Genomic DNA, 72,089 nt, shown 5'->3' on the forward strand with positions numbered 1-72,089 from the left:
GTCTGACCCTCTTTTGGGGGTCCCCAACCTAAGAGCTGCCAAGCCTCGTTCTCAGGACACAGAATGAGACAAAAAAGAAGCAGAAGCTGTCCCCATGAGAGAAAGGGGGGGACAGTGGGTGCCTGGAAACACACTAGTCACAGTTCCAAGATAATATTCTTACAAATGTTTTTTGGCTGCCCTTATACATTTGGAAAAGTGCAATTTTACCTTCCTCTCTCCATCACGCGTCACAGACAGAGGCAGAGATGGAGCTGACACTGGTAAGAATTCTTACCGTTTGCCGGCTTCGGACAGGTTCCCAGGACTCCGTCTGTGGGCTCCGGAGTGAGTGGGGTGTCCCAGCAGGGCTCATCCTCATCACCAGAAACTGCAGCCAAGGAAAAAGAACTTCCCTGCTACCCTTTGTGCTGAGTGTTTGTCTGAGATGCCGAGTTCTCCAAGGCACCTCAAAAATGGGTAAACTCGTTTAGGTTAAACATTCTCTGCTGTGGCCACTGTAATCCGCGGTTATGCTTGGTAAGGCTGGGCTGCTTGTCCAGCCTTAAAACAAAATTTAGCTCACCTGAGGCCTCACCCTGCACACATGCCCTCCCCACTCCAGCTGAAGTCGGACTCGCTTTGACCTCTGACCCAGGCGGGTTTCTAAGTTAGGCCCAGTCTGACTCCCGCCAGTTTTGGGATCCAGTCCAGAAAAAGAAATGCTCAAATCAAGTGTGAGAGCTCACAATGCAGAAGCGGCAGAGCTGGACCGAGAGGGGCGTACCCATGACCTTCAGAGTAGCGAGAGCAGCAGCTCAAGGGCGCACTGGGTCCCTGCATGGGCACTGGCTGCTCCTGGGGGACGTTGGGGTCTCCTTAGGTTTCCTCTTCTGAGCCCACAGCTGTTTGGAGACAAACTGGGCCATAGTCAACATTTCAAGAGTTTGTTTGAGCAAACAGTGGTTTGAATTAGGCAGCACCCAATCCAATGGCTATAAAAAAAGCCCTGAGGCCCTAACCGGTTTGGCTCAGTGGATAGAGCGTCGGCCTGCGGACTGAAGAGTCCCAGGTTCGATTTCGGCCAAGGGCATGTACCTGGGTTGCGGGCACATCCCCAGTAGGGGGCGTGCAGGAGGCAGCTGATCGATGTCTCTCTCTCATCGATGTTTCTAACTCTCTATCCCTCTCTCTTCCTCTCTGTAAAAAATCAATAAAATATATTTTTTTAAAAAAATCCCCGAGGAGATGTACAAAATGAAAGACGTCCTCAGGCAGAAGGGAGGGGAAACAAAGGAGCTACACCAGGAAAAAAAAAGCGGATTGGTTATTGCAAGGGGACTTTTCTTTCAAAAATAGCAGGGGTCTGATCAGGTGGATTCCTGAGTGACTGGTTTAAGATTTCCTGCCTCTAAAAGCCAAACTGCCATTAAGTGAAGCCTTTGTTTGGTAATGTGCTTAGCATAAGCACCTCCCTTTTGGACCAGTTGCCTTGGTTTTAGCAGCAGTTAGCCACAAACTCCTAAACTATTGCATGTGTTCCTTTCCCGGGGTGGCGACCCCATTTTCATGGTTTATGGTCATAAACCACGCATTGCGTCCTCGCTAGACTGCCACTTCCCAGGGGAAGAGTCCCTTCTTCCTGTATGAACTCTGCCACCCAGCGCCCAGCACCGAGCCTGGTGCAGCCTGCAGAGAGAGACCTTGAACAGGCACTCACACGACCTGCCACTCAGCCATTCCATTCTTATATCTCATGAAAGAGAGCACCCGTTATGTGTGATAGATCCTCCCTTCCCCCAACTGATGGATGGAGTATGACGTAACCTGCACCTGCGGCCTGGACATACCTGAGTTAACCAGGCACCTTATATGGACTATACATTGAGCCACCAATCAGCACCTGCCAAATACCCTCCTAAGCTTTTGATTCCTAAGTACCTAAGTGCCTAATCATGTGCCTTCTATGAAACCACCAATCAGCGCGTGCCGAGTACCCTAAGCCCCATCCCTTCCCATTCCTCCCCTCAAAAGGCATGTTCACCTCTGCACGTGTTGCTGTTCTCCCCTTGCGAGACAGCCCGGCAGGGTCCTTCTCCTCTAATAAAGCCTGTAGTCCTGGTTTTTCAGCCTCTCTCTCTCATCTTTCAATGTGTATTTAAGCAGACACACACACACAAATACATATAGACTAACAATCTAAGTAATTTTTCTGAAGCCCTTCTGTTTTGCTGGTTCTAAACTCTGAGGACCTAAACAATGTGTTTCTATCATTTCAAGCAAAAATAAAAAATGAAAAAAATCTTCCTGTAGTTGGGAAGTGTAAGGTTTGAGGTGCAGGAAGCGGAGTCGGGGACCCAGGCAAGTTAAAAGAGGAAGTTTATTCTGCACTAACGAGCGAGATTCATTACGAAGGAGGGTAGAAAAAACAGGATTAGAGGAGGAGGAGGAGGAGGAGGGGAAGGACCCAGCCGGGCTGTCTCGCAGACTGAAGAGAAAAGCAACACGTGCAGAGGTGAATACGCCTTTTGAGGGGAGGAACAGGAAGGGGTGGGGCACAGGGTGGAATGGGAAGGGGTGGGGCCCAGGGCACTAGGCACATGCTGATTGGTGGTTCAATGTCTCAGGAATGTCCTGGCGCAGACGCAGGTTACATCATACTCTGCCCACCAGTTGGGGGAAGGGAGGATCTATCAGGAAGGAGTGCAGATAAAGAAACTTTGGAGAGAAAGGACCTGCTTACATTTTTTTTTTTTTTAGGTATTTCGTTTTCCTTTCCCTTTTCTGGCTCCAAATTGGCAATAAAATATAACCTGTAGACACACCAGCCAAGACAGCCCTTCACAAAGAAGGGACCTTCGTTCTTTAAATGAAGGGCCCATGGGAACCTAGAATACCCAAAAAGGATGTTTTGGGGGAAAATACTGAAACGGGAATTTTTAGGGGTGAAAAGGACAGATTTTTAGGAAATTTTTGAAATTAAGAGGACCATGGAAGAAGCACAGGGCTGCAGAGCAGCAAAAGGTATATTTCCATAGAATAGGAGAGCTCAAAAGCTGCAACAGGTACATTTCCATAGAATGAGGGAGCTGGAGAGGAGAAACCAAGATGGCGGCATAGGTAAACACCTAAACTGCTGTCTTGCACAACAATTTCAAAACTACAACTAAAAGACAAAACGGACATCATCCAGAACCACAGGAAGGCTGGCTGAATGGAAATTCTACAACTAGAAGGAAAGAGAAAAGCACACTGAGACTCAAAGGAGCTGCAGGAGGCAGAGATACAGAGACGCGCGCGCAGAGAGGGCAGGCAACTGAGTGCGTGGCTGGCTTTCTCAAGCAGGAGGGAGACAAAAGCTCCCGACTGTGCTGAACTCCAGTTTCAGGCGAGACCCTGGGGACCCAGACTCATATGGGGTGAAACTGGACTGTCAGGAAAGAGAAAAGCACACTGAGACTCAGAGGAACTGAGGAAGGCAGAGGTACCGAGGCATGCACGCGGAGAGGGAGGGCAACTGAGTACATGGCTGGCTTTCTCAAGCAGGAGGGAGACAAAAGCTCCCGAATGCACTGAACTCCAGTTCCAGGTGAGACTCTGGGGACCCAGACTCATTCAGGGAGAAACTGGACTGTCTGGCAGTGGGAGGAAATCGAGGGCGGCTTTCTCTCAGAGGTACTTGCAGTGATTACCACGGGATAGTGAGACACAGGGGCCTATTAGGGCAGGGCTGAGGGGAAACCAATGCTGTCTGCTCCACCCTGAGACTCCGCCCCATCCAAGCTGAGCACAGAGGCTTTTACAAGTCTTGTCTCATAAGGGTGTCTCCAGCACAGAAGTTCTCCCAGCGTATACACAGCTGATCCTCACAGTCAATTGGCCTGGAGGTCAATTCCTCCCAGTGATACCAACAACATTCAAGGCTTAACTACAACAAGACTGTGCACACAGCCCACAACGGAGTGCACCAAGCGTGTCCACCTCAGGTAACTGGGGAGGCTGAGCCACTGGGCCCTATAGGACACCTAGCACACAAAGCCACTCTATCAACTCAGGGAAGCAACCAAAATGCGGAGACAAAGAAACAGGTCACAAATGAAAGAAATGGAGGAAAGCAAACAACTGGATATAGAGTTCAAAACCACAGCTATAAGGTTTTTCAAGAATTTTCTAGAAAAGGCCAATAAATTTAGCGAGACCCTCGAGGATATGAAAAAGGACCAAATAGAAATTAAGCATACACTGACTGAAATAAAAAATATTATACAAAGATCTAGCAGCGGACTAGAGGATCGCAAGAATCAAGTCAAAGATTTGTAATACAAAGAAGCAAAAACATTCAACCGGAAAAGAGAAAAGAAAAAAAGAATCCAAAAATATGAAGACAGTGTAAGGAGCCTCTGGGACAACTTCAAGCATACCAACATCAGAATTATGGGGGTGCCAGAAGAAGAGAGAGAGCAAGATACTGAAAACCTATTTGAAGAAATAATGACCGAAAATTCCCCCCACCTGGTGAAAGAAATAGACTTACAAGTCCAGGAAGTGCACAGAACCCCAAACAAAAGGAATCCAAAGAGAACCACACCAAGACACATCATAATTAAAATGCCAAGAGCAAAAGACAAAGAGAGAATATTAAAAGCAGCAAGAGAAAAACAGTTAGTTACCTACAAGGGAGCACCCATACGACTGGCAGCTGATTTCTCAACAGAAACTATGCAGGCCAGATGGGAGTGGCAAGAAATATTCAAAGTGATGAATAGCAAGAACCTACAACCAAGATTACTCTACCCAGCAAAGCTATCATTCAGAATTGGAGGGCAGATAAAGAGCTTCACAGATAAGAAAAAGCTAAAGGAGTTCATCACCACCAAACCAGTATTATATGAAATGCTGAAAGGTATTCTTTAAGAAGAGGAACAAGAAAAAGGTAAAGATAAAAATTATGAACAACAAATACATATCTATCAACAAGTGAATCTAAAAATCAAGTGAATAAAAAAATCTGTTGAACAGAATAAACTGGTGAATAGAATCAGGGCCATAGAAAGGGAGTGGACTGACAATTCTCAGGGGGAAAGGGGTGTGGGGGTGCGGGAAGAGACTGGACAAAAATCGTACACCTATGGATGAGGACAGTGGGAGGGGGTAAGGGCAGAGGGTGGGGTGGGAACCGGGTAGAGGGGTGCTATGGGGGGAAAAAAGAGGAACAATTGTAATAATCTGAATAAAGATTTATTAAATTAAAAAAAAAAAGAATGAGGGAGCTGGAAACAGCAGGTCTATATTTACAAAATAAAGGGAAGGAAGCCCTTTATCCAGAAGAAGAAGATTAAAGTCCAAAGGGAATAGGAAAACAATAAGGAGGGGAGGAAAAACCTCACACGTCCCATGTGAGGTTCGACCTTTGAGCCCAGGAGTTACTATAGTAACCAGTCTAAGGGAATAGTGACCAACCAAAGGGGATATCAAGGCACAAGGATCTGTAGCCTTTATAAGCCATAGGGAAAAGGAACTCAGTGAGACTCTTCCCCTTCCCCACGTGGGAGTCTGTACTTGTTCTTCAATAAATTTCCACCTTTGCTATACAACCTTCTCTCTGTGGATTCATTCTTCAACTCCAGTGGACAAAGAATCCAGGACATCCTGCCCAGGGGAACACTGCATATTCCAGTCCAAAAATTCTGCTTCAATAACTTGACTTGAATTAAATTACTAAATATTAAATTATTACTTAATGTAATCAAATGAAACCTGCACGTTGGATGGGTTTGCCTCCTCTCCTGGGTGTCATTTGGTCAATCTCCTCTCAATCACGGATTCACTCACTCAGTGACCCTCCGAGTGCCTTCTGTAGCCGACTCTAGAAGGCAGTAACCAAAGCCACATCACTGTTTCTATTCACAAGATACTAGTGTCTATTTAGAGCCACAGACATGGGGAAAACAAGTGAAACACGGTGCTAGAGGAATGGCAAAGCATTTGTAACTTTCTAATTCCAAAGGGGGCATCCAGCCCCTGTGGAGAGGCGTACCCCGAAGAATCTGGGGAGCCTCGAAGCACCAGCTCTATACATTTTGTGCTTCTGGCTCAGGGGTTCTCAACTTCCCGCATAACCTCACATGCCAATGTTGTATAGGACTGTCTTCTCCAAATTAGCAAGCATACTTACCAAAGAATCAAAACTCTACTAGTTATAGCAAACTTTGTGACTTTTCTAACTGCCTTACCTAGAAACTCAGTATTCTTAATATTCTCACAGTTCTTAGCAAGGTATGAAACTGTTTAAAACTGTGGTTTGCATACCATTTCCTGTAGATTCTCTGCTCAAAGGCTAAAATCTCAGTGCTTGTGTTTCAGTGGCTCTATACATAAAATTTCAACTTGACCTTTTTAACATAAGGCACTTTAGTTTATCATTAAATCCCAGCTACACTCAGGATAATGACATTTTAATGATACGGTGATGAAGTATCACTTAGTTGCATAATTCTATCCATATGACAATGACTGGGGTAGGTAGGGTTAGGCACATGGTTTAAAGGGAATCATGGGATGGTGTGGGTTTAATGGAAAGAAATGTTCTCTCTCTCCCTCTTTTGGCTCAGCATGAGCCTGGAAAGATGCAAGCCTACCTTTTGCCGTTAGCAGCAATCTAGCCACCAAATAGAGCCCAACTTCAAAAATAACTTGAAGAAGAGAGCTGAATTATAACGTCAGTTTGAGCACCTGTATCAACCCAAACCTGAAGCCATTCTTCACGTGGCCTTGCAGGTAAGTGAGCCTAAAATTATTATTATTGTTTTTGTTTGTTTGTTTAAGTCCATGAGTTCGGTCAGATGTGACTTGTAAACCAAAGAGACCAAATGGATTCATTCTCACAAAAAGAACCAGCTAGGAAGGAAGCTGCACACAGGATAAATAGAAGCCACTCTGTATTTATTTGGTATTCAATCACTTTCCTTCCCAGAGAGAAAACGTATAGTCTGAGATATCCATTTTAATAAACCCCTGGCTTCTGGCTTTACCTCCTGAATGTAGGTTGATGCCCGTTCATCAAGGTTGATACCGTCACACACAGTGCTTAAACGTTTTCTCTGAGATCATCAAGGCTGTGTCACAGGGTATCTGGCCTAACCAAAATTCAGGAGAAAACATAGAAATCTTTGGGTGGTGGGAAGAGGCAGACAACTTGGGTAGGATTCCTGAGAAAAAAGTACAGAGTCAACCAAGCCACTCGTTAATATTTCCCTGGCTGTGGACCATGATCCTGTCAACATCTGCAAACGTTCCAGATGGGAAATTCATCGTATTGCCTATAAGGACACTTTATCACAGGGCTGTGTGCAAAGCATCTTGGCTTTTGCTAACTACCAGAGCCATCGGGATGCCTCCATTTCCAGTAAAATGAAGAGCTAGTGAGGTGTGGCCAACCTCTCCCCAGTGGCATATGGGATAGAGAAACACCCAGACATGGGTGATGAGGAAAAAATGGTTGTCACATCATAGTCATATGCTTAGTCAAGCCTACAGTGTTTTTCAAATCAAAGCAGCTTGTGATCCCCCAGCTGTGGATGGGCAGAGACTTTTATTGGAATATCCCCTCACACCCCAGCCAAATCAAGTCACCAGACCTAAGGCAAAGGGACATCAACACAGCCTTCCAGTCTTGGCGCACTGTGAGACGACCCTTCAGGGAATGCAGCTTCCAGCAGCCCCTCCGGAGTCAGAAATCCAGTTCCGGGCAGGAGCCAGCTTGCCTGGAAAGGGCATTCTTACTAGTGTGTGTTTTTTTTGTTGTTGTTGTTGTGGCTTCTCCACCCACCCATCCCTTTCCAAAGGCACAATGGAGTGATTGTGTTCCCTACTGAGGACTTCCCTTTGGAAAAACAAACAAGCAGAAGTTTCCCTAATCTGACGCACACATTCAGCCGTGGAAGGAGGCAGCCAACGGGTCCCAGGGCAGGGAGAGTGGGAAAGGAAGCCGGGCGTCAGGCACACACGGAGGCTGGGGCCGAGCTGGAGAGTGTGCCGGCCTCTGAGGACGGGAAAGCGAAAGGAAGGCCGAGCGTCCGTGGGTTGTGGCTCTTCCGCAGACGTCGGTCCATGGGTACAAGGTTCCCAAGTCCCTTCCTTAGGTTTTCTGGAGGTAGATCTGACAGGCTTTCGCCAAGTCTTTCAAGAAGTTAGGGACTCCATTCTGCAAAGCAAAGGAGACTGTCACGTCTAGGTTCTCACAGCAACCACCCCCGATTCCTTGGCATGTGGCTCAGGTAGACAAAGGCGACTCGGGGAAGAATGTAAGACAACAGGGCCTGGACCGGATTTCAAGTTGCCACAGACGATGGCGAAAGGTGAGATCCAGGGCGCAGGTGAGACTATACGACAGAGGCCACTGTTGCAAGACACTGCCTTATACTTTGGCTTTTGCTAATGAAAAGCTAAGACATTTCTGAGACAACATTTCTTGAAAAGAAAAAGAAAGCACGGGAGTTGGGATGGGGCTGGGTTGTTCAGCTCCTCTGAAGAAGTGGAAGGACTCGCTTTGCAGAATTAGAGACTGGTGAGGATTTGGGGACATGAGGCTGGATATACTATTGTTTAGTGAGTGTTAACCATTGTGCAAGACTTTCCACAAACCTTGTCTTATCTACTCCCACTCTATGAAGTAGGTAATATCCAGTCCCTTTTAAAAGGGAAAAACCTCGATGGCTTCCATCAATTACACAGAGCAGAGCCTGGATTCAAATTCACCTGGGTTTGACCCAAAGCCTTTGAGCTTTGTCACATTCCCAGGGGGTCTGTTGAGCCCTCCAGCCAGTTAGTAAGACTTGTACACAGCAGTCTGAACAGTCCCCGTGAAGCCAGGCTCCTAGGCAGTCTCCAGTGATCGGGACGACCACTGTGGTTCACTCTCCTTACAGAGCAACAGAGCAAAATCACAGGAACAAAACTGGAGGCTTTCCCCAGGCGTGGAGACGTCAGGCTGTCTCCCCAGCCAGGCCAGCTCCTCCGTAAGCAGACACAGGGTCCAAAGGCACCATTGTCCGCACGGGGAGCAGGCTATTGTCCCGAGGTTCCAGAGAGTGATCCTGGCGGGGTCTCAGGGCACTAGCAGGGAGGGGCTGGCATTCCAGCTAAGGATTCTTTGTCTTTTGCCCCAGCTCCATCCTGGGTGTTGGCAACCCCAGTCCTAACCGTGGTCACTCAACCACGCTGCTTCATAAAAGAGCCTCATTAGGCCTGAGACAGCGTGTCTCTTCGGCCTGACAGCCCCACGGGCTAAGTCAACATTTGTCAAACACACTTCCCCCCTCTGCCTCCTGGGATCTCACCTTGGCGGCCCAGTTAATGAGCCAGGACGGAATTTGGCCACCTGGGTTATCGAAGTAATACATGAAAACTAGAGGGGGAGAGAAAGCAGGAGTCAGCAGGAGAAAACAGGTTAGAAAGGTACGGCCGCAAACCCTGGGAACCTCCCCACTTCAGATTCAGACCCAGAAGGAGAGCAGGGAGGTAACATGTAACTCGGGTGGATTCTCTCCTCGGCCTTGTCTTCCAGGCCATTTATATGTAAACATTTTTGAAAACATAGTCAAGGTACATTTTGCTGCTATTTATTAAGTACCTGGCAAGTGCCAGACACTTGGATAGAGTCTCATTATTTCTCCATTCACTAACCTAACGATCGTAAGGAGTTGGTGAAATTAAACCCCAGTGTATACAGGGTAAAATGGAGACTAAGAAGTGTGGGTTGACTTGTCAAGGTGACAGATCTAACAGGCATCAGAACTATGGCTTGGATTTTGCCTCCAGTTCAAGGTCTTCTCATGCCAGTAGGGCAGGTGGCCATGTGCCCCACGCTCTGTCCCATCTCTTCTCATGGTTTGAACTCGAGGTAGGCAGGCCCTGAGACTCTGGGTTTTTGCTGAGGAGGAGCTATGTCCCCCGAAACATTCCTATGGACTCTTTGCCCCACCCACAGGACCCACCTGGAGTCAATTCTGAGCCCTCTGGTGGACTCTGGTGTTCTATTTCATCTGGACAACAGTCAGTAAAGAATGGATTGGGTCAGATTTAAACATCCACCTTGCACTCTAGCCAAGTTTCTGGGATGAACTGAATCTCTCCCGATGTTTGTCTTGCACCCCTGCCCATTCTCTGACCTCAGGGAACGAGGATCATGCATTTACATGCCTCACCATCAGCGTGCCCTTCGCATGGGCGGCCCTGGCCGGTGCGCCGACATGCACCCTGGCTTTACCTCTGCTCCCCTTCTTGCCATCGCTCTCAATCGCCAGGCTCTGCTTGTACCCCTTCACCCGGATCACGCCCGGCCTCTCAGCAAACTCTGGCACGGAGGTGCTCTGGGCCAGGACCACGTAGATCTTCCGTCCTTCCACGTCCAGCTCTCGCCGCTGCCGGATGTAGACATACTGCAGTGCCAGTCAAGGCGTGACATCACACCAGCATCTCAGATGGGCAGAAGGAAAGCACCCCAAGCCAGAAGCCAAAGGAGGGGGTTCTGTTCTTCCCATGGTCTCCCTGGAACTGTTACTTCACCCACCTGCCCATCTCCTTACCTGCACTGCAAGATTGTGCCTCGTACCACCTGGTGCATCATGTGAGCGCTTGCATTACCCAGCTGTGAACCATTCCTTGCTGCTTTTAATTGGGCAGGGAAACCACTCCTTTCTCTAAGAAGGCACTGGGAGATAGCAGAGGATTGATTGCTTGTCAGCTGTGTAATCCTGGCTTATTTACTCAATTTTTCTGAGACACAGTTTCTCTATGTGGGAAAAGGGAGGACCATCTCCCAGCAGGCAGGGTTGGTGGGGGCATTACAGGAAGACTGGAGCAGAACAAGCACTCGACAAACATTCCAAGTCATTCCGTTTTGTCCTGACTTCCCCCAAAGCTCTAAGTACTGACCTCTGTGCACAGAGGACAGTCAAGCAATGTACTTACAACTGGTGATCGTAGGAAGGCACTGAATTCCTGAATATTTAACTCTGAGTTAGCACTGGTTCACCAAGAATGACAGTTATTTCATCACAATAAACATGGAACAGCCACTATGCCGATAGCACTCTTCTAGGGAAGATCATTAAATCCTAAGAAATGAGAAGTCACTACTTATTAAGCCCTTACCATGTGCTTTCCCTATAGCATCTATTTTGATCCTGACAAATCACCGTGAGTTCAGCACAAGTACCCCGGTCTAACAGATGACATTACACCAGAGAAATAAACATGCCCCAAGTCCCACCACCCAGCTGAAGTGATGAAACCTGAATCAGAACCCAGATCTGGCTTCAAAACCTATTTAGACTTTCATAGATGGATGGGCTCATCTCTTTGCCTATATACTTTCAAATGACAGAATTTTAGATTTAACACTAGAAGTAATTAAATGCCTAAGACAATTTAAAAAAATCACTCTAAGTATAACCCAGTTGCACTTAATGTAATAGCAAAAACCACAGCCCCATGCACCTCAGAGTCTCAAAAGCATCCACAGTTGTCCCACTCATCACTCAGGCATCCTGAGTGATGGTCTATTGCTCTCCGTCTCTAAATCATGAGGAGTAAAGTTCTCAAATGTTTTAGGGAAGAAATGATGTTGTTTTGGCTCCGGATCTCCTCTCTCCCACTTCAGAGCAAATATTGCCCCACTTTCTCCCACAACTTACTCAGCTCATGTGATCGATGTCACCTGACACTCCACTGAGGAAAAATTAACTTGATACACATATTGATTAAAATTTGGCGGTTGGGAGGTCCAGCATGCCACAGAGCCTATGACTGGAGAACAACCAGTTCACTGAGGCCCAGGGACCCAAAAGGCCTTTTCCAAGGTCACACAGCAAACCAGAGCATGGCTGCATACACAGCCTGGGCTCTTTCTCTCCCAAATGAATGTTCTTTACCACTGCACTATTCTCTGTTTTCAAAATTTTAACAACCCTTATTAGAGAGACATATATGCATATAGAAAGACTAAAAACAACAACAACTCATGGGATCGTGTGGCATGGGAAAGCCAATGAAATAAAAGTTTAAGGAGTCCTGAGTATTCACCCCTGTGAATACGTAGCCAGCAGTGTCGCTGTGAGGTCAGAGAGGCAGGACCATGGCCTGGTCGAGATCACCATCTCTGAAGACAGCTGGACCTGGTCCCAAACCTGCCTTTTCCACCCACCAGCTGTGTGAACCTGAGTCAAGTTCTGAACTTATCTTTGCCTCAGTTTCCCTCACTGTGAAATGGGGATGATGATGCCCGTTGACTGATGACTCTTGTCGGCAAGATTAGAGAAAACCACATAAAATCTAAGGGGTTAAGTAACCCACAATTTGCTGAAATACATGCCATGTGTAATGTAAGCTATCTAGCAGGATGTGGGAACTGTGGCAAAAAATAAACCCTTATGGAGTTTAAAATCTAGTTGGGGGCCAGGTAGACACAAAAACACACACAGACAAAACACAAAGAACACACCCACACACTCCCTCTCTTTTTAGGGAATAATTATTTAGGAACCAACCGACTTATAGAATGTTAGGGCTAGAAAAGATCCAGTGATCACATAATTCAGTGGTTTCCAAAAGTTATGTTTTAATCCATGAGCCCAGTTGCTCAAAGGATCTTATGTGAAAATTCAGTGTGTGAAGTGCTCAGCTGCTGTGATTAAAGAGAAAGCTTGCCTGTCAGTCATCCTACCCCCACACTGCTCACCCAACAAATTTCCATCCCACCCTCCCAGGCAAGTTCTAAGTGAGCTTCTTAGAACCTCGGAGTGGCAGCTCAAACTCCCCACATTCCATTCAACTGCATCATAAGATACATAAGGAAACGGAGGGGAAGAAGCATACATGCAGTGTCCAGAGCTAAGAGTGATGGAGGGACCACTGTGGGGTCCATAAAACATGAGGAGTATGAGGAAAGCTGGAAGTGTGGGGGCTCTAGTCTCCACTCTGCCACTAATCACCTGTACGGATGCCTCTGTCATTTTACCTCTCTCTAGATTGGGGAGTGTGTTAAACTTGATTAAAAGGTCTTCCCAAGTCCCCAATTCTGTGGCCCAACAACTTCAAGCCCTAGAAAACATCTCAGGGAAGTAGAGGCTGCCCTCCAGTGACCACAGTTACAGACGCTCCACGTGGTCAGGCCCAGAGATCCCACTCTGAGGTCTCCAAAAGCTGCACAGGGTGCAATAACAGCTTTTAGCAGATGCTTCTGCAAGGATCAAAGACAATGTTGTCTACACTTGCTGGACATACCACCATTGGGCAATGGCCCTGGTGCCCAGCAACCCTTAGAAAGCTGAGAAACGGTGCCCTTTGGGAAAGGATACATCCCTGTTGGACATGGGAAAAGGGTACTTCACTTCCCAGTAGACCACAGTCTCGCCGTTGCATTCTTTTTCATAGAGTTCTAAGGAGAACAGAAGAAGTTAATGCATCTGGAAGCCTCTTTGGTTTCAATTAACATGAAGCCTATGTAGGATGACCTCGTAGAACATGATAAACCATTAATGCATACAGCACAGAATTCTAAAAATATCAGGCCCGTTCATTACCACTGAAAGCTTGTTGCCTAAGGGCACGGTCCAGCAGATATAAAAGCAGAGTCAACATCAAAGAACCCAACAACAAAACTTGTCTATCTCAGAGCAAAAACAAGATTCTCAGCTAGGAAGCAATGAATCACTCACTATCCAGCAGGCAAGAATAAACCTTCAGGTTTCAAGATCAGGGTAACCACCAGATGTCACTAGAGTACCAACAATTTTGCTTTTAAGACCTTTTTTCCCTCTAGATTTTAAGACATGACCACTGGCTCAGGACTGAGTTGCTTAGTCTATCACGTTTAGCTGGGAATAAAGGTTCTGGAGAAGGCAGTGTCCTTCCTGGACAAAGAGAAAGTGGCATAACTGTGGCGAAGTGTCTTGCTTCTCTCCCATATTTCTGTGCACTATACCACAGCTGCAGTGACCAAATCTCCTGACTAACCCATCGTGCTATGGTGTGCAAACAGCGGCCGCTCTTGGAGGGAGGTAGCAAAGGAATTCGAAGATATGTATCCCCTCTCACTCCAGCTGTACTGCAAACATCTCCCTAACGTTTAGAGAGGAAGCCAAGCCAAGGGTGCCTTGAGAAGCAGATGAGGGAAAAACATATTATTTAACTCAGTTTTTGAAAGAAAACCTAATAAAGCACTTGCCCAGCCACTGGTGCCCCAGGGATTGAAGACAGACCTTGAAAGGAAGGGAAGAGGTGGACACCTGTTGCTTTCCCATGCTTGGAGTTGACTCCCCATTCGTGGACTAGCATCTCAATGCTCCTTCAGGGCATCACCTCCCCCTCCTTCCCAACTATGTGGTTTAAGCAGAACTGGCTCAGCATTAATCCCAGGGCTGGGAAAGTGGCAAGACATGGCCATGGGGGTTAGTTCAGGGAGGTGCCTCTGGCCAGGATCTTAGCTTGCCACTCGATCGGGTTTAAGCTGAAAAGTGGCTTAGTAAAGGCTCTCATGGAGCTCACAGAATATCCAGGAGGACCAGAGTTAGGTTTAGACCTCAGGATTGTTCCAAAGAAGCCAGTCGGGTGGACCAGACACCATGGCGTGAGAACCAAATGTCAGAAGCTCTGCAACTGTCTGCCCAAAGTCAGGATGCCTTTGCTGGGACCATCACCGGAAAATGGATTCTGCATGCTGCCTGCTTCCTCACATTGCTCTCTCTCAAACTGAAGACACATGTGCACCTTATGGGCCACTTCAGTCACATGACTGGAATGGCTGCTAGGGAGACTGGGACAGAGAAAACAGTTTGTCCCTTGGATGGGTGAGCATCACAATTCCCCCTAGATATGAAGCACATCTGAAGACAGTAAGTGACCCAAAACCATGAGAAAGGTCCACAGGAAATAAGCACGTGGTCCATGCTGAGCCGATGAGAGCCAATCCTGGGCTCTGGCTGCCAGCAGCAGGAAGTGGGATTCTCGTTCCTGTTCCTCTGGGGTTAGTCATATGGTTACTTATGAGCCTGGATCTTCTGGTGGCATCTTTGCATGACATAGGAATCTGCCTGAGGATTTGGGCAGAAAAACGGAGTCAAAAGATGGAGAAGTGATTCAAGTATTGGATGCAGCTCTCCTGGAAGCCAGACACCCGTGGAGTTTTCAATGCCATGAACCAGTAAACTTTTTCCTTTTCTTACACGGGCATTCGTTAGCATTTTTGTTACTTGCAACCAGGACATCTGACTACAAGGGTCTTTCAGAGTCTGTGTGCCCCTTGGCAACTCCGTAGTTCTATGCCACTGTGACCGAGATGGCAGAGGTCTCTCCCAGCTCTACGGCAGGGGGATCCCCTGTTTAATGCCTTTCATAACTTCATCACCCATAGGGAACAATCTAAGGACTGCAGACTGGCAGCCAGCCTAGGCCTTGGGGATCTGAACCCTCTTCCCACCCTTACTCCAGATTCTGCTACCCAATTGCTCACAATTGGTACATATCATGCTGTTTCACGCCTTCCTGACTTGACTCATGCTGTTCTCTGGGCCTGGAATGTCCTTGCACCACTCATCCATCCCCTTACCCTAACTTCCTCATATATAGTATTCTTGTGTTCAACTTCCAAAACAAAGCTTGGACACCACCTCCTCCAAGAAGCCTTCCATGATGCGTAGGTATACAGATGACAACCAACTTACAGAGACAACAGAGTGGCCCTCTGAGCAAACTGAAAAGTGGATCAGAAAGTATGCAAAGAGCAAGTCCTAGGAATAGCAAAGGCACATTTCAGCCCAGCACTTAAGACGTTTATGCCAAACTTTAAAATGAAACATAATAAAGTAGAAATTAAACCTGTTGCTTTCTGCTTGGTAGAATAAATAACAATAGATTCTACTTTCTAGTTGACTTTTTAAAAAACAGTAGGTGTTACTCACCTTTAACATATTGGTCCCACTGTTTTCTGTAGCCTAAGTCCATATACACATCCGCGAGCAGAGCCGGCGGGCAATCCTCCAGAATACCGAAGACTTTATACTCATATAGTCCCGTCTGCTGCAGAAACAGAACAGGAAGAAATAACCTATTGGTTCCCAAATTGCGAGACAGCTGGATTGCACAGCATATGAACAACAGCTGAGGCTGGGGTTCATGCCATACCATTTATTGAGCCCCTTTCTGTCGTCTTGGTGACATGATGATGAAGCAGATGAGGCCCCTGCTCCCCTGGGTCTTAAATTCGGCAGGAGCATTGGTGGTGGTGTTAGCTACCAACAGTATCCAGCTAATGTAAACAGGCACCAAGAAGGGGCATGTGACAAATGAAGCTGGATTCGGAGAAGAGGGGTCCTAAATAATTAGGTGGTCAGGGAAGGTCTCTATGAGGGATGACCTTTATCAGAACCTCTTGTCCAAAATATTAGAAGGAGCTGTGTGTGGGAGGATGAGGAAAGACCATTCCTAGTAGGGGAAGGCCCTCAGGTTGACAGATTGAAATGCTCAAAGAGCAAAAAGTCCAGGGCTCTCGAGAATTGTGGTGCCCAGGGAGTGGTAGGAGTCAAGGCCACAGAGGTGGTGGGACTGGGCCCCTAAGGGATTTGTAAACCAGTGTAAGTGTTAACTATTTTGTTCTAACTGCTATGAAAAACCAAGGAATGACTTTAAACAGGGTATGGCTTTAGAAGGATGACTCACTGCTTGGTAGAAAAGAGATCCTAAGAAAGTTAGAAAGTGGTTTAGAAGACAGTGCCATAGTCCAGATAAGAGAAGACAGTAATCTGAATGGGGTGGTAACAACAGTGATGGGGAGAAGTCAGTGACTTAGGGATATATTTTAGAAGTCATGTCAACAACAATTGCGGTGGGGACAGACAGGCTAAGGGAAAGAGAAAGCAAATAAATTGAGGATAACTCTCAGAACCTTTGCTTGAACAACCAGGCAAATGGGGAGCTCCTTTTTGTAAGAAAAGAAAAAAACTTGGGAAAGAGGTCATTTGTGGGCTGTGAGGTAATCAAGGGTTCCACCTTGAGTTTGAGATGCTTATTAAACATCCAAGTAGGGGGTGTCATATAGGCAGCTAGCATTCAGGGGACAGGTTACTATTTTAGATTCCACGGGGCCTAATGAACCCAACACACTGGTTTATCAATTCTAAGACAGAATTTGTCAACACTGCTTCTTTTTTATATAAAAGACTTGTGCATAAAAAGAAAGAAACATCAGTTGCAGATCATATTCGTCCCTTTTATTCAGGAAAAAGAAGTTTCTAGATTCCAAAGTCCAAGAACCCTTGTCTTCGAGGGTACTGGGCTAGAGTTGGCCACTACACATTTTCACTCTCCGTACAATGGCAACTTGAAGTTCCTAACCGTCACCTTGCCTAAAGGCTCTAATTTGAAGATTAAACCAGTGGCCCTTAAATGTCAATGCAAAGGCAAACAAACAGAAAGCAAGCCTTTGGAGCCACTCAACTTCCATGTGCTAACATAATGTTATTGGGTGATTATGCCTAAGTGAAGCCATCCTCTTCAACACCATGCTGGAAACTCGTGTGAAGTCAAGGGGGTAAGCATGGAGAATCTTTCCAGACATCGTGAGGCTTGTTCAAGGGTCTCCTAGCTCAGGTGGCATAACCCGGGGGTGAATAACCCAGTTTAGGAATCGCAGGCATATATGAAAGTACCTGGCAAGAAATAGAAGGCCAAATTGCAACGAAATTCAGAAGGATTTTCCAGCTCCAGAAGTATGTGGCTTTATACCAAGAGTTTCCTGTCATCAAGTGACAAACTAACAGACCTGAATTCCCTACATGCTGTGCCATGGATGCCCCAGTGGAAGGACAGACCTCAGGAGAAACCTCTCCTTCCTGACCCCGCCCCTCACACTCACATATGGAAAGGTAGTGAGGGTTTACCCATAGCATGCATTTAGACCACATGTGTTTTCATCACTGTCGGAAGGAAGACAATTAGCTCCTTGTTCAGGAATATTGGGGGCCCCATTTTCCACACAGGCTGAGCAAAAGGGACAATTATGTCTTGAGATCATTATCTCCCCAACCTGACATGAGTTAGCTTTGGCTATCTGGATAAATTAAGACAAACTGTTTCCTTAAACTGGCTCCTGGCCCCTCCTGAGTGGCACCACAGCCCTAGTGACCTCAGTCCTATACAGAAAAGAAAACAGAAGCCCTCCAGGAAGAAGAGAATAGAATGATGTGATTGACGTGAACACCAAAGAATGAGCTATTGTGACGGCTTCCTTTAAACACTCCCTTCGAGGCAGCACTGAGAAAGGCCAGACCTCACAGGAACAAGATACTTGGTAACACCTTTCCTAGTCTAGCAATAGAAAGTTCTTTTCGAGTGCTGGGTGGCCCCACCCATTGTCCTGGGTCAAAACACTTTTTTCACCCATTATTTCTTTTTTAAAAAAGGATCTCAGCACATATACTCACGTTTTTATTTTGTCTTTTAAAAAATACAGTGAGCCCTAGCCGGCTTGGCTCAGTGGATAGAGCCTCAGCCCCGTCAAGGGCACATGCCTGGGTTGCGGTCTCGATCCCCAGTAGGGGGCGTGCAGGAGGCAGCCTGATCAATGATTCTCTTATCATTGATGTTTCTAAATCTCTCTCCCTCTCCCTTCTTCTCTGAAATCAATAAAAATACATTTTTTAAAAATATAGTGAATTTTTTAGCATTGTAGAAATAATTCATATTCATTATAGGAAAACTGGAAAATGCCAAAAATAATGAATAAAAATGGTATGTGACCCCCCCATAATTCATAAATACCTATTGGTAATATGGGACACATTTCTTTTAAGTAAATAAATACTTCTCTATGTTACAAAAATAGTAATAATGGTATAAACAGCTGTGTTCTTATTTTTAACAATATTATATTGAAGCTATGGAGAGATCACACCTAACTTATTCTTTTAAGTTATTTCTGTTTCCAAATATTTTCACAAATATAAATACTGCTGGAATAATCTATTATTTCATACAGACCAAATTGGTCCATAATTCTAACTTTTTCATTAGGAAAGCTTCCTTAGAGATAAATTATGTTAACATTTTAAGGTTCTTTATACTTTATATAAATGTTTAAGAAAATTTATACCAATTTATACTCTCCCCAGTAGCAAAGGATCACCTCACCAGGACTGGGTACCACTGTTTGTACAATTTGACAGATAAAAGTACAAATCTTAGCTTAATTTGGGCAAAGTTTTACTATTGATTGAGCTCCTTAAAAGTAGAGATATAAACTCTCTATAACATTTGTTGTAGTTACGTTTCTAAGCTTCCTAACATTTCAATAAATTAATACAAATGAGTTTACTCAAAAGGTTTTAAACCATAATGAAGAATGGCTCCATTTTTTCAATCACACTGGAAAACAACACACTATCTACTTGTCTAATGCTCCATTTATAAAACATTTAACTTCCTACACTTCACATAGTAAAAGAATTATTCAGTGGTAGAGCTTCAGTCAATATTTAGTGTGCGATACAGTTACCAGAAGAAGACAACCCCTTCTTTCTTGCTAAAAGAACACAGTCAACAGAATTGTAATACTGATGGCTGATGTCAGATGGATACGAGCCTTCTCAAGGTGATCACTTTATAAGTTATATAAATGTCTAATCACCATGCTGTACACCTGCAACTAATATAATATTGTATGCCAACTATAATTTAAAAAATTTTAAATTATAAAAAAACAATTTAAAAAAAAGACTCACATTATAGTTAAGAAAAAAAAGAACCCCCACCCTGGCTGGTGTGGCTCAGTTGTTCAATTTCCTGTCAAGGAAATTGACAGGAAATTGAACAACTTACACCGAAGGCTTGCAGGTTTGATTCCCAACCCCAGTCAGGGCGTGTGAGAGAGGCAACCAATCGATGTGTCTCTCTCACATCGATGTTTCTTTCTCTCTCTCTCTCTCTCTCTCTCTCTCTCTCTCTCTCTCTCTCTCTCTCTCTCTTTCCCTTCCACTCTCTCTAAAACATATTATTTAAAAAGTGAAAAGTAGACTGGTAGAATAGCGCTGATAAGATATGAACATTTACAGGGAAATATGATTATGTGTAATTTCATCACAACAGTACAAAAGTATATAAGTATTGCTTAAATGCGTGGCCAAGGAAGAGAAGTGAGAGATAATGGACCCTGTCAATGAACATTAAATAGAAGTATATTTAAGTTTACATAGAGAGAGCTACAACTCCACACACTCTTTTATAGAAAGTGCTGCCTCCTTCCACTAAGTAACTCAGGGAAAAAAAAAAATCTTGCTGGGACCCACCACGTCCTTAGCCTTGAGAAGAAATCAAACTCGGACTGGCTTTTTGGCTTGAAAAGTGCTTCCTTTGGTGACCTGTCAACAGCACTGCAACAGCTATGCACTTCGTATTTGAAGTTTTCCCATCACTTGGACCTGCTACCCATTATTTCAATGATGCCAGCGATTGTTTCTCGCAGCACGGTGCTGTTTCCAGACTTATATTCATTATCTCATGTGCTCTCTAACATAGCACTGATTGCCATATACACTGAGTGGCCAGATTATTATAATCTCTGAATGCATAATAATCTGGCCACTCAGTGTATATCCTATATAATAAAAGGCTAATATGCAAATTGTCCCCTCGACCAGGAGTTCGGCCAGCAGGCAGGCCAGCCAACTGCCCATGTCCCCTCCCCCCGGCCAGGCTGGCTGGACCCCACCCATGCACGAATTCATGCACCAGGCCTCCTCTAATATATATATATATGTATATATATATTTAGAGAGAGAGAGAGAGAGAGAGGGGCCAGATTATTATGCGTTCAGAGATCATAATAATCTGGCCACTCAGTGTAGATAGAAACATTGGTGTTGCCTCTGTCTTTATACAAAGAACTGAAGTGAGGCTAAATCATGTGCCTGAGTCCTACAGCTAGTACTTGGGACAGAAAGAAGGTGACACCGGCTCCTCCTACTGCCCACAATGCCTCCTTCTTTAGCTCTACTCTGTCTAGACCACTGTTGCAGACCACATGCTAATGCTTAAGGTAAACAAGACCCATCACATAGCATATTACAGCCAGAAGGGGCCTCAGACCCTTTATGTAAAAGATGTCAGTGACTTGCCAAGCGTCAGTCAACAACACTGTTGGTGGCAAAGCCTGGATGGGAACCTGTTCCTTCCGGTCCCCAAGCCAGTGCTTCTGCCCCAGACCACCCATGATGGACCTCCCACGGAGATGCTCCCCTGAGTCCCTAAGCCCAGTGTTTGTCCAATGGGCCTCCAACTACCCCAAGAGGTACTTTTTAGATGCTGCTTCTGGGGGGTTCAGATAAGGACCAGGAAAAGCTGGGAATGGAGAAAGGATGAATATTATCACTTTCAACGGAGCAGGGCTGTGCTGTCTTTCTTTAGGTTATTCCAAAGAGTCATGAAAATACAGAAAATTGTAGCCAGAAACTACAGCCTGGTGCTTACGGCAGGGGCTCGGAGGCACAGCAGGCATAGCGTCTAAGCTCTCCCACCGACTGGCCTTGCTCTTCTCAGCGGCCCAGTGGGTCTAATGAGAGTTCCTACCTAAGGACATGACTATGACAATTAAATTAGATGATCCGCCTAAAGTTCATCACATAAAAAATACTTTCGATATCACTTTCATTAACAAGGTCAGTATGACACTCTTCCAGACTGAAGAACTCAGGATTCAGAACTGCAACATAATGCATGTTTTTAGGAAAACGAATATCTACGGAGTACCTACTCCAAGCAGGCACTGTGCTTAATGATTAATAGCCACAATAATCCCTCGAAGTCAGCATGTTATTATCTCCACTTTATAAACAAAAACCTGGAAGTGGGGGCAGGGGGGGTTCGGCCACTTACTACTAAAATCACTGATTTTTGAGATGCCCTGGTATTCTGGCTAACTGGTCTCCATATCAAGCTGCTACATTTCTTTCTTTCTTTTTCTAAAATATATTCTTATTGATTTCAGAGAGGAAGGGAAGGGAGAAGGAGAGATAGAAATATCAATGATGAGAGAGAATCATTGATCGGCTGCCTCCTGCATGCCCAACACTGGGGATTGAGCCCACAACCCAGGCATGTGCCCTGACTGGGAATTGAATCATGACCTCCTGGTTCATAGGTCGACACAGCCACTGAGCCACGCTGGCCAGGCAAGCTGCTACATTTCTTAGCAACGGTTATTCAAATGCCTGCAAGAAAACTGTTCAGTTTCTTTTCTCTCGCATTCACAGGGTTAACATATGTTGAGGAACAGAACTGTCAATAATGGTACACGTATTTATCCTAAGCATAATAAATTCTGTAAGAGCTAACATGTGTATACATGAGAAATATCAAAATGTCACAATGTTTGCATTTGACATTGCGGTTCCCATGGAGAAGCAATCCCTGGTGGACCCCCAACCCCTCTACCCACCCCTTAACTGACTTCACTCGTTCTCTTCAATTTATGGTGTTTATCTGCATTTACATCACTAACTTCCAGACAGCCTTGATGAATCCCATTTCCCTAATCCTGTAAGCACACCCTGGACTGTGCACTGGATTTTCTTTGCTTTTCACAGAAGAGCTCATTTCTATTCCTCGGGGGGACAGGAAACCTCCCCAGCCTACGACTGTGGCAGCTGTCCAACGCCAGCCACTCTGGCAAGCAACAGACTCAGATGGTATGAAAAGTGAGCATTTCTCACCAGAGAGAACCAGTTCTAATGGCAAGAGCTAAAGCTACAGCTGCCACTGGGAAGTGTGTACCAAGACTGTGTGGAGACAATGAGCTAAGTCTGATTTACTAGTTTAGATCTCTCTAAGGAAGCAGGGTAGGTTTCATCTCTTAGGATTGCAGATAGCTAGGTAGAATGATCATGAGAGGTAGCTTACTAAATACCACACTGGGCTGAATGCTTCACATGGGTTAGCCCACTTAATCCACAAGGCTAACAGGAGATACACCAATTTTTCAGACAAAGAAACAGAGGCTTAAAGAAGTTGTGAGAAATAACCTGGGAAAGGCAAACCTTTTGAGAAAAGGTAGAGACAGGAGGTAGATTGGTGGCTGGGAGTGGGAACAAGGTGACTGCAAACGAGCAAGAGGTTTCCTGTGGGAGCAACACAACTGTTCTAAAATTAGATGGTGGTGAAGGTTGCATAACTGCATACATTTACTAAAAATCGCTGAATTGTACTTAAAATAAGTGGATTTTATTATTTGTAAACTAGAGGCCCAGTGCACGAAATTCATGCATGGGGGCGGGGGTTGTCCTTCAGCCCAGCCTGCACCCTCTCCAATCTAGGACCCCTTGAGGAATGTCCGACTGCCCATTTAGGCCCGATCCTGATAGGATCGGGCCTAAATGGGCAGTCGGACATCCCTCTCACAATCCAGGACTGCTGGCTCCCAACTGCTCGCCTGCCTGCCTTCCTGATTGCCCCTAACCGCTTCTGCCTGCCAGCCCGATCACCCCCTAACCACTCCCCTGACAGCCTGATTGATGCCTAACTGCTCCCCTGCCAGCCCGTTTGCCCCTAACTGCCCTCCCCTGCAGGCCTGGTCACCCCTAACTGCCCTCCCCTGCAGGCCTGGTCTTCCCTAACTGCCCTCCCCTGCAGGCCTGGTCCCCCAGCAACTGCTCTCCCTTGCAGGCCTGGGTACCCCCCAACTGCCCTTCCCTGCAGGCCTGGTCCCCCAGCAACTGCTCTCCCTTGCAGGCCTGGGTCCCCCCCAACTGCCCTTCCCTGCAGGCCTGGTCACCCCCAACTTCCCTCCTCTGCTAGCCTGGTCACCCCTAACTGCCCTCCCCTGCAGGCTTGATCACCCCCAACTGCCCTCCCTTGCAAGCCTGGTCCCTCCCAACTGCCTTCCCCTGCTGGCCATCTTGTGGTAGCCATCTTGTGTCCACATGGGGTCAGTAATCTTTGACTGCATAGGGGCAGCCATCTTGTGTGTTGGAGTGATGGTCAATTTGCATATTACTCTTTTATTAGATAGGGTAGAGGCCTGGTGCATGGGTGGGAGCCAGCTGGTTTGCCCTGAAAGGTGTCCTGGATCAGGGTGGGGGTTCCCTTGGGACGTGGGGTGGCCTGGGCGAGGGGCCTGTGGTGGTTTGCAGGCTGGCCACACCCCCCCAGCGACCCAAGCAGAGGCCCTGGTATCTGGGATTTATTTATCTTCTATAATTGAAACTTTGTAGCCTTGAGTGGAGACCTTGGCTGGCCAGGGTGTGCGGAAAGCTTGGCTTCCTCCATCACCGGGGGCAACCCAAGCCTCCTGTTCACTCCGTGGCCGCAGCCATCTTGGTTGGGTTAATTTGCATACTTGCTCCTGATTGGCTGGTAGGCGTGGCTTGTGGGCGTAGCAGAGTGATGGTTAATTTGCATATTACTCTTTTATTAGATAGGATGACATGTCAATAAAGTTCATATAAATGATCCCTCCATAAATAAGAGAGTTTATAAAACTCACCAAAGGTCACACAACTAATGAAGGCTGAGCGTGGGCATGAAGCCAGTGATCTGACAGTGGAGTCCATGGTCTATGATACGGACTCCATTGTCTCGGAACTCTCTGAACACATCATTAGATAAGTCACAAGCTGTCTGAGTGCCTGTGGCTATATATAGGGTCACCCTATAATTTACCATTCCAGTTGGCACACTTTTGAGAGTGGCAGTTGTAAAAATTTTCTCCGGGACAATAGGTGTAAACTGGGCCTGTGTGGGTATATTGGGACATTATCAGTAAATATAATTTGAAAGTATATCAAGCATCTTATCCAACCACAATGGTATGAAACTAGAACTTAATTATAAGAAAAAAACTGAAAAACACACAAACACATGGAGGCTAAATAACATTTATACTAAACAATGAATGAGTTAACAACAAGATCAAGGACAAAATCAAAACATACCTTGAGACAAAGGAAAATGAAAACACAACAACCCCAAATCTATGGGTGTTCATAAGAAAAGATTTACTAACTAAAGCTTAGAAGGAATTCTCTTGCGGGAGGGAGGTACAGGATGGGCGTCAACCTGGAAAACAAATGAGGCTTTAGCAAAGTGGGCCAGGCAGCAAATCATGCTGGATGATGCTAAAGGCCTGTAAGGGTTCTAGGAAGGAGCTGGTGTGTAGCCTGAGCCAGTAGGGCCTCCACATTTTAATACAGATGGAGATCAAAATGGCTAGGGGCAATGGCCCTCCATCCTGTCCACTGAGGCTCAATGGCACACCTCTGGGAATCTTATGATCCTCCAAACTTGTGAAAGCTCGCTAATTTACATCAATGTACCATGACTGTCTTCATCCCCAGAACAGGTGGGAATAAGACATATAGAATGGTTAGTAGGGATAGGAACTGTCTAAATACCACTCACGCCCCCCCTACAGGAGAGAAGTGGTCCCTGCTACATAACAATACACCATGGAAACAATACACAATACAAAGCCAGTCACTCTGTCTCAGCTTATAGGCAATGGATACTATGGGATAAAAGATAAAAAAGCAAAAAAGCACAGGCCCATGGGGTAGGGAGTATGGGTGACTAGAGGGCAGGAGCAGTATGCATGAGTTATGGGAGATAAAGCTGGAAAGATGAGTTAAGACCAAACTAGTTCATGGTGAAGGCCTGGGGGGAAAAGTGGAGGGGGGTTGGAAGAGGTCCATGTGGGGAAAGGGGGACATATATAATACTTTCAAATATAAATATTAAAATATAATAATAATAATAACATTTTTTAAAAAAAGACCAAACTAGTTCAGGATAACCTGAGGGCCTTCCTTCAGAGAGGCACTATGGAAGCATATTTATGACACAGGACTAGAGCAAGACAGCTGAGTTCTGATTCCAGTAACTTAACCTTTCCATATATTCATTTCCATACATACATGTAAAAAAAAAAGAAGTATAATCATAGCACCTAATATTAGGGGTGATGTGAGGATTAAGTACCTGCAAAGACTTAAACAGTGCTTGGAACATAAGAAAGCATGAAATTTATTCGCTGTTACAATAGTTATTATTAATTCTGCAATCAGTAATGCCACTGAAACGGGAGTGATAAGATCATAGCCTCTTGGGTGTTTGGACTGTAGTGTGTAGGATGGAAAGCTGGGGAACTGGTTAAGAGGTCACTGCAATTCTAGGTGAGACGTGCCATGTATAGTGACAAACATGTAGGGAAGTAAAGGGAAAGGAAATGGGCCCTATGTCAGATATGTCTGAACAATCGAATGGACACACTTTGGCAAATGCCTGGATGTGGCTGGTAAAGGAAAATGGAATAATCTGAGAGAAGATAAACGGATCTTGTCTGAAAACTTGTCCAATTTTGCACCAAGGTAACTGTTGAAATTTCCCTAGGAAATTAATTCTGTCTGCTCTAGACCGTGAACTTGCTCACCTTGCTACACCCAAAGGTGTATGTAGCAAGACATCCAGAGCTCCTCCCTGCTCTAACACTATAATACTCTGGTCCTCTGCCAAGAAACCTGGATTTCACTTACCTTGCCTAAGGATGACCTTTAACCTACTTGTCATGAACTGCTATTACACAGAGCAACTGATGACAGGGCTCAGGTGCAATACGATCCTCCCACCTGGATGGCTACTTGTTCCAAAGGCCTGCAGGAACGCCTGGAGATCTGCTTAATAACCAACTCCATTCCTCCAAGGCCTTCAGTGAATCTTTCCCTCTGAAGCTTCAGACTAAAGTTATTAAGTGCAACTTACAAGGAAGGGGCAGCAGCCAAAAGAAGCAGGTCACTGGAACGGCTAGAGTTGATAGTAAGTCCCTCCTCAGCGACACTCCTCTCCCCACACACCAGCCACCCTGCATATCCAGTCTCTGAAAAGTCCTTTCTTTTCCACCTAGATTCAAACCCAAGGATATTCCCCACATACGCACACCCCTGGCACCCACTCCGGAGGTGCATGAGGCTAAGAATCAGCAGACCCACGTTTTAACTTGACAGTTAACTTCTAACAGACCACACCCCCGTGGGGCCTCAGTCCTAAGGCTGAATTCTGATGACCTCCCCACTCCCAGAAACTGGACAAAGTCAGCTGGAGGCACCGCCCCAGCGCTCGCTCCTCCCAGCTCCAGAAGACCCGCCCGGGTCCGGATTTCCGCGGCTGCAGTCCCTGGGTTCCCCCGGAAAGGCTGGCCCTGGCACGCGGCAGCCCCGCGGTCCTCCAGCAGGCAGGCCGCTACCTGGTCCAGCAGCCGGTAGATGCTGATGCCCAAGGTCTCCATCATTAGCTGCCATTCGGCCCCGGCCAGCGCGGGCTGCTGGAGCTCGGCACAGGCCTCCCGGAACTGCTCCTGGGAGAAGCCACTGGCCATAGCAGGGTCCATCCTCCCGCAGCCACGACTCCTTCGCCAGCGGGAGAGGCCGTCCAAAGGCTGGATGTAGGTTCGGGGGCGGGGCGGAAGGGAGGCCCAGCGTGATTGGCAGGGAACAGAGAAGTAATGGAGGGGAAGGCGGGACTTAGTGGAGGGATGAGTCTAGAATGGGGTGGCCCCAGGAAGGGGCGGGTCTATAGAAGTGGGCGGGGCTAAGCAAGAGATGAAGGCAGCTAAAAAAAATAAAATGAGAAAAACTGGATTTGAGCTAAGGAAAGATGCGGGGGTGGGGGGGGGGGCGGGGGCGGCTATGGAAATGGGGGCTTATTTATAGATGGAAGGAAGAAGGAAGCCACTAATGTCATCTCAGAAACATCCCCTGAGTAACCCATCCCATATTTCTTGAAAATCTCAGGGGTCAGATGCTAGAACAAAATATTTCAATATAATTTCTATTCTTTCTGTTACGCATTTTAAAACATTATTCTGAGAAGAGGTCCATGGGATTCTCCAGAAGGCCAAAAAAGGGGTCAAGAAACCCAGTCTATAGGGGATCCCCAAAAATATATATACACACATTTTGAATAATTATAAAGGCAATGTTTATTAAAATACATTTCATTTTCAAAATTGAGCTATCATCTTAAGTGTGTATACATTTTGGGAGGCCACCCTGTATATTGGATCTACAAGGTAATTTGCCTGCCTAAAGGGTGAAAGATGATCTCAAAGTTATTATTGTAAGATCCAGAGACCTAGAAGCATGGAACAGACTGTGGAATCTCATAGGGAAGGCGGGGTGGGTGGGAAGAGATCAACAAAAGAACTTGTATGCATATATGCCTAACCTGTGCACACAGACAATAGGGTGGTGGAGGCCTGGGGGTGGGGAGGAGGGTGGTTAGAAGAGGTCAAAGGGAGAAAATGAGGGACATATGTAATACTTGCAACAACAAAGATTTTAAAAAGAAAATAAATAGAAGTTATTATTGTATCCACCAAGGATTTCTGCATTTTGCATAAATTTAGACTTTTTTGCAACTCGAGGACCTTTTTGTTCTCTCAGGTCCCTTGGGTATTACTATAGTTCTTACCACCAGACTGTACTTGGCTTTGAATAAAGTAGGTAGTTTAAACATCAAAACATAAAACAATATAGTAGGTAGTTTTATAACACCGCATTAGTGCCAATAAACTCTGGGAACCCGTGTTTCCTCATCTGTAAAATGGAGTAAGAATTGTGCAACCAGTTAGAATTGAGGAGGTAACTACATGAAATAAACATAAAACATGTAATAAAAGCTCTGACATAAAATGTTCTGGCCAAAGTGTAAACAACAGTTTGAAAAACAACTAGGAAAGACCTCCAGTAGTAAGTTTGAGGATACACAAACTGGATACACAAACTCCCTGTTGTGACTGAGTGATTGATCAGTGTTGTGGTGTGTGTTTTTTTATTGGAGTACTAAAAGCATATCTGTTCTTATTTACTAGTAAAAGCTACAAAGCACCAAGTAAGTGAGAAGTGATTGAAATATATGGTATCATAGATAAAACATCTGGTAAAGATCAGCACTTCTCACTTTCTCTAGGCATGCTTTTCATGGTATAGAACTAATTTGGTTGGTGGATTCCCGAGATCGAGTCATGATTATGAAAACTAGCTTTGCAGTCTGAGTTCTAGTCACTTTAAGAACCAGGCAAATCACTTTAATTTTTGTAAATGATTTTTTTATTTTTCGGTTACAGTTTACTTATTTATTAAAATCTTATTTATTTTTAAAAAACTGTTTACTCAACAGTGATAGAAAAATACTAGTATCTATCTCAAGGATTTGCTGGAGGAATATGAAAGTAATACAAACAAAAGCACCATGTAAAGTGAAAGTGAACACTTGTAAAATGTCTTGTCTCAATAGGTAGCTCCAAACTCTGCAGCTAACTTGATTTTAACCTGTTTCTTTGGCCGTCCAAATCATTCAGTTTTGCTCTATTCAACTCCTACTGCTGAATGTCCGCTCCTGCTAAAATGCTTAAGGGTTTTATCTTGCTGGGACAATGGAGACCCAAGAGGATGATTTCACTGTCACAGGGCTCCAAAGCTTGTAAAATAATAACCTGTAAGTCGGTTAATGATAGTTTAAGCCTGCAGAGTACTCATTATGAACCAGAAACTATGCTAAGTTTTCATTTAATCCTCACAATACCACTCTGAAATCAGTTCTTTTATAATCTCCAGATTTCACATGAAAAAAAAAACACCTGAACTTTGGAGAAGTGATGTAACTTGCCCAAGGTCACTATTCCGTTAGAGTCTTACTCGGGTCCTGGTCAGCTCTTACTGATGCAGGACCCATAGACAGGAAGCAGTGAACATAGCTTCTAACCCAACTCTATCTGTAAAGGTTTTCACTCCTAAAAAACTTTTTATGAACCATGATAGCCATAAAACTATAAAATTTAATACTGAAAAAGGACATAGATATCACCTTTAGTTTCTTCTCTTTTATTTATTCATGTACTCGTTGTTTGATATTTCTTAATCATTGATTGATATCACAAGTGACTACATTAATAGGTTAAAAATAAATAAATTATTGAAGGCGACATCTGAATCTTCCTTAAGTATGAGGTTGTATGCTTTATGGCCATCACAGCTATTGTGGGGTACAAAGATGCGTCAGATGCAAATGCTTGTTCTTAGTTTGCCATCTACATGAACAAAATTAATCAGATAAATTATTTTATGTATGTGTTACGTATGATCTAATCCATCACTGCTATAGATAAGAGAATGGAGGCACAAAGAGATAATACCTTGGGTAATAACTGGGTTATTAAGTTAGTCAAACCATGTTGTCACAGATCCATCAAGACCAAGGGTGCCTAGTGCCTTTCACCTGCTGATATGAATAAAATCAGATGTACAAAGCAGGTGTTAAGAAAGATGAGTTTATAGTTTTGCCTTGTGGGGCATCTACTTTGTGTGAACTTTATTAAGTGAAACTGACATTTAAGAAAACTGCATTTGTCGGAATCCTGGAAGGGGTCAGAGAATAAAGTCATCATCCACCTTCCTTCCAGTAAGGAGATTCCAGAGAGAGCTGGAAGTATTGGATTACAGGTCCCTTCCGCTGCCCTGACTAATCAGCACAGGGGATCTGAGTTCAGCACTAGGGCATTTCACACCCAGTGTCTAGGGTTTCACTTGGGCTGTGATCCCCAGACTGCAGACCTGCACTCTCCTATTCAGCAGCACAAATACTGGTGCCTCTTTTTTTGTTTGTTTGTTTTTTCTGGACACTTGGAACCTCTCTTAGAGTGAAGGTCTCCCGTTTGGACCGAAGCCAGGCTGTCTTTCTCTGGGAATGTAGACTAGGCTCCTCGTGACTTTAGCTGACTTCATTTAGACCAATTCCATCTGGGAAAAAGACTCCCTTGGGTCCCCTTTACTCACTATCTCACTAGGATTGTGTGTCCATGAGAACAAATCAGATTTGTTTGCAAATTTGAAAACCTTATAATGATACTCCTCTCTTTCCTTCAAACCCTACGTATAATGAGTCAACAGTTTTTACTATTTCTACTGCCCACATAGCTTGAATTTGTTTACTTCTTTCCTTTTTTAGAAAATATATTTTTATTGATTTCAGAGAGGAAGGGAGAGGGAGAGAGAGATAGAAACATCCATGATGAGAGAGAATCATTGATCAGCTGCCTCTTGCACGCCCCACACTGGGGATCGAGCCCACAACCCAGGCATGTGCCCTGACCGGAAATCAAACCGTGACCTTCTGGTTCATAGGTCAACGCTTGACCACTGAGCCACACTGACAGGGCTTGTTTACTTCTTTCTATCTGCACTGCCCACCCTCGCCGAAGCCACTATCACCGTCCCCTTGACTGCCCAGTGACCTTCTAACTGGTTGGTCTCCCTGCTGGAATCCATTCCCCACACAGACAGACAGAGAGAGCTGTGTTAAAAATGTCAAATGTCACTCCCCTCCTTAAAATAAGAGTTCACAGGCTTCATATTGCATTAAATAACACTCAAACTTCTCTCCCTAGCCTACAAAGTCATGCCATCCTACTGGCCCTTCCTGAATCTCCATCCCCACCCTCTCCACCCTCCCCTTACTCACCAGGCTCCAGCCTGATGCTCTTGAGTTCCTGGGTCATGTTAGTGCTTCTTCACCTCAGAAACTTGGCCCTCTTGTTTTCTCTGCTTCAACTGATCTCTGCAGGCTCCTCACTTATATTTGTCCTTCTGGTATCAGCCAGAATCTTCCTTCCAAGGACTCTCCTCCCCCAGCCTCTTTTATTTGCTATCTCAGCCTTTTGTTTTCTTTTCCTGTGTAAAAATTGGTTGCCACTTGTGATTGGATCTGTGCCCCAGTGGGGGCAGGAGGAAAACAATAAGAAGTAAACTAATAAATGTGAATTGCTTTCCAGCACTGATCTTGATCTGTAATTAGTTGAGCATTTGTTTCCTCCATCAGAGCATAAGTTCAATAGCAAAGACCTGTCCGTCCTCTCACCTCTTTTCCCCAGTAACTAGCTCATGCCTGACACATAAATATCTGGTGAGAATCAGTATTAGGATTCTGTTGACATATATATATATATATATATATATATATATATATATATATATATACACACACACACACACACACACACACACACACACGAGGCCCAGTACATGAAATTCATGGACGGAGTGGGGGGAGTCCTCAGCCCAGCCTGCAAGCTCTCCAATCTGGGACCTCTCGAGGGATGTCCCAGTGGGATCAGGCCTAAACAGGCAGTTGGACATCTCTCTCATAATCCAGGACTGCTGGCTCCCAACCAATCACCTTCCTGCCTGCCTGATTGCCCCTAACCGCTTCTGCCTGCCAGCCTGATCATCACCTAACCACTTCCCTGCCAGCCTGATTGATGCCTAACTGCTCCCCTGCCAGCCTTAATGTTCCTAACTGCCCTCCCCTGCAGGCCTGGTCACCCCTAACTGCCCTCCCCTGCAGGCCTGGTCCCCCCCTCAACTGCCCTCCCCTGGAGGCCTGGTCCCCCCCAACCACCCCCCCTGCAGGCCTGATTGCCCCCAACTGCTCTCCCCTGCAGGCCTGGTCACCCCTAACTGCTCTCTCCTGCAGGCCTGGTCCCCCCTAACTGCCCTCCTCTGCTGGCCTGATTGCCCACAAGTGCCCTCCCCTGCTGGCCATCTTGTAGCAGCCATCTTGTGTCCACATGGGGGTGGCCATCTTGTGTGTTGGAGTGATGGTCAATTTGCATATTACCTCTTTATTAGATAGGATATACTAGTGGCCTGGTGCATGGATTTGCGCACATTGAAAGGGAATCTGGTGCGGATGAACCAGATTCAGGGCCAACAGGGCTCTAGCAGCAAGCTAACCCACAGCCGATTCCACGAGAAATGGGGCTCCCTCCTCCCTCCTCTCTGGGTCTGGGATGCAGGTGAACCAGATTCAGGGCTGACAGGGCCCTGGTCGGAACATTTGCCCCCTGGTGGTCATTGCACATCATAGCTATCCATCAAATGGTTGAACAATTGAACGGTCCAACAGTCAAATGGTTGCTTTAGGCTTTTATACATATACTAGAGGCCCGGTGCACAAAATTCGTGCATAGGGGGGAGGTGTCCTTCAGCCCAGCCTGCACCCTCTCCAATCTTGGATCCCTCTTACAATCCAGGACTGCTGGCTCCCAACTGCTCGCCTGCCTGCCTTCCTGATTGCCCCTAACCGCTTCTGCCTGCCAGTCTGATCACCCCCTAACCACTCCCCTGACAGCCTGTTTGATGCCTAACTGCTCCCCTGCCAGCCTGTTTGCCCCTAACTGCTCCTCTGCCAGCCTGGTCACCCCTAACTGCCCTCCCCTGCAGGCTTGATCACCCCCAACTTCCCTCCCTTGCAGGCCTGGTCCCTCCCACTTGCCCTCCCCTGCTGGCCATCTTGTGGTGGCCATTTTGTGTCCACATGGGGGCAGGATCTTTGACCACAGCCATCTTGTGTGTTGGAGTGATGGTCAATCTGCATATTACTCTTTTATTAGATAGGATAGAGGTCTGGTGCACGGGTAGGGGCCAGCTGGTTTGTCCTGAAGGGTGTCCTGGATCAGGGTGGGGGTTCCCTTGGGGCATGGGGCAGCCTGGGCAAGGGGCCTGTGGTGGTTTGCAGGCCAGCCACGCCCCCCGGCGACCCAAGTGGAGGACCTGGTATCTGGGATTTATTTATCTTCTACAATTGAAACTTTGTAGCCTGGAGTGGAGCCAAGCCTTCTGCTTGCTCTGTGGCGGCAGCCATTTCTGTTGGGATTTATTTATCTTCTATAATTGAAACTTTGTAGCCTGGAGTAGAGGCCTGGGCCCACCAGGGTGTGCAGAAAGCTTGGCTTCCTCCATTGCTGGGGAAACCCAAGCCTCCTTCCTGCTCTCTGTGGCCGCAGCTATCTTGGTTGGGTTTATTTGCATATTTGCTCCTGATTGGTTGGTAGGCGTGGCTTGTGGGCGTGGCTTGTGGGTATGGCAGAGTTACGATCAATTTGCATATTACTCTTTTATTAGATAGAATATATGTATATGTATATATATGCATACACACATATGAATTGCATATATAAATACCTGTATATATACATGTATATATGAATATATAAATATATATAGGGTGTCCCAAAATGTATACACACACTTTGAATAATTATAAAGACAGATGCCTTTGGCTCCATTGTGGGAGAGAGGGCATCTCCACGATGGAACCAAAGGCCGCCATCTTTGAGGGTGGCAAAGCAATTAGCATATTCCCTCCTTATTGGCTGTGGGCACCGCCATCTTTGCGATGGTGTGAGGATCAATTAGCATATTCCCTCTTTATTAGATAGGGTAAAGATATTATGGGACATCCTTGCAATGGAACATCGTGTAGCCTTTCTGATGATCCAGTTACTGACGTGGAAAGATGTTTGCTATATTTGGATAGTGTTAAAAGTCAGTTTGTAAAAATTATAGAAAAACAGAATGATCCTATTATTTTAAGAAAATAACATACATTATATATAGAGAGAGAAAATTGAAGCTGCAGGGAAAAGTTGGCAGTTCTATTGAAAGGGAAGTTAACATTTGATTTTTATTCTCTACTTATTTTCTTCTTATTTTATTATCTAGTTATAATATCTAATCTTTACATGATTATACCAGGTTTTTCTGGTGTCATTAAAAAGGAAAAAAGAGAATACCATGATTCTTTAAAGTGGTAATTTGTGTGTTATAACTTTCAGTGACAGGTGGGAAAATTATGATCTTTTTGTTCAAAACAGTTAAATTTGCTAATTTAATACAGATTTGTAGTTGGTAGAGGGTGCAGAGGAGAGATAGAAGGAAGTAAAGTGAAAAGGGTGGTGTGTAGCTAGGCTGAAAGGTTTCATAACAAAGGTTATTTTGATTTCCTTTCACTCATTTATCCAAGACAATTTCAAAAAGATCACAGATGCATAATTGCAATTTGGCTGTTATCTGTATTATAAAATGTTTGGTATTATGTTATATGGCGAGTCAAAACATATACTTTTACTAGGTAAAGGATATTAAAAATAATTGAGTGCCTATTTTTTTGCCAGGCACTAACATATACTTTATATATTGTAGTTGCTTATTTAAAATGTATTTTGGTAAGTTGCACCAGACATTGTGGACAGATTAGTACAATCTTCATAAGGCTTTGACTAAAGAAAAGTCCAGAAAATTTTAGAGACACTGACAAAAATTGTACAGCTACAGGCCACTTCATAGTTTGTTAAATGCTTTCAGATTTATTGTTTCATTTTATGCAACATCCTGTGAAATAGATCCTTCTTTTAAAAATGAAAAAACAAACAGGCTAAATCGTTTATGGAGTGTGACAAGTTATTTTCTCATCCAGGTCTATGTGTCTGAGCATACTGATTTCACTATGCTATCTCCCTAGTAATATAGAACCAAAACTGGACAACCAACGGGTCTGGGCTGCCTGTCATAACTTGAACCAATTAGGCAAAGACAGGGTTGAATTATATATGAGCATCTATTCCAATAATGCTGGCAGTATGGGAGAGCAGCAGGTCATCCACAAAAATCTGCTCTACTCCTCCCCATAAGCCAACTGCTTATATTGGGTAGAAGAACAAAGATTACATGGGAGAGTAGGAATTACAGGCAAGGTATAATGGTTACAGGTTACAGGCAATGCAGGCTGGGGATTACAAATGGTGGGTGCCTCTGGGACCAAATTATAGGCAACAAGGTTGTTAACCTTTCCATGATGATAAACAGTTCTCGGAAAAGGAGAATGGACTGACTGCATTCCTAGGTTAACTCCTATGTCCCGGGGCATACAGCTCTCAGCCAGGTTAGAATGACGTTTTCTCAGACCTCTTCAGAGATAAATAAATGTGAAAACAAAGGATGACAGCAAATACCATGAAGAACCACAGTGATGACAATGACCAGAAAGAAAATAAAAAATCCCCAGAAAGCAGGCTGGCACACATGGAAATATGTGATATAAGTTATAGAGATTTCAAGATTGTAGTGCTGAAAATACTCAATGGGATGCGATAAAATACTGACAGGCAATTCAGTGCACTCAGAAAACAAATCAATGAACAAAATGAGTATTTTACTAAGGAAATTGAAATTTTAAGAAAGAAACAATCAGAAATCCTGGAAATGAAGCATGCAATTAAGGAGATTAAGAGTGAACTACTGAGTATAAAAAACAGAACCAACCACTTAGAGGAAAGATATCGAAGAAAAGAATCAAGAAATGACACAAAGGAGAGGGAGCCACAAGCTGTAGATTGCTGGTAGTTCTAAACAGGGTACTCAGGGCCAATCACAAACAGAGTCTGACATTGTCCTGCACTAGAGATTGGGAGTTGTAGCAGTTCTACCTAATACACAGACACAAATCCAAAGGAGGCAGCCAAAATGGGGAGACAAAAAAACAAACAACAAAAACAAGCCCAAAATGAAAGAACAAGAGAATTCTCCAGAAGAAGAGCTAAATGAAATAGCGATAAGAAATTTATCAGACATAGAGTTCAAAATAATGATGGCAAAGAAGCTCAACAGCATGAGAAAAAATATAGTAACTATGAAGAATGACAGCTCTAATAAAGAACACAGTGTGCTCAGCTGGTGTTGCTCAGTGGTTGAGTGTCAACCTATAGACCAGGAGGTCATGGTTCTATTCCTGGTCGGGGCACATGCCTGGGTTGTGGGCTCAATCCCCAGTGTGGGGCGTGCAGGAGGCAGCTAGTCAGTGATTCTCAGCATTGATGTTTCCATCTCTCCCTCTCCCTTCCTCTCTGAAATCAATAAAAAAAAAGTATATTTTTAAAAAATAGAACACAATGGAAGGAATGCATGGCAGATTAGGAGAAGTTAAGGATCAAATCACTGAATTAGAAGACAGGGTAAGAAAAAACCACTCAATCAGAGAATCAAAAAGAAAAAAAAAACAATTAAAAAACAGGAGGACAGCTTAAGGGAGCTGTGGGACAACATGAAACATTACAATATTCACATAATAAGAGTGCCAGAAGGGGCAGAAGGTGAACAAGGGATTGAGAACATGTTTGAAGAAATAATGACAGAAAACTTCCCTACCCTGGTGAAGGAAAAAATCACACAAGTTCAGGAGGCACAGAGTCCCAAGCAAGAAGAATACAAACAGGCTTTACGTTTCCTCCATGTCTGTTCAAACTTCTATTTTTCCTCCTCCAGAATGCCATCCCTTCCCTCTCCATCCCAATAGATCCAAATCCTGCTTCTCACTAGAGCCCCAGCTGAAGTTCCACCTCTTCAGAGATGCCTTCCCTTTCACCTCATTTATTCTCTGTGGGCATTTTCATTCCTACCATGTTGGTGGCATAAAAGTTTTATTCTCATCCAAAGCTCCTTAGAAGTGTATGGAGTAGGTACTCAGTAGTGTTTGCTAAATGAGCTATTGAATGAAAAATTAGAAAGTGAGTGGTTTATCCAGAATTACAGCCCATTTGTTTTCACCTCTTAAAAGAAAATATTTTAGTTCTCAACTCTCCCCAAAGACGTCATCCTACTCTGCCCTGCCTCACTCTCAGCACCAGGTCTAGGTGAGTCTTTACTACCTTGTCCTTCTCCAGCCACACCTGCCCTTCAATGCCTGACAAGGAAACTCATGAATTATTTCAGGCCACCAGGGGGCCTCATGCTGCTATCTGAGTCCCAAAAGAAACACTAGGGAATGGCTTACATTGTAATGACTCACATGAGATTCTCTCTGGAGATAGACACATCTCTCTTGGATGTGAAAACTCAGTGAAGAGTCTCCATTGAGCCCACTCCTGCCCTCCTCCCTAGACCACTTCACATTGGCTACTTCTGGGTTCTCCTGGGAAGTATGGGAGGGATTTGCCCTGTCTAGGGAGCTATGGTCACATTAAAGGGAACACGGCCCTGCAAAGACATAGTCCTATGCACAGCGATAGTCCTAGTCAAACCCAGACTTAAATTATGATATCCAATGATCTCATAACATGTGTCTTTATTGGGCAATGTTTGTCTTTACAAATTATTTTACCATATATCAATAAGCAGATGTTAAATGCATTCATAAGCATGATGTACTAGTATTAAAATGATAACCTGGCTCCATCCTGGAGCATGAGAAACTCCCTGAAACTAACAGGATTTTCCCTAAAACCCACATATCCCAGAATGCACAGGAACAACATTTAACCTCATCCGTGGAACAGGTCTCTGTCCAGGTGAGAACCATAGCCACACAGAAGAACCTGCTCTTCCCACCTCACTGTCTTAATTAATTTAGGGAGTCTTGCCTAGAGAAGGTGATCAAAGTCAAGTCCATTACGCAAGTGGTCAAGCCCAGGATAGCCAGGTCATAGATTCTCACACCTACTTCTTTGTGCCAGAGAGAGAGAGAGAGAGAGAGAGAGAGAGAGAGAGAGAGAGAGAGAGAGAGAGGAAGAAGGAGGAGGAGGAGGAGGAGGAGGAGGAGGAGAAGAAGAAGAAGAAGAAGAAGGAGAAGAAGAAGAAGAAGAAGAAGGAGAAGGAGAAGGAGAAGGAGAAGGAGAAGGAGAAGGAGAAGGAGAAGGAGAAGGAGAAGGAGAAGGAGAAGGAGAAGGAGAAGGAGAAGGAGAAGGAGAAGGAGAAGGAGAAGGAGAAGGAGAAGAAGAAGAAGAAGAAGAAGAAGAAGAAGAAGAAGAAGAAGAGGAGGAGGAGGAGGAGGAGGAAGGAGGAGGGGGAGGAGGAGAAGAAGGATGAGGAGAAGAAGGAGAAGGAAGAAAGAAGAGAAGGAGAAGGAAGAGGAGGATGAGGAGGAGGAGGAGGGGAAGGAGAAGGAGGAGGAGGAGTGGGAGAAAGAAGAAAAGGAAAAGATATCCTTGTCTCTGAGAAAGTATTATGGTTTTGAACTTGGAATTTATGGTTATGAATCCCACCTCTTCTGGTAAACTAGTCAGATGATCTTCTGAAGTTAAACCTCATTTTAAAAATAAGGTTAATTTTTAAGAAATTATTTTGCAAACGGCAAAGTACTACACAATTGCAAAATTGTTATTTATTATAATATTTCATGTGACCTCCGCTCCTTTCTCTACCCATTATCCCAACATGTCATTTAGCATCAAGCAGCCCCTTGTTTTGATAAAGGTTTTAACCAGTCACTGTGTTTAACCTTGACATTAACCACAAGGCTCTCTAGACCCAAGATAAACTGGGGAAAGCACCTGTTCCAAAGATGAGTCATGACTTACATTTCCTCAATCATAATCTTCAGTGCTTTCACATATACTGGAGTCAGTGTAAAGGTATACTTAATATTCAATTAGGTGCCCTCAACAACAACAACCAATAAGGAGAATATGAAATTCCCTCCTCCCTCCCCTGCCATTAATGCCAACCTTGTCCTAGGCTGCCACACAGAAAGGAAGACCAGGGTAGAAATCTAAAGAAAAACAAAAGAAGTAAATTCTTGGTTCCTGGCTTTTGAACCTCCAAGGGCACCCCAGTGATAGAAGGCTTATCTAAGGAATTTCAAGGGAATTTTGTTTATACTTGATTTTCACATCACTCCCCAACTTTAGCACTTAATCTTTGCACAACAGACTCCACTGTACCTGATGTTACCCGATATTCTCCACCACACTTTGAGGCTACAAGTGCTAGCATCCACTCAGCTCTGCAGAGTACAAACTTCAGTTCAGAGAGAGTGACTTAACTCAGTCAAGGTCTCTCATCAAGTGAGGTCTAGGGATTGGCCCTTCATGCAGCTAAGCCTCTTGCAAATGCCTGCAGAACCCACAGAAACTATGAGATAATAAGCGTTTGTTGTTTTTAAGTTGCTCAGTTTTGGAGTAATCTTGTTATTCAGCAGCAGATGACTAATGGTGTGCTATTGTGAAATTTTTTCTATGTGATTCTTGGTGTCCATATGTACACGTTTCTGTTGAGTACAAACCGAGGAGTGGAATCCTGGGCTAAAAGATAAGTATGTGTTCAGCTTCACTGTTTGAATGGATTTATTCTCCTACCGACACTACAATGAAAAGTTGGATGCATCACATCTTCATCCATTTGTTTATACTTTTCCTCTTCTTCATTTTAGTCATCTGGTTGCTTTGAAAGCATATATTTAAGAAAAGGGATGCAGCAGCGGAACTTAGGATGTGAAAGGGCAGAGCAGGCTAGAGGTTGGAGAAGAAATTAGAGTGGAAAAGTAAGATTTATATACGGGCTTGGAAGAGGCAAAGAAACAGAAGATAAAATCTCGGGGCAGTGTTCTGGAGACCAGGAAACCAGGCTAGAGACTGGGCGTTTCGCTGTTCTCCAAACATTATGCTCCGAGTTTTGCATGAACAATTTCATTTGATCCTCACAACAATCCAATAAAGCAGGTACTATTATTATCTCCATTTTACAGATAAGGAAACTCAACTTACAGATGAGTCACAGTCGAAGCCAATAATTGAGAGCACACAGTTAATGGAGTAGGATCCGAGATCAAACTCTAGAACCCACTCACTTCACCATTATTCTCTACTTCCTGGTACACCGTAATCTTTCAATACCCGATTCTTGAATAAAAAAAAGTCATCAGAAATTGAGCAACACTGGGTCAAGAGTCTAAGCTAAAGCAATAAGGAGTTAATAGTGTTGAGAAACCAGGATAACTACCATGGATAACTACTGAATCTTTTGCCATCAGAAGCCAGGTCTTCTTATCATCACCTCAATATATTTGTAGAATTTTACAATCCTCTTGTGAACATGGGGCTGCCTTGGGACCTTGGTCGCATCTTTTGCCACCAGAGCTAATGCTCCCATCCTCAGCCTCCTTGAGTGTCCTGTGTGGAAAATTCAAGACTCAGAACATCAGCCACTTGACACTGAAGGCAGATGTGACCAAAGTGCATGACAGAGAAGCTTAACACACTTCCAGGGTAATCAAAGAAGTCTTCCTGCAGGTGGTGACTTGATAAGGCCAGGACCGGCAGAGGAGTTAGCTGTGTAAAGGGAGTGAGGAAGAGCAGTCAGGGATACTCCCAGAGGGTACCATGGCTGAATGATGATAGGTCCTGGAGAAAGCTCGCCTTCAGCCTCTCCACCTCACTGGGTTATTGTAAGGCTAAAATGAAAGAACTTCTTAAGGGGATTTATCAGTTACAAAATTCTGTCCAAGCAACGAGGCTCATAACTCTGACATCCACAGGGCTCAAATTTAGGAGGAGAGAACCAAAAGTTCAGGTTCTAATTGAGCAGAAACGCTTCCCTTCGCTCTATAAGCACTACGACGGTCACGAATAAGCAATACTATCCTAAGGAAACTCTTCCTCCTCATCATCACAAGAACTATCTTCCCTGAAGACAGTGTAGCACTGAGGATAAAGGCTTGAACTCTAGAGACAAAGTTCCTGGCCTTATCTTTACTGCTTATGAGCTGTGTGTTTCCGTACAAGTCAACTTCTCCATGCCTCAGTTTCCTCATCAACAAAATGGGAAGAATAATGCTACACCCCTTAGTGTAATACTAAAAATTAATTAACTCACCAGGTATAAAGTCCTTTGTGTCAATGACTGGTACTCAATATATTACCTAGCAGTACTATTATCTATCTTAAAATTTATTTTAAGTTAATTTTTAAAATTAATTTTTCTAGCTTATATATGTCTTGAGTTTGTGTGATGCATAGAACTACCAAACCTACACACAAAAATCAGTTTAAATGGGATAGTAATAGAGAAATAGCCGTTTACCTCATGAGTGAAATTGCACACACTGAGAGAGAATGAGTTGACACAGAAATTTTCATTCGGCCATATCTAGCAGGAGCCCACCCCTTCCATATCCACATACCTACCAATGTTTTGTTTCCTCAGTCAGAAGTTATGTTCAATGTATCCACATCCAAATTTCTGCATTTCATAAATAGCCCTGATGCTATCAGGCTCACGGTTATAGGGCCAGTTGGTGATTGCCTAGTGCTCTGATGTACACAAAGACTATAAGAAGGAACTTCGGAAGGAGAGGGATATACACTGAGTGGCCAGATTATCATGATCTCTGAAAGCATAATAATCTGGCCACTCAGTGTATACCCTATATAATAAAAGGCTAATATGTAAATTGTCCCCTCGACCAGGAGTTCGACCAGCACACAGGCTGGCCAACCGCCCATGTCCCCTCCCCCTGGCCAGGCTGGCCGGACCCCACCCATTCACAAATTCATGCACAGGGCCTCTAATATATATATATATATATATATATATATATATATATATATATATATATATGTATATATATATATATACTGAGTGGCCAGATTATTATGCGTTCAGAGATCATAATAATCTGGCCACTCAGTGTATAGACATATCCCTTTCTCTGCTCATGTGAGCATGTGACTTGAGTGCTTATAGAAGAATCTGTTACATGAATGCAAATCACACAGCTGCGTGGCCGCTCCTTTCTGGATGGCGTGGCCCCGGAGGGGAGAAGCCCAGAGGAAATGCGCACTCCATGGGACAGGAGCACACCCTCCTGGCAGCCTCTGGGAAGCCCGATTGCTTCTCCAAAACCTGTCAAAATTCTCCCTCCCAAAGCCTTGTTGGTACAGCAGGACCTGCTTCCTGTTCCCAGAGAGACTCACCCTTGGACTTTCCTATCAGTCTTCCCTAAAGTTGGCTGCTCCTGTGTCCTGTCACATAAACTGTGAACCGAGGTCTCGGACTTACGTCATGTCATGTCAGTCACAGCGGAGTAAGGCTCCGCAGGTGGCAGTTCTGGCTCCTGCTGCCTCACTTCCAAATTCAAGTGGTTGTTTATGAAACGATCGAGCTGCTTTGTGCATTAGCTCTGGATCTGCGCGAGTGGAAATTAGGTGCGCAAACACCGCAGAGCTAGGACCTCTGATTGGAGTCGCAGAAAACCTTTGCACCACAGACGGTCTCTAAGCCAGATGCCCGTGACTCTCTTCACAGGGAAATAGACGAATATCCACAGTAAAAGGTCAATGGCTTTGCTGACAGATGCTGCACCAGGGAGTATTTTTTTTCAAAAGCCGCTTCCTACAGCTGTCCTAGTAGCTTGGATTGTAGTGTTAATTATTGCCCCAACTTGTCTTGTCTACGTTCTCTGATATTATAAGCTCAAATAGGACTTTTTAAAATAGAATGAAAGGAAAAAATAGTAAAGGCTCTAGAGACAGGACCCTGAGAACTGACAGATGGGACTTTGAGAGGTCGGAAAGGCCACCAAAAAGGAAAGAAGATTGAAACCCAAGTTTCCTGACTTCCAGTTCATGGCTGTTTTCATTGCACAACCAGAGTGGAGCATCATAAATGTTAATTTTGTTGTGGAATTGATCCAAAGCCTGACCCTGTGACCCTAGGGAAAAAAAGATCAAGTCATATCAGTGCTGTCAAGAAAATTTTCCAAGCTCAGTTTAACTTAGAAAATAAATAGCAAGAAATAAGGCCAGGGAGAGAGGTTCCCCAGAGACTACGGAGCCCATCAAATTCAAGTCACGCACAGTTATCGATGGCAGATCTGCTGACCAGCTGCATGTGCCCACTGGCTTTCAATGTGGAGTTGATGCCCCTCAGTGTGCACGATGAGAGAAACATTGTGTTCTCATTCTGTGGCCATGCCCTTTGGGTCATGTTAGCAAGTTTTACACTTGTTTTTACAAAGACAATAATTCCCGGTTCCTGTAAGCATATCAAACTTGCGGCCCGCGGGCTGCATGCCTCGTTTATTTGGCCCATGTTAGCCTTTGAGTTTGACATGCTTGCTGTAGAGTGTATTTCAGTAAATAATAAGGAGACAGCAAGGTATCATCTTGTGCGTGAGACTTAAACATTTTTATCTAGCGGAAGAGTGCAAGAGATTTGTTCTCTTCATTGACATGATCAACATACAATAAGTTCATAAATTAAATAGTTCTATTTTGAGCTCAGTTCGGCTAAGGAAATGGTTCCATTTCCCACTTCTCACCCACGTTGGGGACCTCAAAGACTTTCTGTGTTGATAAAAATGCTTCCAGTGTCTTGAGTTGCAATCGGTGGACCACTATAGTGATTCTGGGGAAGGATAAATGCCTATTTTTTCTGGCAAAATCATCATTTCAAAATCCAGGAGTTTATTTTGAGTTGCGTAGAAGCTCTTTATGAGGAACAGAAAGTCTGCACATAATCTGAACACAGACACAACATCGCATGAGGATTAGGAGGGTAAACTTTGGAATCAAACAGGCTTTGGTTCTTTCCCAAATGGCGACTTTCCAAGGCAGGTCCCTTAACCTCTTTCTTTATAATGGGACTACCTGGCACTACCTCTTGGATTATTTGTGAGTATTAAGTAAAATAATAAATCTATAAAAGGTGCATAGCCAAAGTCAATACTCAATAAGGCTGCCGCTCCGGGTCTCCATAGTCATGTACCCTACTGTGGCCTTCATGCCCATCACCCGCAGCAACCCGCAGCATCCCACAGCCTCCAGCATTCCTGTAGCAGCAACAAGAAGGTCCCTAAAGCTGTAACCTGGTTATCTACGATCTCCCCCAGGAGTTTGGAGACACAGAGCTGACGCAGATGTTCCTGCTCTTTGGCAATGTCATCTCCTCTAAGGTGTTTATGGATCAGGCCACCAAACAGAGCAAATATTTTGGTATCATGAGTTTTGACAACCTGGCCAGCTCACGGACCACCACCCAGGCCAGGCATGCCTTTCAGATCAGCATGAAGAGGCTGAAAGTGCAGCTGAAGTGGCCCAAAGACCTGGGACACCCTACTGACCACACCCACAGCCACCAGGAGGCGATGGGCTTGGCCCAGTTGAGGGACCTTTCACCCCAGGAGGGTTTCCCCACTTCCAACTGATCCAGGACTTTTCTGTAAATTACAACCGAGTTTGGACACCAGCTTTCTCTCTCCTCCCCTGTCTTCACTTAGCCCCCTTCCCCAAATGTGAAATGCTACTGAAGAGGTCACCATTTCCTCCTGGGAGATCTCCTTTTCCCCTGACCCCCCATGACCTTGGTGGCTTCCCAAAATAAATCACAACTTTTCATATATATATATGAAAAAGAATTTTTTTTAAATGTTGATCTTTCTGCCCTGACCGGTTTGGCTCAGTGGATAGAGCGTCGGCCTGCGGACTGAAGGGTCCCAGGTTCGATTCCAGTCAAGGACATGTACCTTGGCTGCGGGCACATCCCCAGTAGGAGGTGTGCAAGAGGCAGCTGATCGATGTTTCTCTCCCATTGATGTTTCTAACTCTCTATCCCTTTCCCTTCCTCTCTGTAAAAAATCAATAAAATATATTTTTAAAAAAATGTTGATCTTTCTGATCAGGTACAAAGAAGAAAAATGGGGGTGGGTGGGAATCAAACAATGGATTTTTGTGTCCTAGCTGGGGCTGGGAGGGAGATCCCAAAATGTGTTGACCAACCCGGGAAAAAAGAAAAAAGAAAAGAAAATTCTTTGGACCAACTTGTTTCAATATTGCAGAGTTTGATAATTATTCCAAGACATTCTCTAGTGTGCCTGTATCCTGTGTGTCTGCATGTGAAAACGTGTGCTCAGGGGCCAAGAGGGGCCCGCATCTGTGTCTCCGATGCCCCCCAAGCTTCCGCCAGGCCTGGCATGCAGTGGCGTGTGTCCTGGTCCATGTTTACTGGTTGTAAATACCATTTTTATACTCTGCACCAAAGATCTGCATGATTTGTACAATGTACTTTATTTCTGCTACGAGTAATATCATGAAGTTTCAACTTGCAAAACCAACTTTTGGGAACAAACCCACACACACACACACACACACACACACACACACACGGCAAGAAAAGGACTTAGGGGAAATGGTGGGTTGGTGAATTTTGTGGCTGGAGAGATCCTTGTCCCTGGGGTGTGTTGTGTTTCATGTGAGAAGCTGCAAGCATCATCTTTCTGTCTAAAACGCCTCTCTTTGGTCTGGAAAAACAGAAAGTTTCTTTAATAAAAGTTTTATTTGTTACAAAAATACTCAATAAATACTTATGTTTATTAATTAGATGGAACCTCTGGCTAGATCTACATGGTATCTATCCACTATTCAAAGAATTCCAGCAAAATGAATAATTGAATGTTTAATGAAATGGAATAATTAATGTACATAGCACTAAACATCTGAATGCTTCGAAATCATCCATTGGAATAATCATCTGAATTTTCAGGTTTATATCTGCCTTCAATGTAGAGTCATTCTTTCATTTATTTGTTCATTTACTTGTCAAAGACTTTCTATAAACACACATACAATTGCTGATATTATCCTTCAGGGATTTATGGGGGACTTTCCAGTCAACATGATCTTGGTAAAGTGCAATAGGAAGATGTGTTTACATTGCATGAGGCCCCAAATGACATTCTAAAGAAATCCATAGTGGACTTGTATTGCCTCTTTTTAAAATCATTAACTCATGAGGCAATATAAACTTAGTTATTGGCAAGACAAAGGCTGCTTTTCCACAGGTAAAGTGGGGAAATTAGAATTTTCTATATGTTCTCTTCTGCATAAGCAGTACCTTGGAGTGGTGATTCATGGGAAGAGAAAACATTTTCATTCCCAGAAAACATCTCTGGGGTGCTTTTTCTACTCTAGGCACTGTATAGAAAGAATTACATAGCTATGTTCTTATTTTCAAGAAATTTAAAATGGAACTTTAAAATTGAATCAATATATTCTTTGCATAGAGTCAGTACAATTAAAGGTTCAAATTAGAATGTTTAAAATATTTATGTTCTTGGCTATGCAAAAAGTTAGCAATCTCAAATCATCCGTGTATACTGCACCTGTGTCTGCAATTGTCTATAGATGCATAGAGTGAAGTGAATTATAAATTCATTCATAAGTGGGAGATTCACCTGCGAGCCTATGACAGCATTATTTGGCAATTCAGACAATGCTTCACAAACTAGCAGTTGGGTAGTAACACCACTTTCTCTAGTATTTTGTCTCTTCAATGGAGAAATGGATATCTATGCTAACAAAATTAAGTTTACGACCTCCACTGGTATCTGCTCCTTGTCCTGGCCTTCTATTTCTGCTGACAGTATCACTAAGTTATTCATCACTGAGGCTTTAAAACCTTAAAAACCCCTCTTCCTTGGTTTCCTCCCTCTTGACGTTCATTGCCAATGTTTGCTGATTCCCCCACTGCAGTGATCTCCAACTGTTAGGGTCACTGAAGGAGGAACACACAGGCCAAAGTGGTAAGGGATTATAAATTTAATAGGTCATCTGGATACCAGATGGGCTGAGCCCCAAAATGGCGCCAGCCCCCAAAGACAGGGAGGCAGAGGTTTTTAAAGGACTCTAGGCGGATTTTTTCTGGGCAGAGAATTGTCTGTGCAGGTCTGGATTCTGGGAAACTCCGGAGGGGAGAGATAATCGTCTTAGCAAGTGGAATGTGGCCTAAGCAAGTAGAATGTCCATTGTGAAGTGGCCTACAGGTCAGTTCCCAGGGGAGGGGATATCTATTCAATTATTTGAGCAGACCTTACACCAACCTGCACACATGACTCAATATCAGGCCCTGGCACCTCTCACCTAGACAAAGGTTTCCTAACAGAAACCTTTGGATGTCCCATCTGTATTTTCTGCCCTCCCCTTTTGACTTTCCCATAGTGCATTTCAACACTCTAATGCCAGGCTACTTTTGGTAATGCACAGAGCCGACTATCATGTCATCTTGCTCGAAATCACATTGGTTTCCAAATAAATTCCAAACTTGATGTCAAGGCAATCATCTCACCATGAACCATGTCCAGTCTTATTTTGACTGCTCTGCCTGCCCCTTGAGATCTAAAATTCAGCCACGTAGGCTGTTCAAAGCTCTGTGCCAAAGGACTGGCACTTTTCTGAGCTATGTTTATATATAGGCTGTCCCTTCACCTAGAATCACCTTCTCTTCTTTCCTACTCATACCGACTAATGCTGGTCTGCCATGAAGCTTACCTTCCCACCAAGAACGGATTTAATCTTCCCTGCGCCTCCTGGAACACTTTGTTACTCCCTCCAGCAGAAAGATCATAGACATTAGTGGCCTGTGGCTTTCCTGTCCTAGACTGTAAGCTCCCTGAGAGCAGAGAGAGATCTTGCTTGTTTACTGTTTTGTATCTACTGAGCGAGAGCATTGGTCAAGTTTCTGGTGCCTGGAAGGAGTACAATAAATATCAGTAGAACCAAAATGTTTCTGGAAGCTGAGGAATGGCCTGGGTAACTTCTGAAATGTTCCTACAGCCATGACACCACCCACAGACTCCATTGGTACCTGGCGTGTGTCTCAATCCTACCCAAATCTGCTTAGTAATGCAGCTCTACTTCAATACCCAGATGTCTATGGGCAACATCAGGGTTCATTATCCTAGAAGCAAGAGGGACCCCCTTTTCAGAACACTTGTCCAAGATTAAAACCAGTGAGAATATTTCATCCTCCACCCAAGAAAATGGACTGTAGGCTAAAGTTAGGATATTCTAATAACAGTTAATCTAATAAAAAAGAAAAAGCAACAGAGACCTCACAGTACAACATAGAAGAGACCCCTGGACTTGAACCCTGGCTTTGCCTCTTGCCCTAGTAGTGGATCCCAGGCAAGTATTGAACCCTGCTGAGTTTCGGTTTCTTCATAAGTAAAATTAAAATACAAATATTGGAGACAGAGCTGTATTGCGGGTGGTGCCCATTAGACGTTTGATTGGTGTTACATGGTTCCTTTCCTCTTCAAACTGAGCCTGTGGGCTGGGTCAACTCAGGATGAAGGAGCCCAGGCCCTGGAGTTAAAGCTGGGGAGAGTGACATCTTCTTCACCGCAGTTCTTTCTCCAAAAAATGGAGACAGCAAAAACTACTTGTTGTAAAAATATACTGGATGTTCCTCTTACCCAAGCACAGAGCTTAAAATCTATAGTTTCAACTGCATTTTTGATTATTTGGGGGAAGGCCAGCACTGATACACCCACCCTGTGTGAGTCATTTGAAGACCAGCACTACACGACTGGGATCAGGTCTGAGGTTTATTCTGCTCGATGAATATGGAACAAAGAAAAGCTAACTGACTCTTATAGGATGGCATACGTCACTAGTGTTTCACATGTGGCAGTGCGGTTCCAAATCGCCCACCACCGAATTGATGGTGAAACCAAGAAGTCGACTGAGGTCACACAAGGTGCACATCATTTTATGGACAGAACAGAGACATTGTCACCAGAGGCCAATGGGAGGTCGAAAGGCATCCTATCAGGTATTAAGAGTAGCAAACGGGTGAGTCATGGTTGTCTCTTCTCTTCCCTTCCTGGGAAAAGACAAGTGTGGTGGGCTTCCTACAGGCCCCTGAGTCCATGACCCCCTAGCCCACTGGGGGAGGCTGACCCAAGTGCCACACCCTTGTCTTGGTAACTTGTCAGCCCAGTTTGCTATAACTCTACCGCGGATCTTCCTCATCGTAGGCCTCTGAAGAATAATGTACACAAATGTAAAGGATTATGCAAGCTACTTGGGATGTATCAGGGGCATAGCATTGTCAGCAGAGGTTCAGATTTTGAAACAAGAAAATCAGTTCTTCTCATCTGAGGCCAGAATGACAGTTTTTGTTGAAGTGAGAGATGATTTACTTAGCCCTCCCTAAGGTCCCACTGTGTCCTTTGATTTCAGTGACTCTTTTTTTTGTTTTGTTTTGTTTTGTTTTATGTCATCTTTCATAGTGACTCAGAACAAAACGGGTAAGAGAATGGTGACCCGGATGTGCACCTAAAAGATGTATGTTTTCCTGTCTATAGACACATGGATTTTATGAGCTTCTGGTACCTGGAAGTTGACCAGAAAATAGTAAAATATATTTTATATCTAAAATATACCTATTGTTCCTCTTGGTACTATCAGATCTTTCTTTAACATCCTAGATCTCAAAGCAAAGTGCCTCGGGGGAGGGAAGCAATAATAGCATGACTGCTATCCAAAACGAACACATAAGCACAGATCACTTTCCCAAATGTCCGTGATTTCAGAACATAAATGCAGGCACACCCTTAAAAGAAGCCCTGGAATGGAGAACCCTGGCCAGCTGCCTGCATCTCACTGAGTCCAATTGGGCTGGGTGAGGGCTGAGATCAAAGGCACGCAGAGGCGGGACAGGGGGCCAGGAGGACCTGGCACCTTCAGGGCTGCTGGAAAGGGGCCAACTCAACCACACCAAGCGAAAGCAAACCGAAAGTACATGGGAGCCAGTAATCGAATGCACATGGCATTGCTCCTCACAAAGTGTTCTTGTTTCCCAAGGAGCAATTTCCAGGTCTTCAAAAGTATATGGCTCCGGGGCAAAATCAGAATGTCCGCCTTTCGGACCCAGAGACTGAAAAGCTTTGGCTTCTGCTGAAGGGAAATAGGCCCAATCTCCTGTTTGTCATGGTCCTTGTCATGTCCCTGCCCCCTTACCCTTCTATATCCCCTCACCTAAATAACTTTGTTTCTAAGTAAACTGAGGTTTGTCCAGTTTGGGGGAGTTCTCTCTGGAACAGCAAGTGTCCCGGGTTCTGTTATTTATGGTGCCGTAGGTGGAAGGTGGCCTAGTCATTTCCATCCTTATCTGCTCGCTGTGCTCTGATGAGGAGCAGATAAAACCACTCCTCTGCTGCTAGGGAGACTGTCCACAAAAAGCAACAAATGCCATTTTCACCATTAACCCTTCTCGTTCTCCACTCCTCTTATTACTCACAGGTTTCAGGGAAAGAGACTCATTTACCGTCCCACTCCCCATCCCCAACACGTGTTCCAAACCCCACAGCCACCTCGAAGTACAGAAGGGGAATGATAAAATCTTTTCTGCAGGTCCCAGGTATTACAAAGGGATAGTAACAGGAAAGGGCTTTGGGAAAGGGAAAACCTGGAAAAATGAAAGCCTGGAAAGAGAACAGAAAGAGAGAAAAACAAAGAAGAACATTCTTTTCAAACTTGGTTCCATTTTTTAAAAAAATATGCATCACATTCTCCTAGAGAGAACTAGAACACAGTACAGCAGCACGGGAGAGATTTCCTCTCGCCAATTTTTCTCCGGTCCCTTAACTGTGTTTAAGCCTGAGTACTTTGTTCACAGTCCCTAGGGCAGTGATTTGCATCTCCCTCTCTGGGTTGCTGCTGGCCAGGGCTGGCAGCTGTCTCAGTTCCACTCTGGCTGGGAAAGGTAAGGATCTTTGCTTTGCTCTTTGAAAGATCTGGGAGAGAACTGTTGAATGCCTAAGGAGGGGTGGAGAGAGGGGGTTAGGGATGGAACCTGTTGATTGGAAACTTTCTGAGAAGTTCTCCAAATGTAAAGGAATCTCCTGGAGCCCTGTGCTTTAAAAAGAGCCAGAAAGCTTTGCACTCCCTTCTGAAAGCAGGCTTGCAGAGAGAAGGCTAGCTGCATTATGGATGAGGTTTTTCACTGGGGGGGCAGGTGTCCCTTTAGAAGTTCCCAGGAGTGTTTGATATCGTGTTGGCACAGAGTAGAAAAAGGGGCGGGGGTGCATTCAAAGGCATCAGGCGCTGATCACTAGGAATTGGCTTTGAATTTCCGTCTGAAGAGGTTAAAACTGCGTGTGCGTCCACGCTAGAGTGGTACTGCTTATTCTTCAGGTACCATTTCTGCTTGATCCCAATGCTTCCGACTTGTGTGTGTTTATCACCGCAAATCCCCAATTATCTACTTAGGCTCTGGAGATGGGCAGCTGTGAGTCTAGGCAGGAGAAGGAGGGGGAATATGACACCTGACGTCTAAGAGGCTGAAGAAAGCTCTGCTGTTACAAGTAATAACAGACCTGCCCACAGGCTCCGGGGCTCACAGATACATTCACTGCCCCTCATTGTAGACTCGGCCCAGGCTCCTCAGGGGAAAAGGTGTCTCTGGCTTCTCTCTGGGTGATTCGTGTACCTTTGACTTTGGCAATGGGGCAACGTGAGCTTCCGCAGGATAAGGTGATATTCTGACCTTCAGTGGGGTTATCGGACTGTTTAGGGGAAGGCAGCTCATGCTAGGAAGTAGACAGGAATTGCCCACAAAGGCCAGTTTGCAGTGGGCAGACTGCTGCTCTTACAAGAGAGTCTCAAGAATCTCTAATTTATGTAGCCAGTGACCCCCCTACCCCCATCCTCGTATCACCATCTTCCCAGAACAATGATGGCCAGTGCTGACGTGGCTGGCTCTAGGTATTCCTTATCTTCAACTCTAAGTATTCCTTATCTTCAACACCACGTGACAGCCTCTTCCTGGGTGAGGATGGGGGCAGCTGAGGCCCTCTAGGGACTCATCCTCCCCAGCAGGCTGGGATCCCTCCCCTCAGCCTCTTCAGGGACTTGTCAACTTTATTTTTCAAAATGAAGAAGCCCAAGCCCTCTCTGGCTCCATTCTAGAGAGAAAAGACCGCTGGGCCCTCCCCCTTTATGACAAAATCGGCAAGGTATTGTTGCTGGATGAGGCTGGAAGGAGCAAGCTCTCACAGAACAGAGGTGAGATGCCTGTGAGTACCCAAGCCCTCTGCCAGCAGTTAGAGAAATCTAACATCGGAGATTTGAAAGAAGGAAGGAAATATTTCCTGAGATTTAATGTAGGTGGGTAGATTTGCTGGATTTATTAAAAAGAAGCTATTGAAACTTGTATAGATTAAAAAATAAAGGATGGATAACTTTTAGCTGTACAAGTACAGAGACCAGCTTATAATAGTCTCCCAGTATTATCCTTTTTGTTTTTTAACCTCAAAAAGATAACCTGGGGCTTTAAGATTGAAACAGCTTGTCTAATAAAGTATAAACCGATAAGGCCATTTAGGGAGAGGGGTGGGAAGTGCTGTTTTAACTTTATTGTTTGAGAGGGTGAAGTGTTATGCCCTAGGTGTCTGAATGTTGAAAATATCTTGCTCCTTAGAGGAGCCACAAATCCTCACAGGGCAGGACCCTGTGACAGACCCATGAATCAGAATCTACATTTAACAACCCCCCACCCTTGTGATTTTTATGCTCATTAAAGACTAGGGTTCGAGCCAAGGAGTTCTCTCTTTCTGTGTGACCTTTGTCAGATTACTTACCCTCTCTGGGCTTCATTTATAAACTACCGATAAACTCAGGTACAAACTCACTGGTAAACCAGGGAGCAGTCATGTTCATGCGGGCTCACTGCACGTGCCCAGCCCATAGGAGAAGCTCTGCAAATGACAATGATGACAATAATTTCAACATGGCCTAAGTGACCTCTCCCAGAGGAAGTAAGTCATCATGTGTAGACCAAGATGGCTAGTTTTCCCTCTTAGGGCAAACACCTGTATCTCCCACCTCATTTCTGAATGAATTAACAACAATCAAGAGGGTTTAAGCTGCCGATGGCCTGCACACACAAGTCAAGGAAGAACACTGGGGAAACCTAGGAGCACAGATTGATTTGCTGGCTGAGAGGCTGAATTCAGCTGCCCGAGGACTTCTTCGCAGCTGCTCCTGCCACCCTAAAGGGTCTGTCCCCCGGGCTCTGTCCCCTCGGCTGGGTTTGCAAAGCAGACTCAGGGATTTTCTTATGAAAATGCCTGAAGCGCCTGAGGCAGGTCTGGCTGGGGAAAACATGAGTAATGCAGCGCAGTCTACTGAGTCAGTGCTGTGAGAGAAATAAAGTAAAAGCTGGCTCCTGTCTCTAGGGACTTGGGAACGATTCGGACTTATCATGTCACTGAGCAGGGGGGGGAGCCAAAACTCAGAATCCGCTGGCAAGGAAAAGAAAGAAGTGAGGGGGAAAAAAATGACAGGGAGGGGCTATCAGCGGGGAGGAAATAAAAGGAGAGAGAGGGGAAGACAAGTGTCATTTAGGAACAGAGGTAGAGTGAAAGAAAGAACTCCAGGATCCGAAACTGACCATATAATTCAAGATTTTTGTATCTTACCTTTTTCCCCAGAGGAGATTTATTTCATTGACGGACATGCTGTTATGGGCTCTTTTCCCAGAAGTTGACCAGAAGAAGCTGAGGCTCTGAGGTTTCTCCCCACCCCGCCCCCCGCAACCAAGTGGAGTGGTTTCCCTGGTAATGGATTGCTTCTCCCTGAGAAACGCGTAAGTAGTTTGGGGATAGACCTTCATTTTCAGATTAGGTTACATCTCAGTTTTGGGGTGAAGATTTTTTTTTTTCTTTCAGGCATAATCTCAAAAATCCTTTTACTAGCTCAGCCAATATTTAGGGTGTCATTGGACAGCAGTGATTAATTTGGTGACTAAAATTTTTATGCAGATAGATAACTCATATATTTAGCTTCATTGCTCAGGGTTTGATTTGAGCTTGAATTTGTTCTCAGTGGAAGCTTAATATGTCCCAAGTATTAATCATTGAAACAGCCTCCGTAATCTTCGTTTAAACTGCATAACTTAGCTCCTAGACGGCTTCTGAGGGACAAAAAATAATGACTTAACGTGTCCAAGCGGCAGACAAGAGTTTACACTGATTTCTCATAGACAGCATTTCAGCCAGATGCTTTTGATGTAGTCTTGGGTTTTGTGCAGAAATGTTCAGATTCAAAATATTTATAGACGTGCAACACAGAAAGTCTTGTGCCTAAGGGCATGGGGACAAAATGAACTTGTAAAACTTTCCTGAAAACCTAGCTTCCCCGCCCCCCCCCCCCCCCCCCCCCCCCGCCAAGCACGGTACACATAATATCAACAATCCTTATTGAGTTGAATGGAAAATTTGAAAATTACTCTAATAGTTGATCATATCTTTAATGTATAAAAGTGTCCAATGATAGCCTCCAAAATTGTTGATTTTCTTTCTTAATTTTTCTTTTTCCATTCCTTTCACATGGATTGGAGGCTATTGCCACATTTGAGATCCACACATCTTAGCCTCATTGTCACTGAATTTTTACTGAACCACATCCACACCCAAGTCCCAGGACACATGGTGCCCTGTGCTTAGTAGTCACACAATAAAGACTTGCTGACTATCTGGCTGATGTAGAAGAACCTCATTGGTACACTGGCTTCTGGTCTTGACATTGGTTCAATGGGCAGTGAATGGGTGAGAGTTTGGAAAGAATGCGTGTTATGCCCGGAAACATTGGCAGAGTCTAAGTTGCTATGAGTCGTGGAAAGAACTGTGCGAAGTATTGTTTATAAAGTAGCCTCCTTGAACGAGGTCTTTGGATTCGGATTGAGGTTCTTCGGTGTGCTTAGAGGAAAGAGAAGCAATAGGCAAGGAGGAAAGGCTAGTAAAACATTAGTCGACCGCCAGGGTCTATTAAACACTGCAAAGTGCTTCCTGCTTTTTACATCTTTGTTTCTTTATGGTGATCTGCTTTATCTTGCTTTTTGCCCAATGCAAAAAGAATGCAAAGAATTAGAAATAGAAATTCAGGTTTATTTTCACGTGCATTTTTCCCCTGCAGAAAAGGACACAGGGGTGTCTCCACCGCTCTTTCCTGTTCTTTGCAGGGATCGCTCTCCTGCATTTAGCTGACATCTCCCATCTTCTCCTCCACAGTCTCCACCCTGGTGAGAGCCCCCAGGTCTAGTCTGTGAACTCAGCTAGGAAACACCACTGTGAAAATGACCGAAGAGCCTGTCAAGGAGATCCTGAGAACCCCAAAGTCTCCCAAGCCAGGGACAACAGAGAAGAGCCCCAGTAGTGAAGTCGTGTTCACCACGGTCCCTGTGGTCAGTGAGATTCAGCTGATGGCCGCCACCGGGGGTGCTGAGCTCTCCTGCTACCGCTGCATCATCCCCTTCGCCGTGGTGATCCTCATCACCGGGATAGTGGTCACTGCCGTGGCTTACAGCTTCAATTCCCACGGCTCCATCATCTCCATCTTGGGCTTGATCCTTCTCTCCTCGGGACTCTTTTTGTTGGCCTCCAGCGCCTTGTGCTGGAAGCTGAGACAGAGGCACAAGAAAGGCAAGAGACGCGAGAGTCAGACAGCTCTCATGGCAAACCGGAGAAGCTTGTTTGCTTAGGACTGAAGGAGACCAAGTGAGGCCTGGGGCTGATCATCCTGCCTTCCCGGTGTCAGCCAGTTCACCCCGAACTCCTATGGGAGAGGTCGGACTTGGCACAGGAGCGGACTAGGGGAATGGGAGTGAATGGAGGAGGGGTGGGGGGCAGGTCCTCATGTGCGAGAAATAACTTGTATCTTCTTTAATGACAAACTTAACTCTAAGGGCTATTTCTCAGATTGCAAAACCAGCTTTTTCTCCACATTGAACCTTGTCGGGGTCATGGGAGGTGGGCAGCATTAGACAGCATTTGGTTCACCTTGGAAAGGAGCCAAGAAAAGATGAGAAAACAATTGGATGGTTCTGGCACACCAGTGACCCGCCTCCACATGAAATAATCCACAGGCGTAAGAAGCTGTATCGTAAAAATGTGCTGCCGAGAGTCTCCATGGCCTTGGACTTGGCATACTTCTATGAAATTCTATGATAACTTCTTTTTTCAATAAGTTGATTGTCTGGCACCTGTTTTACTTGTTACTTTCAGTAACTCATGACTGACTGGTGGTACTTTCTCTTGAAGAATAAACTAATATTTTTTATGTTTTAACATTGGACAATTTTAGGTGATTATAGTGATGTATCAAAAGTAAGAAAGAGGTGAAGGGTGTAACTACTAGATGACATAGGAGAGGGAATTAAATTAATATTAAAATAACTCAGTATAGCACTTTTGATGATTTTTATATAAAAGTTTAATGTACATTTCATTCAAAATAATAAATACTCATTGCTGCTGACACTTCTTAAATGGCTGTTTCTGTTGCAGTTATTTTATTACAGTTCCAAATTGCCCGTCTTCCTTTGCCTCATCTACAAGTGTCTCAACTATATTTCTCACAAGTGGGCATGTTGCTTCCTCCTAACTTAACTAGAAGATTTTTATTTTATCCTATTATTATAATTTAATCCTTAGACAAAGATACCCTTTTTTATTGATTTGAGAGAGAGAGGAAAGAAGAGGGAGAGAGAGAGAGAAACATCGATCGGTTGCCTCCTGTAAGCACCCCAACTGGAGATCGAACCCACAACCTAGGTATGTGCCCTGACTGAGAGTAGAACCTGCAACACTTTGGTGTATGGGACAATGCTCCAACCTACTGGGAAACCCAGCCAAGGCAAAGATTTTAATTTTTTATACATCATTTTTTTCATGACTTCTATAGAATACTGTTAATTATTTTTACCAGATGTTAAAGATTTTTATGCCAATACAATTAGGAAATCAATGCCTGGAATTTTATAATGTGTTGTTAAATGTGTGTTACATATTAATTGGAGAATCAGTCATTAACTAGTTGCTTACAATATTTTTGAGCACCAACTATGTGCCAAGCTTTGTGTAGATTCGTGGGCTGCTTAACTGTGGTAGTTCTAAGGTTACTGCTTCAATTCTGTGAACATGGACCTATTCCACACATGGCTAGGACTCGACCCCATAACGCTGGCTAGAAATATTCCTGGTCCATGTAGTTTACACTGCATGTAACTAAACAGGTATACAGCCTTTTTTTTTTTTTCAAACCTTGGAAAAACAAGGCCAGGCTAAACAAACCTAGCATAGCCCTTTGGATGAAAGGCATTCTATCAAGGATTTGAATTAAATATGGCAGGCACCTCTGGCTCTGACCGCTCCCTGGTACTTGGTAGTTTTGCTAAGGGAGATGCTTTGATGGCTTAGTTACTCCTGGCGTTGAAGGTCAGATGGTAGAAAGAGTCTGGAATTGTTGATTACAGTAGAGCAGAGAATGATGGTCTTAAACACATGGAAACCAACGCTCCTCTGGATGAAATACAAGAGTATGGCATTGTGTTTGTTTCGGTGGAAGCGAGTCTATGCTTCGACATGCATCTTTTCTGCTCTAAGATATTCAAAGGCTCCCAACTGCTTGATGAAGAAATTTCTCAGGCAAGTGTTCAAGGTTCTCCAGGGTCTGATCCAAACAGATGTATCCAGCTTTCACTCTCCCTGCAACCCGAAAACTCCTTATGAGTTTAGTCAAACCAGACTAGTCACGCTTCCTGGATCAGGTTTCAGTTTTCCTCCACGTCTGTTTAAACTTGTGTTTTTCCTCCTCCAGATGCCATCCCTTCCCTCTCCATCCCAATAGATCCAATCCTGCTTCCCACTAGAGACCCAGCTGAAATGCCACCTCTTCCTAGAAGCCTTCCCTTTCATCTGAAAGTAACTGCTCCTTCAAGAGTCTATTCATTCTCTGAGGGCACTTGCATTTCTACCATGTTGGTGGCATAAAAGTTTTATTCTTGTCCAAAGCTCCTTAGAATTGTATGGTGTGTCTTTATTTCTTCTTACCCCATGTGATGCCTAATAAATTGTCTTGCACAGAGTAGGTACTCAGTAGTGTTTGCTAAATGAACTATTGAATGAAAAATCAGAAATGAGTGGTTTATCCAGAATTACAGCCCATTTGTTTTCACCTCTTAAAAGAAAATATTTTAGTTCTCAACTCTCCCCAAAGACGTCATCCTACTCTGCCCTGCCTCACTCTCAGCACCAGGTCTAGGTGAGTCTTTACTACCTTGTCCTTCTCCAGCCACACCTGCTCTTCAATGCCTGACAAGGAAACTCATGAATTATTTCAGGCCACCAGGGGGCCTCATGCTGCTATCTGAGTCCCAAAAGAAACACCAGGGAATGGCTTACATTGTAATGACTCACATGAGATTCTCTCTGGAGATAGACACATCTGTCCTGGATGTGAGAACTCAGTGAAGAGTCTCCATTGAGCCCACTCCGGCCCTCCTCCCTAGACCACTTCACATTGGCTACTTCTGGGTTCTCCTGGGAAGTATGGGAGGGATTTGCCCTGTCTAGGGAGCTATGGTCACATTAAAGGGAACACGGCCCTGCAAAGACATAGTCCTATGCACAGCAATAGTCCTAGTCAAACCCAGACTTAAATTATGATATCACAATGATCTCATAACATGTGTCTTTATTGGGCAATGTTTGTCTTTACAAATGATTTTATCACATATCAATAAGCAGATGTTAAATGCATTCATAAGCATGATGCAGGCATGTATGTATTAAATGATAACCTGGTCCCACCCTGGGGCATCAGAAATTAGCTCTATCACCTAGCTCAGTGGTCAGCAAACCACGGCTCACGAGCCACATGCGGCTCTTTGGCCCCTTGAGTGTGGCTCTTCCACAAAATACCACGGCCTGGGCGAGTCTTATTTTGAAGAAGTGGTGTTAGAAGAAGTTTTGTTTTTTTTTTAAATATATTTTATTGATTTTTTACAGAGAGGAAGGGAGAGGGATAGAGAATTAGAAACATCGATGAGAAAGAGACATCGATCAGCTGCCTCCTGAATACCCCCTACTGGGGATGTGCCCGCAACCAAGGTACATGCCCTTGACCGGAATCGAACCCGGGACCCTTCAGTCCGCAGGCTGACGCTCTATCCACTGAGCCAAACCGGTTTTGGCTAGAAGAAGTTTAAGTTTAAAAAATTTGGCTCTCAAAAGAAATTTCAATCGTTGTACTGTTGATATTTAGCTCTGTTGACTAATGAGTTTGCCGACCACTGACCTAGCTAGATTTCCCCCAAAACCCACATAACCCAGAATGCACAGGAACAACATTTAACCTCATCCGTGGAGCAGGTCTCTGTCCAGGTGAGAACCATAGCCACACAGAAGAACCTGCTCTTCCCACCTCACTGTCTTAATTAATTTAGGGAGTCTTGCCTAGAGAAGGTGATCAAAGTCAAGTGGACTGTACAGGGGGTCAAGCCCAGGAGAGCCGGGTCATAAATCCTCATACTTACTTCTTTATACCACCACCAGTGAGAGAGAGAGAGAGAGAGAGAGAGAGAGAGAGAGAGAGAGAGAGAGAGAGAGAGAGAGAAGAAAAGTGAGGAGGAGGAGGAGGAGGAGGAGGAGGAGGAGGAGGAGGAGGAGGAGGAGGAGGAGAAAAGGAGAAGGAGGAGGAAAAGGAATAGGGGAGAAGTTGGGGAAGGGGAGAGGAGAGGAGAAAGGGAAGAGATATCCTTATTTCCTGGGAAGTATTATGGTTTTGAACTTGGAAGATATGGCTATGAATCCCACCTCTTCTGGTAAACTAGTCAGATGGTCTTGAGAAGTTAAGTTTCATCTTTAAAATAGGTTATTTTTCTAAGAAATTCTTTTGTAAACTACAAAGTACTACATAATTTCAAAATTGCCATTTATTATAATATTTCATGTGACCTCTGTTCCTTTCTCAACCCATTATCCCAACATGTCATTTAGCATCAAGCAGCCCCTTGTTTTGATAAAGGCTTTAACCAGTCACTGTGTTTAACCTTGACATTAACCACAAGGCTTTCTAGACCCAAGATAAACTGGGGAAAGCACCTGTTCCAAAGATGAGTCATGACTTACATTTCCTCAATCATAATCTTCAGTGCTTTCACATATACTGGAGTCAGTGTAAAGGTATACTTAATATGGAAATTCAATTAGGTGCCCTCAACAACAACAACCAATAAGGAGAGTATGAAATTCCCTCCTCCCTCCCCTGCCATTAATGCCAACCTTGTCCTAGGCTGCCACACAGAAAGGAAGACCAGGGCAGAAATCTAAAGAAAAACAAAAGAAGTAAATTCTTGGTTCCTGGCTTTTGAACCTCCAAGGGCACCCCAGTGCTAGAAGGCTTATCTAAGGAATTTCAAGGGAATTTTGTTTATACTTGATTTTCACATCACTCCCCAACTTTAGCACTTAATCTTTGCACAACAGACTCCACTGTACCTGATGTTACCCGATATTCTCCACCACACTTTGAGGCTACAAGTGCTAGCATCCACTCAGCTCTGCAGAGTACAAACTTCAGTTCAGAGAAAGTGACTTAACTCAGTCAAGGTCTCTCATCAAGTGAGGTCTAGAGATTGGCCCTTCATGCAGCTAAGCCTCTTGCAAATGCCTGCAGAACCCACAGAAACTATGAGATAATAAGTGTTTGTTGTTTTTAAGTTGCTCCGTTTTGGAGTAATCTTGTTATTCAGCAGCAGATGACTAATGGTGTGCTATTGTGAAATTTTTTCTATGTGATTCTTGGTGTCCATATGTACACGTTTCTGTTGAGTACAGACCGAGGAGTGGAATCCTGGGCTAAAAGATAAGTATGTGTTCAGCTTCACTGTTTGAATGAATTTATTCTCCTACCGGCACTATAATAAAGAGTTGGATGCATCACATCTTCATCCATTTGTTTATACTTTTCCTCTTCTTCATTTTAGTCATCTGGTTGCTTTTAAAGTATATATTTAAGAAAAGGGATGCAGCAGCAGAACTTGGGCTGTGAAAGGGCAGAGCAGGCTAAAGGTTGGAGAAGAAATTAGAGTGGAAAAGTAAGATTTATATCTGGACTTGGAAGAAGCAAAGAAACAGAAGATAAAATCTCGGGGCAGTGTTCTGGAGACCAGGAAATTAGACTAGAGACTGGGTGTTTTGCTCACAATGCTAAGAAAGGCATTTACCAAGCACTTGCTGTTCTCCAAACATTATGCTGTGAGTTTTGCATGAATAATCTCATTTGATCCTCACAACAATCCAATGAAGTAGGTACTATTATTATCTTCCTTTTACAGAGGAAGGCAATCTGAGATGGACCCTTATTATGAGTCACAGATGAAGGCATTTATTGAGTGTACACAGCAAGTAGAGTAGGATCTAAGATCAAATTCTAGAACCCACTCACTTCACTATCATTCTCTACTCCCTGGTACACCGTAATCTTTCAATACCCAATTCTTGAATAAATGCCTTAGCAGAAGCTGAGCAACACAGGGTCAAGAGTCTAAGCTGAAGCAAGAAGGAGTCAATAGTTTTGAGAAACTGGGATGCAAACCGTAGATAACTACTGAAGTATTTACCATTGGAAGCCAGGTCTTATCATCACCTCAATATATTTGTAGAATTTTACAATCATCAAGACACTCCTATTTTGAACATGGGACTGACTTAGGACCTTGGTCGCATCTTTTGCCACCAGAGCTAATGCTCCCATCCTCAGCCTCCTAGAGTGTCCTGTGTGGAAAATTCAAGACTCAGAACATCAGCCAGCCTCTGCCCAAGCCTGTGCTCTGAGTTAGGTGTGACTAAAGTGCATAGCAGGAAAGCTTAACACACTTCAGGGGTAATCAAAGAAGTCTTCCTGCAGGTGGTGACTTGATAAGGCCAGGACCAGCAGAGGAGTTAGCCATGTAAAGGGAGAGAGGAAGAGCAGTCAGGGTTACTCTCAGAGGGTACCATGGCTGAATGATAATAGGTCCTGGAGAAAGCTCACCTTCAGCCTCTCCACCTCCCTGGATTATTGTAAGGCTACAGTGAAAGAATTTCTTAAGGGGTTTTATCAGTTGCAAAATTCTGTCTAAGAAAAGAGGCTCGTAACTTCAAGATCCATAGGGCTCAGATTCACAATGAGAAAAGCAAATGTTCAGGTTTTAATTGGGCAGAAACACTTCAATTTATGAGCACTATGAGGATCATGAATAAACAATCTATATTAATAAAAGCATAATATGCTAATTAGACGGGACATCCTTCTGGACGTCCTTCCTTCTGGACGAAGCAGCAGTGTGTGGGGACCAAGCACAGGCAGCCGCCACAGCGGGCAGGGGCCAAGCCCCTTGCATGAATTTCATGCATCAGGCCTCTAATCCTGCATAATAAAAGCCTAATATGCAAATCGACCAAAAGGCAGAAGGACTGGTTGGCGGGGAGCAGGACCAGTGAGTGGGTGGCACCAGGCCAGCCAAGGCAGGTGCCAGTGGGCAGAGGGAGGGGATGGTGATCAGGGGGCAGGGCCAGCCACTCACTGCTGGCACTGTCCCTGATCAGCTCTGCAGGAGGCCACTGGCAGCGGTGGCAGGGCCAATGGGGGGTGGGGCTAGAGCTGCTCCCTGGTGGTCAGTGTGCTCCCACAGAGGGAGCACTGCTCAGCCACAAGCTGGGCTGATGGCTGGTGAGCGCAGCCGCAGTGGCGGGAGCCTCTCCTGCCTCCGCAGCAGTGCTAAGGCTGTCCTACTGGGGCTTAGGCCCGCTCCTAAGCCGTCAGTCGGACATCCCCCAAGGGATCCCAGACTGCGAGAGGGCATAGGCCGGGCTGAGGGACTCCCCCACCCCCACCCCAAGTGCAAGAACTTTCATGTACAGGGCTTTTAGTATTATTATAATGAATGCCTTCCTCTTCATCATAAGAACTATCTTCCCTGAAGATAGTGCAGCCCTGAGGTTAAAGGCTTAAACTCTAGAGACAAAGTACCTGGACTTGAAATGCATCTTTACTGCTTATTAGTTGCTTGTTTTCGTACAAGTCAAATTCTCCATGCCTCAGTTTCCTCATCAACAAAATGGGAAGAATAATGCTACTAAATAATGGTACTACCCCTAGGGTAGTACTAAAAATTAATTAGGTCAATAGATATAAAGTCCTTAATGTCAATGACTGATACTCAATATATTAACTGGCAGTATTATTGTCTATCTTAAGTTAATTTTAAGTTAATTTTTAAAATTAATTTTTCTAGCTTATATATGTCTTGAGTTTTTGTGATGCATAGAACTATAAACACTACACAATAAAAATCAGTTTAAATGGGATATTAGTAGAAAAATAGCTGTTTACCTTGTGACTGAAATTGCAAACACAGAGAAAATGAGTTGACACAGAAATTTTCATTCAGCCATATCTTCCATATCCACATACATACCAATGTTTGTTTCCTCAACCAGAAGTTATGTTCAGTGTATCCATATGCAAATTTACATATTTCATAAATAACCCTGATGCTATCAAGCTCCCTAATAGAGGGCCAATTAGCATTTGCATAGTGCTTTGATGTAGACATCTCATTCTCACCTGCATTACTTTGCTATCTCCTTCCAGAAGCTCTATGAAATATTAGCTTCATGTGGTAGATAAAGACACTGAAGTTAACCGTGGAGAGGTTAAAGTGTTTGCTTGTATTCAAACTGTTTGTACACGATAGAAATAAGACTCACACCCATATTCAGGTCTTCTGTCTTTCTGTTCTGTCTCGCCAGTGCCTCACTCACCCAGGAATTGAGGGTTTCTACAGAATGCCCTCCCTCAGGGTTCTATGGCCCCTGGCCACACAGCTAAAAATGGTTTAACAAGTCTTGAAATCTGTTATACCTATAGCAATGCTTTATTGTTCTTCTTAATTGGACATAGACATTTTAAAAAAAAAGTTTTACTGAGATTAGTAAATTAAGATTTTCATCAACATCTGAAATAAAGTGTAGAAATCATGCAGAAAATATAATATGTTTATACAATGCACATTTTCCTCTAACCAGCTCTGTTGCTTTTGAGGTTTGTTTGTTTTTAGATGATAAAAGCTTAAATCTCAGTCAAGAGACAGCCAGTGGTTCCCAAATTCCTGGCCCAATGCTCACTGCATCAGACTCATGTAGCATCCTATTTAATAAAAGAGTTATATGCAAATTGACCATACCTCTGCTACACCCACAAGCCACGCCCACCAGCCAATCAGGAGCGAGTATGCAAATTAACCCAACCAAGATGGCTGCATCCACAGAGAGAGCAGGAGGCTTGGGTTTCCCTGGCAATGGAGAAAGCCAAGCTTTCCGCCTGCCCTGGCCTGCCTTGGCCTCCACTTAAGGCTACAAAGTTTCAATTATAGAAGATAAATAAATCCCAACAAAAATGGCTACGGCCACGGAGCGAGCAGGAGGCTTGGCTCCACTCAAGGCTACAAAGTTTCAATTATAGAAGATAAATAAATCCCAGATACCAGGGCCTCTGCTTGGGTTGCCGGGGGGGTGGGGGGGGCGTGGCCGGCCTGTAAACCACCACAGGCCCCTCTCCCAGGCTGTCCCATGCCCCAAGGGAACCCCCACCCTGATCCAGGACACCCTTCAGGGCAAACCAGCCGGCCCCCACCCATGCACCAGGCCTCTATCCTATATAATAAAAGAATAATATGCAAATTGACCGCCACTCCAACACACAAGATGTCTGTCCCGATGCAGTCAAAGATGACTGACCCCATGTGGACACAAGATGGCCACCACAAGATGGCCAGCAGGGGAGGGCAGTTGGGAGGGACTAGGTCTGCAAGGGACGGCAGTTGTGGGAGATCAGGCCAGCAGAGGAGTGCAGTTGGGAGGGACCAGGCCTGCAAGGGAGGGAAGTTGGGGGTGATCAAGCCTGCAGGGGAGGGCAGTTAGGGGCAAACAGGCTGGCAGGGGAGCAGTTAGGCATCAATCAGGCTGGCAGGGGAGTGGTTAGGGGGTGATCAGGCTGGCAGGCAGAAGTGGTTAGGGGCAATCAGGAAGGCAGGCAGGTGAGCAGTTGGGAACCAGCAGTCCTGGGGTTCCAGATTGGAGAGGGTGCAGGCTGGGCTGAGGGACACAACTCCCCACCCCCCATGCATGAATTTCATGCACCAGGCCTCTAGTCACTTTATAAAGACACAGATTCTCTAGAGCTGACCCCAGAGATTTTGGCTCAGTAGATTCAAAGTGGGACCCTGGCTTTGTGTTTATAAACAGAAACAAATAAAATGTCCCAGGAAATGCAAATTAATAACCACAATGATACCTTTTTATTTCTCCATTGACTTATGATAAAATGGAAGATTGAATAAGGTAGAGTTGGTAAGGGCAAGTAATCACATAATATTGTTATATTTAATTAAAATTTAAATGTGTACTTATAGACTTTTTTCCAACTTTACTTCTGGAAACTTATCTGAAAATCATAGATGGAATACAACTACAAGAATATTTATTTCTTCCTTGCCAGCATTTGCACACACACACACACACACACACACACACACACACACACACACACAAACCGTTGAATGAATTATGGTACATCACACATTACATATACTATCCTATATAATAAAAGGCTGATATGCAAATCGACTAAACGGCAGAATGACCGGTCGCTATGATATGCCCTGACCACCGGGGGCAGACACTTAATGCAGGAGCTGCCCCCAGGTGGTCAGTGTGCTCCCACAGCGGGAATGCCACTCAGCCAGAAGCCAGGCTCACAGCTGTCGAGTGCAGCAGCGGTGGCAGAAGCCTCCCCACTTCCGCAGCAGCACTAAGGAGCAGTGAGCCAAGTGGTAAGGAATGAACAGGCGGGTGATTAGGAGCGAGGGGTCCCAGATTGCAAGAGGGCACAGGCCGGGCTGAGGGACCCCTCCATCTCCCTCACCTCCAACCCCGTGCAGGAATTTTGTGCATCAGGCCTCTAATGTAGTTAATAATATGAATGAGGCAGATTGGGATGTACTGATATTTATTTGAAAGAGTATCTGCAATATATTATGTGAAAAAGCAAGTTTTCAATGTATATCTAGCATACAATATGATTCTTAAAAACTAAACTGGACGTGTGTTTGAGCTTGCTTAAACAGAGAAAAATTATAGAGCATATGGTGAATTGTTAAGAGCATTTACATCATTGGGGTATTATTTCAAGGAAAAGGAGATACTTTTTTACTCTTCTCTGTATTGTTTGAATTATGATAATAAGCAATAATTCACTTTAAAAGGACATAGAATGAGAGGAGGAGATTAAGTGGTAGTTGGAGAAACATTGCAAATAAAAATTAAGAGCTACAATTGATTCTGGTGCGCAGCAGGGTTAGGGAATTGTCCATTCAGGCCAGCTCCCTTCTGAGGCTGGGTTCCTCTCCATTCATTCGCCCATGGCTCACTCATTTGCCCTGTATTTACAGAGCACATGCAATGTGTTAAGCATATCGAGGCAATGGAGATTCAAACAGTAAAAATAAGTGTTTTGTGACTGCATTAAGATAAGTCTGGTTGAGATAGTTCAGGCAAAATCCTAACAAAGCAATAAAAGCCTAAAGGGTCAACTTCCCAACCTATGTATTAACCTCATATATTTGGATTGATTTCAATACCTCTGATAGTAAGATAGAATGGGAACAAAATGCCTACCGTCATTTGGAATAAATTCCTATAAGAGCCTTAACTGTAAAAGTAATGGGAGTACCACATGCTTTCTATTGGCTTCCCCTTCCTTTCATGTGGATCTCAGGTTTTCACAGGCTATAGCATTATATATGTTTTGGTCTCATTGCAGTAGTTGCACAACATTGGTAAATGAATGTATCATGGATGGAGACATGGCTTGGGGTGATGAACACACAATGCAGTGTACAAATGATATGTTATAGAATTGTGCACCCAAAACCTGTATAATTTTGTTAACCAGTGTCACCCCGATAAATTCAATAAAAACGAAAAAAGTCTTTGAGCCTATTCATGCAGGAGTCAGACACAGCCTGAAAATCCCTTTGTACAACAACCCTGAAGAGTAGCAGAGATCGCCGAAGCAGGGGCTGTTGAGAAGGCCATCCATCTGTGTTGTTCTAACACGGAACAGATCATCCAGCCTTGAGCCACAGTGGCTCCGACACCCACGGCTCTCAGGTTCTCAAGTGCTTTCGTTGGGAAGTAGGGGCCATGTGCAAAGAAAATAGAATTACACTTTTGCTCCATCTTGGCCTCCTATCGAGAAAAGCAAACACAGATGATTTTTCCATTTCAAGTTCAAATACAGAATAGATTGCTTCTTGTTTTGCTTCTTGTTAATGAGAGTTGGGGACTGGCAGCCTGCCAGTCATAGACCCATTGTGATCACATTGTCCTGTGAACCCAGAAAAAGAAATAGACAAGGGGCAAGTGGTAGAGTCAGAAACACTGGATTTGGAGACGGTGTGACTGTGATCATTGGCATTTCAAGTGCCCGGCACAGGTTGCCTTTCCGTGCAGAGGGGCTCATCCAGAGAGAGAAGGGAGACTTGCGTTGCTTCATTGCCCTGCACCCAGACTCTATAATAAAAGCGCTTGCATCAGAGGAAGGCTGACAACACATTTTCGCACTCTCACGGTTCCAACTTAATCATGGCAGGAAGCTTTCCTGCTACTGGAAGAACAAGTTGCGTCACTAGGAACATCTGACTCCGGGATCTGGTGTCAATCACTTTGCCTAAGGTCATTAAAAAATTCTAGGGTGTCCCCTTACAACATAAAGGCTTTGCCTGAGCGACAATTAAGAGGGAACACATAGCATGATAAATAATTGAACAGGTGGATTAAAGAAACGGCTTTCCTGTGCAGAATGAGAGGGGTGATGGACAGTTGGAAAGCCAGCCCCGGTGGCCAGCATCCTCCACAGCCCACAGTTCTCATCAGTTGGACTGCTCTCTCTCTCTCTCTTTTTTTAAACTTTGCCTTTCTGGGTTGTTCAAGGAGTCTCTTGGGCCTCATGGAATCAGACAAGCTGCAGAGAAAGGCACCAGCTCAGGAGGGAAGCCTGCCAGTGACTGTTGCTGCAGGGACTGAGCACGGAGCGGAATCCTGTTTTGGACGTGGTTTGCAAGGGACAAACTCTGCCGTGGGTCAGATGGCAAGTCTGTCTGCTGGTTTGATTTCAGAAACACTGTGTGTGGCTTGCTGGTGCCAAAACACCTGCGAAGCACCAATTGGGTGTCACCTTGTCAGCCAGGGTCTCATGTTGGGGTTCTAGGCATGTTTTCTTCCCAGACCAAGAATATAGTTTACGTCTCCCAAAAAGAGGACACGGTACCGATTTCCTGGGTCATTCGCAGCAGTCTTAATAGCTTCGCCTACTGATATCCTGGAAATATTTCACACCAGGGCGTTCTCGTAACCTTGACTTGGTGACAGCCCACCAGTAGAGGCTTTGGCAAAGAGGGAGAAGGAATGAGGAAAGAGAAAAGGAAGGCAGCGACTTTTGCACACACGCCACCATCCTCATTTCTATTTGCAGCCCAGCGGCAGTATTTGAAGTTCCCAGTGAAAATAAAACCCCTGTTGGAACTCCCACTACCATGGCATATTTTTAAATGGTTACGAAAGGAGTCTGAGCATTCGGGCCGGCAAGGCCCAGGATTCCAGGGCCACTCTGTGGACAATTCTGGAGATTCACCAAGTGGGCAGATCCTGCTTCACCAAGCGAGGTCAAGGAAGTTGGGTTAAGAAGAAAGGCAGAAAGAAAAAGCAGATGACCCGACTAAGTGACTCCTAGCTTCTAAAAAATATTAACCACGCCAGAATTGTGTGGAGGCAGAATCTGAAGACAAAATAGATTTTTGAAAGAAAAAAATTATAAGGAAAATTTCAAACATATACTAAAATGAGAGAATGGTACAGGTGCCCGTCTCCCGGTTTCATTCACAATTATCAACTTAAGGCCAATTTTGGTTTCATTTGTACCTTCTCGCCAATTCCCATTCACCACCTGATTATTTTGGAGTAAATTCTAGACATCATGCAACAGATGATTGGATAAGGGGAACAGGATGAAAGAAGGGCAAGAGAATAGCCAAAGAACATATATGCATAGCCTATGGACACAGACAACAATGTTGTGAGGGTCAGAGGGAGAGGAGGGCAGGGTCTGGCTGGAGTGGGGCGAGGGGGTTGGGGGACATCTGTAATAATGTCAACAATTAAAGTAAGATATAATTAAAAATAATAAAAGGCAAATTTTATAAGGTTTATGACATGGCTGTAGATTAGTTAGTGAAGTTAAATACTACAGAAGACCAATTGGGATCATTCATTGTGCGTACGTATTCTAAGAAAAGTTTAAACTTTTCTCAAACTTATGTACCAACTAAAGATGGGTTTCATATTAGTTTTGTAAAACTCTTCTTGGTGGTGCTGTGTGATGGCTAGACAGTGGTTATATGCAGATAAACAGTAACCTATGGTCTTGCAGAAGGTGAAGCTTTGGAGAAACAAGGACAGGATGTAATTGAGAAGGGTGCTGACCCCAAGGATGGGTGCAAAATGCAGTGTGAGATTACAGGGGGTATGGAGGAGCCTGGAGATCAGAGAGCCTCTGCCAGTTACTACGTTACTACGTGGTCTGGTCGACAGCCAAAGCTGTCCTTTGATCTTCATCCTATTATTAATCTCCCCAGAGAGATGCCCTTTCCCTCCTCACGTACACAATCCAATTGGGACTCACAAGAGAGCAAGGAAGCCTGAGGGTGAACTTCTGAATATACTTACCACCCCAGGAAGCTCCTCAGCTCTGTCTTCTACTAGCCTCTACTTCTTCAACTATGTAAAGTGGAGAACATTTGGGGCAAGACATTCAAAACAGTAGCAATTCATTTTCAATGGATTCAGTATATGCAAATACAGACTTAGCAAAGACTTCAGTTTTGATGTTGCTTGAGGAGTTTTTGTGTGACTTGTGTAAGGATTCGTCACTGGGTTAATCCTTTGCAGCATTTAACTTCCCTTGTACATTTAATTACATTTTGATAAATGAAAACTAAGTGATATATCTGATAGATTTGACAGATGAAAACCAAGTGTACATTTCAGGGTTGCCTATATTCAACTCAATAGATTTTTTTAAGCTCCTACTATATACAAAGCACTGTGGTCAGTGCTGGAGGAAAACAAAAGTTGGATAAAAAATCATTGAGATCAAGGAGTTTGCAATGTAAGGATTCTTAGGGCAAGAATACACATGGCCATGATGCCACTATAAGAAAAATGCAAGAAAAGGGAACAAATGTGAGTGACAAAAAAAATGTTATTATTTTTATCAGAATGTGATGAAGATGCAAAGGAGGTCACTTTGAAAAGAGTGAATCCTAAAAAGCTTTGAAGCTAGAGAAATTTATTTCTTATAAAAAACATTTTAAAATATATTTTTATTAATTTCAGAGAGGAAGGGAGAGGGAGTGAGAGATAGAAACATCAATGATGCGAGAGAATCCTTGATCGACTGCCTCCTGCACACCCGCTACTGGGGATCGAGCCCACAACCTGGGCATGTACCCTGACTGGCAATCAAACCGTGACCTCCTGGTTCATAAGTCAATGCTCAACCACTGAGCAACACCGGCTGGGCTGGAGCAGAATTTTAATGAGAGAAATTAAAGTTGAGGGGAAGTATTTCGGGAAGAACAAAAATAGAAAGAAAAGGAATCGTATGAGAACAAATGGGACAAGTTCAGGGAAATGCACACAGCCCAGGTCGGCTGGAATGTAGGTTACCTTTAGGGAGGAGGAGCAAGATAGGGTATAATAGGCAAGTTGATTGCATCAAGGCAGATCTCAAAGAACCTCTGAGGGAGTTAAATGCACAAAGCCTGAAGCAAGATTGCCTGCAGTCCCAGGGAGCCCCAGCCAGCAGCAGGGTTTTATGTTGCGTTTGCTGGGAAGGTCACCTGCGGGTTAACTGCTGGAGAGGGACCCCTGTTCTGAGAATCTATGATAGGACCTTCCATTTTCAGTTAGTTTGTCTCATGATGGGCAAGCCCTGTCTTCATTCCACACCCCAAGGCCTAGGGCACTTACCAACTGAAAAAAGTCTCAAAGTGGAAAGAAGAAGGGGGTGAGGAGCCTGTGAGATGGGATGCGCCCTGAAAGCACTGGATGGACTGACTGGTCAGCTCTGGGCTCCCGCCCCTTCCAGGGTTATGAGAGCCTTTCCTCCTGGAAGGGGTGGAGTGAGAGCTGATGATGCCAATTTAATGGGTCACAACTGGGTGTCTCTCCCTTCCTGGAAGGCCTGACAACATCGCTCCTACCACTGTGATTAGGAAGAAAGCATTCGCAAGGATGATTATCTAATCAGGGAATTAGCCTTCGTTCATGAGGCAAGTGTTAGAGGACTCCTAAAAAACCAAACAGAAAAAAAGGCCCACTTCAGGAAATAGTGCCAGTAATCACACCCTGGATGATTATTATACACAAACACTATTAAGATTTGGAGCAATTATTTGTAAACAACCATCAAATGAAGTGGGGAGATATTCATCTTGAGCACTTACTCTATTAAAGACACAGCCACTTTCGCCTACTTGATTTTCTCCCTTCAAGTCAACTGCATTGTCTAGTCGAATTTTCTCAAATTATGGCCTAGGGGTCATCTGATTCCAAATCCCCTGGGGCACTTGCTAAAAATTTAGATTTCTGAATACCACCTTAGACCCATGAATTTCTACATGGGAAAAATCCAGGAATCTGAATTTAAAATACTTTTATAGTAGGAAAATTTCAAGCATATTTAA

The 72,089-nt window shown here is 44.4% G+C and overlaps 2 protein-coding genes across 8 annotated transcripts; one reads left to right on the forward strand and one right to left on the reverse strand.

Moving 5' to 3' along the window:
• Positions 1 to 6,801: 6,801 nt before the first annotated feature.
• Positions 6,802 to 27,465, reverse strand: PCTP (phosphatidylcholine transfer protein). Its single transcript, XM_080679238.1, has 6 exons — positions 27,260 to 27,465; positions 15,939 to 16,056; positions 13,338 to 13,417; positions 10,247 to 10,418; positions 9,318 to 9,385; positions 6,802 to 8,182 (listed from the first exon to the last, which is right to left on the reverse strand). The coding sequence occupies exons 1-6, from the start codon at positions 27,401 to 27,403 to the stop codon at positions 8,117 to 8,119; spliced, it is 648 nt and encodes a 215-aa protein (XP_080535364.1). The 5' UTR covers positions 27,404 to 27,465; the 3' UTR covers positions 6,802 to 8,116.
• A 23,617-nt stretch (positions 27,466 to 51,082) lies between these two features.
• Positions 51,083 to 56,716, forward strand: TMEM100 (transmembrane protein 100). 7 transcript variants are annotated; one of them, XM_080679241.1, is made up of 4 exons: positions 51,083 to 51,164; positions 52,370 to 52,476; positions 53,893 to 54,047; positions 55,471 to 56,716. In XM_080679241.1, exon 4 carries the CDS (start codon positions 55,536 to 55,538, stop codon positions 55,938 to 55,940), a length of 405 nt encoding a protein of 134 aa, XP_080535367.1. In that variant the 5' UTR covers positions 51,083 to 51,164; positions 52,370 to 52,476; positions 53,893 to 54,047; positions 55,471 to 55,535; the 3' UTR covers positions 55,941 to 56,716. The 7 variants fall into 7 exon arrangements, with proteins under 7 accessions (XP_080535367.1, XP_080535366.1, XP_080535365.1 ...); XM_080679240.1 differs by having other exon boundaries at positions 52,370 to 52,465; XM_080679239.1 differs by lacking the exon at positions 52,370 to 52,476 and having other exon boundaries at positions 51,088 to 51,164.
• Positions 56,717 to 72,089: the final 15,373 nt, after the last annotated feature.

Source organism: Plecotus auritus, assembly GCF_963455305.1.
Source record: "Plecotus auritus genome assembly, chromosome: 7".
NCBI classification, from domain to species: Eukaryota; Metazoa; Chordata; class Mammalia; order Chiroptera; family Vespertilionidae; genus Plecotus; species Plecotus auritus.

Bases quoted from the DNA above. Each gene is read 5' to 3' on its own strand.
- PCTP (XM_080679238.1), bottom strand. From the start codon at position 27,403: ATGGACCCTGCTATGGCCAGTGGCTTCTCCCAGGAGCAGTTCCGGGAG. The intron at 13,418-15,938 runs GTGAGTAACACC...TGTTCTCCTTAG, and splicing joins GTGGGACCAATATGTTAAAG to AACTCTATGAAAAAGAATGC. The intron at 8,183-9,317 runs GTGAGATCCCAG...TTTGCTTTGCAG, and splicing joins TCATTAACTGGGCCGCCAAG to AATGGAGTCCCTAACTTCTT.
- TMEM100 (XM_080679241.1), top strand. From the start codon at position 55,536: ATGACCGAAGAGCCTGTCAAGGAGATCCTGAGAACCCCAAAGTCTCCC.